Consider the following 72,089-nt stretch of genomic DNA (forward strand, 5'->3'; position numbering starts at 1 on the left):
CCTACGCTAATACTCAACTAGTGTATGGTAGCGTTCAAAACATTCACCAATGCAAAGACCAGGATTGTCAGAACAGGAGGAACAATAATAGCGGGTGTCACGCCTATATCCGCGCTTGCTGCAGACACATCTTTTTTGGGGGGTTCGTTGGGTAGGGGTACTCGGGAGGACATAAAAATGCCTCTCATGCAGCCGACTGCATTTGGTTGGGGATGTGAATGGGGGAAGTACCGGGTGCTGCAGAAGTGGTGGGTTCCTAATTAGGATTGGCGAATGCAGCAGGAAAGGCACTATGGGCATGACGGGCCTGTGTTCGTCTTCTTGGTGGCAGCGGGACACTACTTGTGCTTGCCACCTCGCCAGCTTGAACTGCATTTATGGGACTCGCCACGTCACCAAGTGAGTGTTACTGCAGTGCTGGTTTGACTACAACCGGGGTGTACTAGGCTGCTGGTGCTTGCCACTTCACCAAAATGCTACCAAAAAAACTGTTAGCGATCGCAGGGATCAGGCCTGACTATGCGAATGCTGCAGTTATGCGTTTAGTGTTTTGTAAGTGCCAGTGATCGATCGATACTGCACTTGGGTGGGCTGGGCCGGGCGGAGGGGCAAAACGCAGGTGCTAGCAGGTATCTGGGCGTATCCCGCTAACACTGCATTTTTGGGAACCCTAAACTGCTGGGGACGCTAGTATAGATCTGATCGGATCAGATATTGATCTGTTCAGATACTATACCACTAAGGTAGGCGTACAGTGCGTGCGTGGGTGTTAGCGGTACTGGCGCTAACCTGACGCTGCTTGGGGCTAGTGCCTGCCAGTTCACCGAAACGCTACCAAAAAAACTGTTAGCGATTGCAGGGATTAGCCCTGACTCTGCAATGCTGCAGTTATGCATTTAGTGTTTTGTAAGTGACAGTGATCAATCGATACTGCACTTGGGTGGGCTGGGCTGGGCTGGGCCGGGCGGAGGGGCAAAACGCAGGTGCTAGCAGGTATCTGGGCTGATCCCACTAACACTGCATTTTTGGGAACTCTAAACTGCTGGGGACGCTAGTATAGATCTGATCGGATCAGATATCGATCCGTTCAGATACTATACCACTAAGGGAGGAGTATGCTGCGTGTGTGGGTGTTAGCGGTACTGGCGCTAATCTGACGTTGCCTGGGGCGACACATATCACTGCCGGGCGATCAGGGGGCTAAACCTTTATTAGGTAATAAACGGTGGGTGCCCTGACGCCATAAAAAATAAACGAACTAACCAGCGTCACCCGTAACGGTTATACGGTGATCAGTGGTGAAAGGGTTAACTAGGGGGCAATCAAGGGGTTAAAACCTTTATTAGATAGTATATGGGGGTCCCTGACGCTATAAAAAGCTGACGGCGAACCTAAATATTTACCTCACTAGCTAGCGTCACCAGTGACACTAATACAGCGATCAGAAAAATGATCGCTTAGCGACACTGGCGATGGGGGGTGATCAAGGGGTTATAACTTTATTAGGGGTACCCTAGACCTAAAGGGGGCTAACACTAACTGCCCTACCACACTAACTGTGACAAACTGACACCATGCAGTAATCAGAAAAAAAAAACTGCTTGGTGTCAGTGTGACGGGGGGGAGGGGAGGGGTGATTGGGGGGGTGTATTGTGTGCCTGGTGTGTTCACTGTGAAAACACACACACACACACACACACACACACACACACACACACACACACACACACACACACACACACACACACACACACACACACACACACACACAAAAAGTCTTCTCTCCTCGGCGCCGGAACGGAAAATACAGAGCCGAGGAGAGATGACATCATTTCCTTTGCTGCTGTTTAACATACAGCAGCAGAGGAAGAATGTGATTGGCTGGGAGCGATCGTGGGGGGGGGGGGGGGGGCCACGAATGGATGGTCTCCCCCTCGCCTCTCATCGCTCCCAGACACAAGCCGACCGCCTCGGGCACCGGGGGGGGGTCCGATCAGACCCCCCCGCCCGCGGGAGGCAGATCACGTACAGGTACGTGATTCTGCCTGCCCGTGCCATTCTGCCGACGTACATCGGCGTGAGGCGGTCGGCAAGTGGTTAATAGATACTTTGGCTAGAGCATAGGCAATAACTTGTCAGTCAGACAATTCAAAAGTGGTATTCAAGTTCCGTTCCCATTGAGTCATATAATGGAGCTTAGTAGTTGGGTCAGTAAGAGTGGTGTACACCGTAGATACCCATCCCCATAGAAGGCCTTTCGTTTGACAAGATAATTCAAAATTTATGAGTGTAAGGGGTCTCTCTAGCAAATTAAGTTTAGATTGTACAAAAGAGATAAGCTGACTGTACCGAAATATTTCACTAGAAGGCATGTGCAACGTATCCTTAAAATATTGCAATGAATATGGTTGATCCCTGTTGAGGTAGTCACCTATCCTAAAAAGCCCTTTGTTAAGCCACCATAGGAATGGCATCGGAGTCAGTCCAGGGGAAAACTCAGGGTTGCAGAACAAGAGGGCCAGCGGGGTATGTGGATATGACCAGGGTATTCAATGTTTTACTCCATCCCAAACCGCTAGTGAACGAGACAGGGTAGGACACAAAATAGGGAGGTGAAGACAGCTAGGAAGTCACATTAGAGAACCAATGGCAAAAGGGTGGCATGAGAGGGCTTCAATAGAGACCCAGAGGGGTGTAGAAAAGCTGAGTTATTTGAGCCGCTTGATAGTAGGCCTGTAATTTAGGAAGGACAAGCCCACCACTTGGTTTCGAAAAACATACATCGTCAATTTATTCATTCTGGTTTTTTATTACCCCAAATAAAGCAAAGGACTTCTGATTGTAAACGCTGTAGATCTCCTCTTGGAACAGCAATTGATAAAGGTCTAAAATAGTAAAGTATCCTGGGTAGAAATGTCATTTTAATTGAGTTGATTCTGCCAAACTAAGATAAGGGATAGTCTGCCTATTGTCGAAGATCTTTCCGAAGTCGACGAAAGAGTGGAGGATAATTAGCTTGATAAAGAGTGTCGATCAAAGGTGTCAATTGGATGCCTAAATATGGAAGGGAGCTTCCTGAGAGTCTAATTTTCGGAACGGCTGTATGCATATGTTTAGGGGTAAGTTTATGTGCTAACAAAGAACCCGGTCAATCGCGGCAGGTAAAGAATTTATGATTGGTCTGGCGTAAGCATTTCTCTAACTTTGTGGTAAGGCAAATATTAAGTTCCATGTGGGCTTGTTCGAGTTTGTGCAACAAATTAGGGTGTGGGGAACGCTTGTGTTGAGTAGCTATGGCTTAATATTCCTTAGTTTTGGCAGTGATCACCTCGTTGCAGGCTTTCCTTCGTCTGGACGCCAACTGAATTATATAACCCTGAAAGGAAGCTTTGTGTGCCGCCCAGTTGATGGCAGGAGTTGTGTCCTCTGCTTTATTGATAACAAAATACGTTTTCAAATGGGTAACGATATCTAAGCAGCAAGATTCGTTACTGAGTATAGATTTGTTTCATCGCCAATGAGATTTAGCCAATTTTAATTACTAGGTTAGAGAACAGCAAAACTACAGAGTTGTGGTCGGACCAGGGCGTCGAGACTATCTTAGCCGAGAGCAGTTTGGATAGTAGCCCTGAGAGGATATGGTGGTAATTCTTTAGGAATCTGTTGCTGCCATAACAGCAAGGCAGTGGTGGTAGTAAGCACTACCTGAATTAGCCACATGGTATTGCAGGTAATGTTACTGACACTGGTGAAAACGCCTGCCTGTAATAGACGCAGGTGGTTCTTAAGGGAATTATTGCCTGACCATTGTTGTTGGAGCGATTTTGAATTCCCCTGACTTATGCCTTTGAATAAGCACATTTTATTATCTGCATAATTCAAACCGTTCCACAAAGCATGTGTTTTTGGTAGGGAAACCAATCCTGCATTTATTTATTTATTTGTATGCCTTTAGTGACATCTAGTGGATCTTTGCATTATTTTTTTTTCTTTGACTGCAATTCTCCTAGGTAGAGAAAAACAAGAGCCTACTTGGTACCAAAGATATTTCTTAGTTTTTTGTTTTTTTATTTAAAATATAAGGTGTTTATTACTTAAGGATAATGGGCAAAGCCATGAAACTTTATTTTATACTTCCTTTATGGCCCTGTGACCAACAGTGAATCCAGAACTGATGGTTTATAAAGATACTACCTAATGTTATAAGCGCCATTAATTCCAAATGGCACCCTGCTGTTTTTGGCTAGTTAGCCATCAGTGAAGTGATAATCTAAAAAAAATGTTGTGCACACTTTAATATTAAAGCCGTAAGCTTAAAATTTATATATCTGAATTGCCTCCTAATAATTGTGAAAAAAGAAAACGCAGTTGCAAAGAAAAAAAGAATAGTAGAAAATCGTAATCCTGATAAACAATCATCAAATAATAGAGATCAGCGTGATCCACCTGTGTATGCAAATAATTGTTCATCTGAATTTTTGGACATAAGCTTTGTTGGACACAAATGCATTTGAACTCCAAAAAACAGTGTATTGTCCAAACATATCCATAAATCTGTGAAAGACAAGTGCTGTGAGTCCCACCACCACTCTTAAGGCCCGTACACACGATCAGACTTTTTGACAACAAACATGCAAATTAGCTGTTTTGGAGCAACATCCGACCGTGTGTACGCTCCATCGGACAAACTTTTTCTGTTTCCATCTGACTTTTGTTGGCTGTGCGAACGGACAAACTTTCCGGCAACAAAAGTCCGATGGAGCAAAGTCCGATCGTGTGTACACAAAAGCATAAGACTTTTGTACAAACTACAGTACGCGGCCGCGAGAATGTTCCCAGCGCGAACCCATCGCGCTGGTTCTCGGCGACAGCGTACTGTACATCTTGCGCTGGCTGCAATAGGAAAAACACATTTACCTACTGCGGCGAGCGCAAGAGGGAATTCCCCTCTGGGGGCATACCAGGCCTTTAGGTCTGGTATGGATTTTAAGGGGAACCCCCCCTACGCCGAAAAAAATGGCGTGGGGGTCCCCTCAGAATCCATACCAGACCCTTATCCGAGCACGCAGCCCGGCTGGTCAGGAAAGGGGGTGGGGACGAGTGAGTGGCCCCCCCACCTCCTGAGCCATACCAGGCCGCATGCCCTCAACATGGAGGGTGGGTGCTTTGAGGGAGGGGGCGCCCTGTGGCCCCCCACCCCAAAGCACCTTGTCCCCATGTTAATGAGGACAAGAGCCTCTTCCCGACAACCCTGGCCGTTGGTTGTCAGGGTCTGCGGGGGAGGGGCTTATCGGAATCCGGGAGCCCCCTTTAATAAGGTGGCCCCCAGATCCCGGCCCCCCGCCCTATGTGAATGAGTAGGGGTACATCGTACCCCTACTCATTCACCTAGGGAAAAAAGTGTCAAGAAAAAACACAGTACACAGGTTTTTAAAGTAATTTATTAGGCAGCTCCGGGGGTCTTCCGACTTCGGGGGTCTTCTTCCGAGTCCGGGGGTCTCTCCGGCCTCTTCTCCCTCTCTCCGGTGTCGGAGAGACGCTTAGGAGAGCGTCGTGTCAACATCTCTGGAAGAGAAGAGGGAAGAAGACGATCCAGATGTTTGGGCTCCTCCGCTAGCAAAAGAGCAGAAGATAGCGGAGGAGCCCGGCAGAAGGAAGAAGGCACCGGAGAAGAACCAGAGAGTGCAAAGACGACACCGGAGAGAGGGAGAAGAGGCCAGAGAGACCCCCGGAGTCGGAAGACCCCCGGAGCTGCCTAATAAATTACTTTAAAAACCTGTGTACTGTGTTTTTTCTTGACACTTTTTTCCCTAGGTGAATGGGTAGGGGTACGATGTACCCTATACTCATTCACATAGCGCGGGGGACTGGGATCTGGGGGCCACCTGATTAAAGGGGGCTCCCGGATTCCGATAAGCCCCTCGCCCGCAGACCCCGACAACCAATGGCTAGGGTTGTCAGGAAGAGGCCCTTGTCCTCATCAACATGGGGACAAAGTGCTTTGGGGGAGGGGGGGCCCTGCAGCCCCCCCTCCCCCAAAGCACCCACCCCCCATGTTGAGGGCATGCGGCCTGGTACGGCTCAGGAGGGGGGCCACTCGCTCGTCCCCACCCCCTTTCCTGACCGGCTGGGCTGCGTGCTCGGATAAGGATCTGGTATGGATTTTGGGAGGACCCCACACTGTTTTTTCGGCGTAGGGGGGTTCCCCTTAAAATCCATACCAGATCTAAGGAGCCTGGTATGCCCCTGGAGGGGAACCCATGCCGTTTTTTTATTTAAAATTTGGCGTGGAGTTTCCCCTCAAGATTCATACCAAACACAGTGCCTGGCATTGGCGGGGATCCAAGTCGGATCCCCGCACCAGTGTGAACCTGGCTCGCAATGTGTCAATCTCGCCAATAAAAGTGGCGAGATTGACACAATATCAGACAATACAGAAGTTGACCAAAGGGTGGTGGTAAAGAGCTGAAAAACCACGTGATTTGGTGAAAGTTGGTTGGAAAAGTCCCGTCGTCAGTATGGGGCTTTCAAGCCAAAATAAAGAATATTACTCCTCAATAGTGGTGAAGATGTCAGATCTTCCAGGATAAAAGCTCTTAGGCAAACTGAAGGAAAACACAAAAGGCATGCTTACTGCATAATTAGTAATTTAACAGTAAAATGCACTTACATGTTGAAAAAAAAAAAAAAGCACTCTCGCTCTAAGGATCTTACTGAGATGTAAAGCCTCGTACACGCGATCTGATTGTCAGGGGATTGTGTGATGACAGACTGTTCGCCTAAAATCCGACTGTTGGTACGCTCCTTCAGACAATTGTCCAACTTTCGGCCAACAAATGTTGGATGGCAGGATAATACATTTTCGGCGGACAATGGTCTGTTGTCAGATTTTTGTATCGTCTGTACACAAATCCGTCACACAAAAGTCCAAAGTACAAACACGCATGATCGGAATCAATGCTCACCAAACACGACATTAGCAGAAGGTGCCCAAAGGTTGGCGCTCAAGAGCTGAAATTCCACGTAGTATGTCACTATGTTTGTGTTTGTTGGCCGACAATTGTGTGCCGTTAGTATGCAAGACAAGTTCCTGGCACACGCCCTTTTGACAAAAGTCTGATGCTCTGTTGACCAACAATCCGATCTTGTGTACGAGGTTTAACTCTTAGGAAGCTGCACATTGAGCCATTGTATGTATCTGTTGGCATTACACAGGCATCAGAGCGAGTCTACTCTTGACCAGGGAAGTTTCTTCTTATTCCAGAGTTTTCCCTTTGCTTCTTCCAACGTGTTTTGGTGTAATGATGTCATCGGGTAGGGTCTGTGCCCCTGATGATAGCATTGAAATTAAAAATGTTGGTCATTTATTAATTTTGTATTACGTTTTATTTGTAGTGCAGCATTTCTTTCTTTACATCAACAGTGAAGTATATGGAAAGCATGGTTACTACACATTGATAGACACATAGATGCAAGATAAAACAAACAAAGCTACATGGTTTATCATGACAATAATAAATAATGCCCTCTGTTGGGAGGGTAATGGAGAGAGTCTGGCTTCTTAGTGCCGGTTCACACTGGTGCGATGCGAGAACACTGCGAATCCACTGCGTGTTCCTGCATCGCATGTCAGTTCACACTGCCATATGCGAATCGCTGGGGAGTGTCAATACATTGTTAACGACACCCCCAGTTCAGCTTGCATATCGCACTGCGAACTGACAGTTCGGACATGAATCGGATCGCATATGTGTGAACACACATGCGATCCGATTCTGGTCCGAACAGAAAAAAGGGTCCTGTGCGTGTTTGCACCGAATGCGGTGCGATATCAGCCATACTATTTCTATGGCTGATATCGCACCACACAGACATCGCATGTAATGTGAACGGCAGTGCGCTGCGAATTACATGCGATGTCTGTGCGATGTTTGGCATCGCACCAATGTGAACCGGCACTCAGAGATCAAAGCTTGAAAGTTTGAATGTCTATATACCGCTGCTTCATTGCAGCTCTGGCTGAACCTTCTGCTTTTTTTGCTCCTTATTCAAGCTTTAGCTTGTGTTATTACAAGCACTTTATAATCTATTTATCAGTGTTACCCTCTCAGTTGTGTCACCTGGGCATGTAAGGGCCTGCGTTGGCTTCAATGGGCAGAGGCAGCATGCATTTTGATTTGAATAATTATTTAAGACTTTTGTCAAGTAACAGGAAAAATAAAGAAAAATCGCTCCAACAGGTATAGAAAAGCACATAAAACATAGATACCAATTATAGTCTAAACCATTTAGATCACTGTAAATTGTCCATTCAGTGAGTATGTGAGAAGAAAGAAAAAAAGAAGGGCAAGTGGATAGATCTACAGTAGGCAGTACAGTAAAACCTTGGATTGCGAGCATAATTCGTTCCAGAAACATGCTTGTAATCCAAAGCACTTGTATATCAAAGCAAATTTCCCCTTAAGAAATAATGGAAACTCAAGTGATTAATCCCACAACCATTTATTCATAAATCCTTCAGTTTATAATCCATATAAAAAGATTATAGCAATGTGACCAGGTTGTGTAACCATAAAATGTCCATCCACAAATGGCAGCCTGCATAAGGGGATTAGAAGCAAAACCCAGCAGGAGCTACAGAGTATAAAAGAGAAGAGAGGATCCTCTAATGCCGCGTACACACGACCGGACTTTACGGCATACTTGGTTCGGCGGACCGGAGTCCGTCAGACAATTCGATCGTGTGTGGGCTCCAGCTGACTTTTTTTCCCCAAAAGTTTGACGGACCTAGAAATGAAACATGTTTAAAATCTTTTTGACGGACTCGAGTCCGGTCGAAAAGTCCACTCGTCTGTATGCTAGTCCGACGGACAAAAACCGACGCTAGGGCAGCTATTGGCTACTGGCTATGAACTTCCTTGTTTTAGTCCGGTCGTACATCATCACGCACGAATCCGTCGGACTTTGGTTGATTGTGTGTAGGCAAGTCCGTTCATTCGTAAAGTCTGTTGAAAAGTCCGCCGGGCAAAGTATGCCGTAAAGTCCGGTCGTGTGTACGCGGCATAACAGAATTAGAAGGACATGAGACTCTACCCTTCATAGAAAAATGGGAACAAGATTTGGCCATAAAATTAGATGAAGCACAAAAAGTCCACTCATGTGTACGCGGCATAAGTGTAGCAATATGGTTATGTTTACTGAAGGTACAACATTTAGCAACTCACATGGTTGATGATTAAAAGAGGCACATCTAATTATGCAGACATCCGGGATAAAGCTGTCCACATAAACCATCCTCCACACCGTCCGCTCTCACCGCAGTCAATCTGCAATCGAGACCGGAAAGACTACCCTGCAGTAGAGCGATCTGAAAGCGAGGCTTGAAGTGCTCATGGAGCGCAGCGTGGAAGGGACGACGTTGATGGTGGTGAGGACGGTCTATGTGGACAGCTTTATCCTGGATGCCTGCATACTTCGTTGTGCCTGTTTTAATCATCAACCAAGTTGGTAAATGTTGTACCTTCATTAAATGTAACCATATTGCTACACTTAAAGGCACCTCTCTTCTGTTTTATACCCAGTTGGGACTTGACACTACTTGTATATCAAGGCATTGCTTGTATATCAAGTCAAAATTCGTTTTTTTTAATTTAGCTTGTCTTGTAAGACGCTCTCAAACGAAGTTACTCTCAAACCAAGGTTTGACTGTATATCCTTTAGGTATGCAGTGTGTTTTTGAGATCAGTTTGTGACACTTCTAAGATCATTCAGAATTCATTGCAGGTGCCTCAGCTGCTTTTGCATTCCCTTAAATGTGTATGGTAAGTTAAGCAGTTCTAAAGCAAAGCAAACCTCTAACCCTAAAGTGTACAACTCCACCACCAGGAGCTCTAGAGAAAACCAGGAATTGTTTGGTCCTGCTTTCTCATGAATCCCTGCTACCTGACTGTGACACATTTAATTTTCTATTGTATTGGCCTCTGCATCACACCATTCTGATATCTGTTCTTGACTGACTTCCTTCTCTAGAATTTGACCTTTGACTTCTCTTAGATAGCCCATTTGCCGCGATTAAGATGGTGTCAATGCTTTTGTACATAAAAGAAACACTTATTTAGCAAACTGCCCCACTTCAGTGATATAAAAAAAATGGTAGCCGAACATGTACTGTAATCGGGCCCAATAAAAGAACTCCAGGATAAAAATAAAAGGTTTCCTCCAGATAAGTCTGCTCTCAGTTTGTGCATTGCTATATATGTCCCATGGTTGAGAACTCATTATTTTGAGTTAGAGAACACACTTTTCAGTGAGAAGTACCTTCATACAGCAGTGTGGCTTTACGTTTATTTGCAAACCCCTTTTTTAACCTGAGTAGGAAAAAAAAGTCTGCATACTTTTCATTTGCGTAATTAGTGATCTGCAGCAGTGCTTTAACTGAAAACTACGGTATACATCCCTGTGCGCAAATTCAAGTTTTTTAATTAAAACATTTTTGCAGGGATGAAGAGTCTACCGTGTGCAATGACTAGTTGCATCCAATTTTATACTATCTTGCTGCAAATAAAGGATCCTATCATGAGAGAAACATGGAGCCTGCAATTGTTGAAATCTCCTTTTTTTAACCACTTGCTTACAGGGCACTTACACCCCCTTCCTGCTCAGGCCAATTTTCAGCTTTCAGTGCTGTCACACTTTGAATGACAATTGCGCGGTCATGCTACACAAATAGAGCTTTCTTTTGGTGGTATTTAATCACTGCTGGGTTTTTTATTTTTTACAAAAAAAAAAAGACCGAAAATTTTGAAAAAAATTCGTTTCTGTCTGTAAAGTAAGTAATTGTTCTCCTTCGCTGATGTACGCTGATGAGGCGACACTGATAGGCTGCACTAATATGCCGCACTTATGGGCACTGATAGATGGCACTGGTCGGCAGCAATTAAAGGGATCGATGGGCAGCAATGATAGGCCACATTGATAGCCAGCACTAATGGACACTGATTGCTGTCACTGGTGGCGCTGTATTGTAATCAGGGCACAGTGATGATCAGTGGCCTGATTACATGTCTGGATGTCCCCTGTGAGGAGATGGCACTGGTGGGCTCTCCTCGGCACACACTCTGTCAGTGTGAAGCGATGAGAGCCGATTAACGGCATTTCCATGTTTACATTAGAGGTGGATTGATATGGGTTTTTCTCTGGCCAATGCCAATATTTAGAAATTGCAGCGGCCGATGGCCGATATATGGTGCCGATTTTTTTGGGCCGATATGTTAAGCCGGGTTTTTTTTCCCTTCATCTCATAAAATCTAACAGACCCCTTTCACAATGGGGCATTTTTCAGGCGCTTTTGGGCTAAAAATAGTGCCTGTAAAGTGCCTGCAAAACGGCTCCCCTGCAGTCTCCGTGTGAAAGCCCGAGTGCTTTCACACTGAGGCGATGCTCTGGCAGGATGTTAAAAAAGTCCTGCAAGCAGCATCTTTGGAGCGGTGTATACCGCTCCTCCACCATTCCTGCCCATTGAAATAAATGCGCACCGCTGCCGAAGCGCCTGCAAAGCTTCACGGGCGCATTCAACCCCTTCCTCAGGCGCTAGCTGGGTTATAGGCGCCCCGCTAGCAGCCGAATAGCGCCGCTAAAATGACAGTAAAGCACCGCTAAAACTAGCAGCGTTTTACCGTCAACGCCTGCCCGCTCCAGTGTGAAAGCAGCCTTAAGTAATAAGTGATACAGAAAAAGTCTTACATTTAAACAGGTAATCAAAACTTTTGGACAAAAAAAAAAATGGGCTAACTTTACTGCTTAGTTTTTTTTTTTTTTTTTTTATTCATTAGTGTATTTTATCCCAAAAAAATTGCGTTTGAAAGACCGCTGCGTAAATACCGTGTGACATAAAATTTTGCAGCAACCGCTTTTTTATTCCCTAGGGTCTCTGCTAAAAAAATATATAATTTTTGGGGGTTCTAAGGGATTTTCTAGCAGAAAATACAGGATTTTTACTTGTAAGCAAGAGGTGTCAGAAAAGATTTAGTCTTTAAATGGTTAAACTGAGAACTCCTGGAGTTCAGTTCATTGATAAAAGAAACTAAAAAGATACAATGTTTCCACTTATCAGACTTGGCAGGCTGCCCAGAGAGAAGGGAAGTCTCTCCACAGAAAACCTTCAGGCAACTTGCATTGACATCTATTACAGAAGTCATTTGCAAGTCGCACTGAAGTTACAATCGGCCGATGCCGATTAATTAAAAAACGCCAAATATCGGCCGATATATCGGTCGACCTCTAGTTTAACCATGTGATTTGGCTGTGTCCAATCACAGCCGGTCACATGTAAAGAGCCACGGCCGTGGCTCTTTAAAGAGATTGGAAGGGCGCGCAAGAGCGGCTGTTCTAGGACAACATCATATGACGTTGTCCCAGAACGAGAGCCGCACCACCCTTCCATCATTTGGCGGTGGGCAGGCGGCAAGCGGTTAATATGCTAGTTTCCCAACTGTCACATGGGCGTTCTTGCTTCAATAATCGATAAATGAGTATGCAGATAGGGACTCGACTTTCTCTAACTGTCCTAAACACATAATTGTTTTAGGGCAGTGACTCAGATATTGACATGGGTCAGGATAACAGCCAGGCAGAAAGCATGTTTTATTTTTTTATTTTATCTTAGGTGGTCAGTAAAAGCAACCCACCATAATGATCATCAGGTTAACCTTAGCCTAACTCCAGCTAAAACCTTCTAAAACCTTTTTTTAAGTTATGTAAAGAGTGTGGAAGGGTTAGAGTCTCTTTTTTTATTGCAATCTATATTCCTTTTAGGGAGGTTTCAGGACAGTAGGTGATGGAAAATCTTTACAACGGGGACACAGATAAAAACAAACATTTCTGAAGTGTAATGCCGCGTACACACGATCGGAATTTCAGCCCGCAAAAGACCGGATGAGAGTTTTTCGACCGTGTATATGCTTCATCGGACTTTTGCTGGCTGAATTCCAGCCAGAAAAAGATTGACAGTGCAGCACGTTCTCAATTTTTCGGTCGGGAAAAGTTCCTATCCGAAAATGCGATCGTCTGTGGCATTTCTGACACGCAAAATCCCTACGCATGCTTGGAAACAATTCGACGCATGCTCGGAAGCATTGAACTTCATTTTCTCGGCTCGTCGTAATGTTGTACGTCACCGTGTTCTTGACTGTCGTAATTTCAGCAAACTTTTGTGTGACCGTGTGTATGCAAGGCAAACTTAAGCGGAATCCCGTCGGAAAAGCCATCATATCTTTTTCCGACGAGAAGTCCGATCGTGTGTACGCGGCATTAGAACTGATAATGAATGGTTTTATTGCTAACTTTGCTGGCCTGGCGAGATCCCCACCTGCTCTTTTATTTATAGGCATCACAGGAACAGACATGCTGGTAGGATAATTGTCTCCTGTCTAAATTGGTCCTAGTATGTGAGTTAGGAACCTTAGATTGTAAGCTTCTTGAGGGCAGGGATCCATGAGAATGTACAATATATATGTAAAGCACTGTGCAAATTGTGGCACCATATAAGTGCCTGCAATAAATAAATAGATAAGAACATGACATACTGGTGATGTCAAAGACTCCTCCATTTTATTCAAAAAATAAAACCTGTTGGCTGGATTTAGAACCCAAGGATAATTTTTCTTAATTCAAATCCAGTAATAAAATAGTAAACACAAGGAAATACCCATTCATTTCACATATTTTTTAGGATAACACCTATGTAGCAATTCTGAACCAAAAGTAAACAGCAAAAAAGTGACCAATCATCCACATCAACTTCATGTAAGATCTTTCCTTGAGATAGTACCTTAAGGGGCAACGCCTCTAAAAATGGATGGTGAAAAGGGGAGGGGAATGTAAAGGACACATTACACAAACCTTCATACACCATCACTGTAAAGCACTGGTATAAACCACTCCAACAAGCTATCATTGCGTCTACATTTTCCTTCACTTTGTATCTTACTATCGCTTTTTCTCTATACATTCTTGATCCAGACTAGCTGAAGGATCCCCAAAATGGCCCAAATATGACTTTTAAGATGTAGATACAGCTAAAACATAAGTAAATGACATGCTAGACTTAGAGTTCACTTTTTTTTTAGGACTACACTTCTGCCATATTGTAAAATAAAAAACAAAATGGCAGAGTGATGGACTTCTGGAGTGCCATTTATAAACATCACTCCTTGGACAGCTCTATACCTTAGCATCTCTGATTGCTCATAGAGAGACCAATCACAGCGATCACATGATATAAACTGTGTGTGTTTACATCTGTGACCTGTACTTTAACTCCTTCATCTCCTCTTCCTTTTGTGTATGACCATTACCAGTTTTTAACCTTCTCAATACCAGCATGTTTCTTCAATTCCAAAAACTGTGGCAAAAAAATGGGATTACCTTAGGATGTCTGTGTTCCAAAAGGGGCTCATTTTGATGTGGTGGTTGCATTTGTTTTCTTTGTTAAGCTTTCGTTCCCATATTTTCACATGGGGATCAAGCCTGTAAGTCTGTTTTTCAAAAGAACAGCTCTCTTGCAGATGTAGCAGTTAGAGGAATGAGGCAAACCATGTTTTACTGGCACGAGTGCTTGCAATGATCAGCTTTTGTTTATTTTGTAAAAAACATTTTATCACAAAAGGGAAAAAAAATGTTGCTGGTGTGAGCTAGAGTGTGGCTTCAATTTGTCAGTGTATCTAAATCAGCTAGTACATCTAACACTCCCCCCCCCAGATAAACAATGCTGCTGTCCAGAGGTGCCCCTATGCTCCTTCATTCCTACCTACAGGGATATCCTTCCAAGTAGGAGTGAAGGAGCATAGTAGAACTCCGGGAGATAAACCCTTTGGTCTCCTCTACTACCTGGACAAAATTAAACAGGTAGTAGAGGGAGAGAGGCGCCAGTCCACTACTGGACGACGAGCCTGTAGAGCATGTTGGAGCTGGAGATAACAGAAGTGCATAGTTGTGGGAAAGACTAGCTGAAAGACTATAAGGTTATATTTGGAGCACAGCTCCGGGAATGGAAGGAGAGCCACATTACAAAAAATATGCCTAAGGCTGGCCATACATTACACAATTTTCCTTTAGATTTACCAAAACCATATAGTATGAGGTCAAACCTAAACACTTTCAATGTGTATGCAATCAAGCAGGCCCTTCCACTACATAGTTGAAGGTAAATCTAAAGAAAATTGAATAAGAAAATTGTATAGTGTATGGCCAGCCTAAGGTGAGTCCCCTGTTGTATCCACAGCCCTGCATAAGTGAGCTTCATGCTCCTTCATTCAGAGTGGGGGCTCTCCAATATAGGAAGCTGTGTTACTGGCCAGATCACCAGGAAAAAAAAAAAAAAAAAAAAAAAAGGGGGGGGAGGGAGAATCCAAACTAATGAAGCCACCACATCTAATGATTGGTAAGCTGCAATATATAACATTTTTGGTTTTGGGTTTCATACCTCTTTCAATACCATCAAATAAAAGCTCTATCTTTCTCAGAAAATTATATAAATTCATTTGAGTACAGTGCTGCATGTGAAGTAATTGTCAGCCAAAGTATCACAGCACTGGAAACTGAAAAATGGCCTGGTAATGAAGGGGTATTATTACAGGCTGGTTCTCAAGTGATATAGAATGCATTACACTGTAAACATCATAAGAGTATCAAAACTGTTATTAATTGAAAAACTCTGCATGTGGCCATAAGCAGCTTACATGTTGAGGGGAAAACAAAAAGATGTACAGAATTTTGAAACGGAAAACTCTCAAAAATATATTTTTTTTATTATGATGTAATATGCATACTTCCAAACCACAAGGGAACAAAACATAATAAGAAAAAAATATAGATTTTTTGTTAAGCTGAACTTCAGGCAGATATAAAACACACAAGTTACCACAGCCCTGTATTCTTTAACCACTTGCTTACTGGGCAAGTATCCCCCCTTCCAGGCCAATTTTTAGCTTTCAAAGTGCTATCGCTATCATTTAAGTGGCAATTGCTCGGTCATGCAACACTGTACCCATATGACATTTTTATAATTTTATTGAGACAGAGAGAGCTTTCTTTTGATGGTATTTAATCACCACTGGGTTTTTTTATTTTTTGCTAAACAAAACAAAGAAAAAAAAAAAAAAGACAGAAAGAAAAAAAAAACTTTTTTTAGTTTGTTATAAAATTTTGCAAATAAGTACATTTTCTCCTTCTGTGATGTGCGTTGATAATCAGGGCACTGGTCATCAGTGCTACCTATCTGTGTACATGTTACCTGCCAGGATTGCCGGTTACCAGCGTGTGAGGAAAGGAGAGCCGATAACCGGCAACTCCGTTTACATTGTGATCAGCTGTGACTGGACACAACTGATCACGTGGTAAAGGCCGCTGCGATTGACCCTTTACCACAATCTGTGATCAGCTGTGCGAAGGACACAGCGATCACTGAGCACACCGGATGGGCCCCAGGGGGCTGTGGTTTCAGGGGGACGCCCTCCCAGAACAACAGAGCAGCGATGTAGCTGTCGTTCGGCTTTAGCGCAGTAAGGAAGTGGTTAAAGTGGAACTTCACTCTTCCAATCAACACTATTTTTAAGCCTTATACTGCTAGCATTAGTAAATAGATACAAAGGTGTATCATATATACTGGTTTTAAACATTCACGTTTAGATTTTTTTCAACTACTTCCTGGTTTCTATGCTTAGGCAAATGATGTCCTACATTCCAGGAGTCTTCAGGAAGGGAGGAGGGGGTTTTCTCAGCTAAGCACACTCTCCTGCCTGCATGCATGAGCTAAGGGCAGATGATTCATGTAGCATTTACTTCCTGGAATCCATCTGCCCTTAGCTCAAGATGGCCACAGTCAGAAAGTGCTAGGGGGTGTTTTTCAAAGTGAATTCTCAGAAAAATAAAGCATGGAGACATGGATGGGTGTGGGAGTTTGTTTTGAATATTAAAAATGAATTGAATATATAATTTTTGTTTTGTGGTGTTCAGATGCAGTGTAGTTCCGCTTTAAATACATAACTACATTTTTTTTTCTTTTTTTTATACAAGCAGTGTAAGTAATTTCCATATCAACATCTTGCAATCCTTTGTACAGCTCTGACTAGGAGAGAAAAAAGCAGCACAAGGAGCTTTTTTGCAGTGCTCATATGTTAACAAGGAACATACTGGGAAACGGAGAGAGCAGAGTGACAGAAAAATGAGCTCATGGGTGTGCTGCTTCCCATTCACTGTCCAGTTACTTAGAACTATTAAGTAGACTTAGCAGGGATGAGCAGAAACACAAATCCATTGGCAGGTAAAACAACACCAATATACAATATGCATTTCATCTGTGTATTTAGTTGTTTGCATGGAGTTTAGTTTAAAAGCATAAGCTCTGGAGCCATCATCCTCGTCTGTGTTACCCTATATAGGGAGTCACGGACCTGGAATAAATATGCAGATCAGGAGTTGTGATTGCACAAGCTATTCCAGTAGCTCACAATACTTTAAAGCATATTGGTCCAGCAGCCTGCACCTTTTGCAATAGCAACCTTTCTTGTTTCTTGTTCTGCCATCTTGAAAGTTATCCTGTCCATATACTGGAACAACGTCATTCTTTTATTGTATCTACTTTGTCTCATTCTTTTAGACATTAGTCTGAATCAGAGCTTCTGTGAGAAGATTTGCGCTTTTTCTTCTTCTTTTTCTTCTTTTTGTCTTTCTTCTTCTTTTTCTTCTTACGTTTTTCTTGTGAACTGTCACTGCTATTGCTGCTTTCTTCAGATGTTGAATCCTCAAGCAGTTTTTTCAGCTGTGCAATCCTACAAAATAATAAAAACACATACATTCACTACATTGCCTAGCTGATCAGAGATAAAAAAAAAAAAAAGCAAAAGAAGAACTTAGTGCCTCCTGCAAATTGGGTCAAGATAGACCATCTTTTTCTCTTGTGTTTCACTAACTTGAATTATTGACATAAAAAGATTTCACATCCCCTCTCCTCCCATCCTTGTTGCTGACCCGGAACGCAACGGGTTTGACGTTAATTCCGGGTCCACCTCTCAGTGTCCCCCCCAGCCACCACGGTCAGGAAACAATGTAATGCAATGCAATACATTCAGTGGAGAACCAAAAAATCTTTTTGTCCCCTACGTGATGAAAAAAAAAAAAAAAGTTAATTATGATACATGTTACATATCACCACGCACAATGGAGTGAGAGCAATATTTCTAGCACCAGACCTCCATAGCGCTAAACTGATGACCTATAGCGTTGCTTATGCAAAATATAGGGTACTGAAGTTCGTTGCCATTTCACAGCAATTTTCAGGTTTGACAAGTTGGGGATCTATTTACTTGGTGCAACCTCATCTTTTATATTTTACCCCAAAAAAGTCATTTATTGCGTTTGTGTGTCCTAAGATTAACTTTAGTGTATTTTGTACTGAAATTTTGTTCCCTAGATCTTTGCAGTAATATAGTGTGGCAAAAAATGGAACTACCACCATTTTATTCTCTAGGATATCTGCTTTCAGAAAAAAATATAATGGTTTGGAGATTTATGTATTCTTCAGGCCTAAAATGATTTTTAAACGTGTGCAAAAAAATGCAAAAACGGCTCTGGCAGCAAAAAAAAAGTTAAAAGTTAAAAAGATAAAAATCAGAGGTAAAGGTGTATCCAGTTTCAGGGTACTAAAAAGATGGCCCAGTTTCTATTTTCTCATTACCTCTGTTGTTTTTCTTGGTTTTCTTTTTCCTTTAATAAGCCATACATTGGGTCTTCATGAGCCTACAGAAAACAGTATACACACTTAGTGTTCTAATGCATCATAGAAAAACATTGCATTCAAGATAAAAAAGCATGACAAATATATACAGTAATACCTCGGATTGCGAGTAACGCAGTTAACGAGCGTTTCGCAACACAAGCTATTATTTTTTTTAAATCCTGACTCAGGGATTCAAGCCTCTGCAGTGTGCAGTACCGCATTTGGCCAGAGGTGTGGGGGCGCCGCTGACACTCGGAGCCGCTTGGATGCACTCGGAAACACTCCGTTCCCAAGCCTCTCCAAAGGTTTCCGAGTGCATCCGAGCGGTCTCCGAGTATTTCCGAGTCTCTCTCCGCCCCCCCCCCCCCCCACCTCTGGCCACATGCTTTACCGCATACAACAGAAGTCAATGTGAAAGGATTATCTTGATTTCCATTGACTTCTATGGGGAAACTCGCATTGATATGAGAGTGATTTGGATTACAAGCATTCTCCTGCAACGGATTATGCTCGTAATCCAAGGTTCCACTGTACATGTAATTCAATAAATAAAAAAAAAAAAAATAAAAAAAAAAAAGGAATTGGAACTGCATTAAAGTGATAATAGACTCTTACATAAGCCCTCTGAAGTGACGAGCCTCAGATGCTAAACAACGATGAAGTATATCCTCCCACATAAGCTTTGCCTGTTTATCTGCAGCCTCTCCTTTAGAGCCCTCTAAAAAGTACACAGATCAGATGGTATTGCTCAGCTTCCAGGAGGTAGGGGGTGGGATCTGATGTCACACACAGAGCTGAGTGTATTCCGAGACCTGAGAGGAGGGAAAGGACATAACCTCCCCCTCTACAAAGTCTCACAGGTAGGTATGCACATCTGAGGCCATCAATCACCTTCTGTGTACTAGAGGTGGAAGACTGCTGTCACCATGGATTGCCTGTTGTCAGAACAAACTGTCAGAAGTGACATATGCAGATAGAAGGAGACAGCAGACAGGATACACACTAGGCACTATGGATTGAAAGAAGTACACATTATATGCTGATATTAGGGTTGCATCTGTGCCAATACCCAGTATTTGCACAAGTACTCGTGCAAATACTCCAATACCCAAAATCGATACCTTTGCAGTCCGATTTAAGCCCATACAAAATGAATGGGCTCAAATCACATGCAATTTTGAACAAGATTGTAGTGCGATTCCTCTCCACACCGCTCCTGTGTGAACCCAGTATGGAAAGACAGGGAAGCGCCATCTAAGTGCAGCAATGGGCAAACAGTTTATTAAAATTTTTTTATCACAACTCACATGTTAAAAGTACATATCTTGCATGTCAAATCCAAATCTGCACGATCATAGTGTCCCTGTCCCGCAGGACCTGCCGATTATGGAAGACCACAGCCGCTTATGGTGCTCACAGGGCTGGAGGAAATGTAGGAAGTTCTGGGACCCCTGTAAATCAGCTTGGAGCACACACATTGGTATAGGGCAGAAGTGATGTCAGCTTGGGGGCAGACCGCCTACACATATCCTCCAGCACTGTGAGCACCACAAGCGGCCGTGGTTTTCCATCATCATCGGAAGGTCCCGCGGGGACACTATGACCGTGCAGATTGGGAAAAAAAATAATAATAATTGTACTGAGCTTTTTCAAGTATCAGTGTGGAAGAGGCCTTAAAAAGGAACCCCACCAAAAATTAAAAGTCAGCAGCTACAAATACTATTTCTACTGACTTTTAATATTATGACACTTACCTGTCCAGGGATCTTGCAACGTCGGCATTTTTCGATCGGCTCTTGGCTGACATTCCTTGTAAAGGTAAACTGGCAGTAAAGCCTTGCGGCCTCACAGCCGGTCCCTACTGCGCATGCACGAAGCACACTGCGCTTTCTGAATAGCACGGCGGTGGTGGAAGGAGGAGGGGGGGCCGAACTTCGGGGAAACCTCCCTGCAGCGAGGTCTCCCAGAAGTGGAGGTGAGTGCTTGTCAAAAACAGGTACCAGCCCCTGAATTCACACCTGAACCGAACCCAAAATTGCACAGGACTCTTCAAAAAGCGATCGCAGCCGCTCCAGACATGTGTGAACCGGCTCCATTGCAAGCCAGTATGGTTCACATTATGCAAATCAGATGCGGTTGAAAGCGCATATATGTGAACCAAGCCAAGTGCTGGTTCAAACGAGTGCGATTTCTGGTGCGACTTGAGTCACACAAAAAATAGGATTTTTTAAAACAGCTTACCTGTAAAATCCTTTTCTTTCGAAGGACATCGCGGGACACAGAGCCACAGTAATTACTGATGGGTTATATAGGGTATCACTGGTGATTGGACACTGGCACACCCTATCAGAAAGTTCAACCCCCTATATAATCCCTCCCCTTGCAGGGATACCTCAGTTTTGTAGCCAAGCAATATAGTGTATTAGAAGAGGGGCGGGACCTCTGTGTCCCGTGATGTCCTTCGAAAGAAAAGGATTTTACAGGTAAGCTGTTTTAAAAAATCCTATTTTCTTTCTCGAACATCACGGGACACAGAGCCACAGTAATTACTGATGGGATGTCCCAGAGCAATGCTACCTGAGGGGGGGGAACCACGACCAAGTAGGGTGCAATCAGACCTGAGGACCCTGTACCGCTGTCTGCAGCACACTACGCCCAAAGGCGACATCCTCATGCCTTCTCACATCCACCTGATAAAATCTGGTGAATGTATGGACTGATGACCAGGTTGCGGCCTTGCAGATCTGAGCCATAGAGGCCCGGTGATGCACCGCCCAAGAAGCACCAATAGCCCCTGTGGAATGTGCCCTGATCTGAAATGGAGGAATCTTCTGTTTCAAACCGTAAGCCTGGATAATCAACTGTCAAATCCATTTAGAAATGGTAGCTTTTGACGCTGCCTGTCCTCTATTGGGACCCTCTGGCAGCACAAACAAAACATCCCTTTTGCGAATCTGAGCAGTTGCCCCGAGATAGGCCTTGACTGCTCTTACTACATCCAATGAATGTAGAGATCTCTCTTCCGGAGAACAGGGATCTGGAAAAAAGGAAGGCAGAACAAGGTCTTGGTTTAAATGAAAATCAGAAACCACCTTCGGTAAAAAAATAGGATGAGGGCGCAGTACTACTCTATCCCTGTGTACAATCAAATAAGGCTCCTTACAGGAAAGGGCTGCTAGTTCTGAAACTCTTCTAGCAGAAGAGATGGCCACCAGAAAAATTAACTTCCTTGTCAACAAGACCAAAGGAATCTGACGTATTGGTTCAAAAGGCTGTTTCTGTAACACAGCCAGGACCAAGTTCAAGTCCCAAGGGTTTAGGGGCGCTTTAACCGGAGGATTAAGACGCATCACCCCCTGCATAAAGTTTTGGACCAAAGAATGCGAAGCAAGTGGCCGCTGAAATAATATTGATAAAGCAGAGACCTGGCCCTTGATGGTACTCAAGGCCAGCTTCATCTCTAATCCTAATTGTAGAAAATCAAGAATTCTACCTATGACATATTTTCTGGGATGCCAACCCCTGGATTCACACCAGGAAACATAAGCCTTCCAGACTCTATGATAAATCATTCTGGAAGCTGGCTTCCTTGCATTGATCAAGGTAGATATGACAGGACCTGAAAGCCCACGACTCCTCAGAACGTGGGTCTCAATAGCCAAACCGTCAAATTTAGCATTTGTAAGGCAGGATGGAACACTGGACCTTGAGATAACAGGTCTGGGCGTGCCGGTAGGGTCCACGGGGAACCCACCGTCATCCTTACTATTTCTGCATACCAAGTCCTTCTGGGCCAAGCGGGGGCCACCAGAAGTACCGACTTCTTTTCCTGCCTGATCCTGTGAAGGAGTCGTGGCAGTAGCAGAATAGGCGGGAATGCATAAATCAGTGAGAACCGATGCCACAGAATCACCAACGCATCCGTCCCGCATGCAAGAGAATCCCTCGTCCTTGCCACAAATCTGTCTATCTTTTTGTTGAATCGGGATGCAAAGAGATCTACATCTGGGACCCCCCATCTTTGGCATATATTCCAAAAGACGTCAGGATGTAGAGACCATTCCCCTGGGAGTAGCTGCTGGCGACTTAGATAGTCCGCCTGCCAGTTCTCTATCCCTGGAATGAAAACTGCCGATATGCATGGCACATGCATCCCTGCCCAGACTAAGATCTGGTTCACCTCCTTTTGAGCAGCTCGGCTCTGGGTGCCTCCCTGATGATTGACATAAGCCACTGCTGTGGCATTGTTGGACTGGATCCTGACCGGGCAACCCTGTAGCCTGATAGTCCAGGCTTTTAGGGCTAGGTATACCGCCCGGATCTCCAGAATGTTGATGGGTAAGGTCCTCTCAGCCTTGGACCATAGCCCCTGGATCGCAGACTGTTCCAGAACTGCTCCCCAACCTGACAGACTGGCATCTGTTGTTACCACCGTCCAGGTGACCGGTAGAAAGGATATACCCTTCTGCAGGTTTTCGGGTATGAGCCACCAGTTGAGGCTCTGACGCACCGCATGCGACAGGTACATCTTAAAATCTAATGCCTGAACCTTCTTGTTCCAGGCCGACAGAATACTGTGTTGCAGCATTCTTGAATGAGACGGACAGAAGGACCCTTCTTGGTCCTGACTGCCAGAATCAGCTCTCTTAAAGCAATGATCTTTGCCTGAGGTAGAAATATTTTCTCCTGGCTTGTATCTATGATCAGATTTAAATACTCCAGTCTTCTTACTGGTTTTAGGAAAGATTTCTCTAGGTTGAGGATCCATCCCAGGTGTTCCAGATACCTGACTGTGGTCCTCAAATTTCCGTTCAAGGAGGCTACCGACCGGTCTATCAGAAGCAGGTCGTCTAGGTATGCTGTGACAGCTATACCCTGAGCCAGGGGTGTCCAAACTACGACCCTCCAGCTGTTGCGGAACTACACTTCCCATGAGGCATTGTAAAACTCTGACATTCACAGACATGACTAGGCATGATGGGAGTTGTAGTTCCTTAACAACTGGAGGGCCATAGTTTGGACACCACTGCCCTGAGCCCTTAATCTGGCCAGAGGAGGAGCCAAGACCATTGTGAACACTCGAGGTGCAGTGGCTATCCCAAAAGGCAGAGCCACAAACTGGAAATGGCGCCCTCCTATCTCGAAGCGCAGAAACTGCTGATGAGCAGGAAAAATGGGCACATGCACATATGCATCTCTGATGTCTATTGATGCCAGAAATTCTCCTCCCTGCAGGGTGGAGACTACTGTCTGAATTGATTCCATGCGGAAGCATGGATCCTTAGGAATCGGTTCAGATCCCTTAAATCCAGAATGGGCCTGACATCCCCATTTGGTTTTTGGACCGTAAAAAGGTTGGAATAGAAGCCCAATCCTTGATCCTTTGCGGGAACTACCACAATGACCTCCTGCGACAAAAGTCGCTCTAACGCTAGAAGGAATGACTGCTTCTTCTCTGGATCTCTGGGGACACTTGACCTGAGGAAACGGGGAGAAGGGAACTCCTGAAACTCCAGCTTGTACCCTAAGGTTACCGTGGAGATTACCCATCTGTCCTGGAAATCCTCCTGCCAGAGCCCTGAGAACTGTCGCAGTCTTCCCCCAACTCGAGTGAGCGGGGGCGCCCCCTCATGCAGAGGTCTTAGTGTTTTGCCTAGTAGGCTTCTTCCCCCAGGACTTCTTCTGTCCCTGGGGTTGACTCTTGTCTTTGGACCCAGATGGAGGAGGCCGTCGAGACTGCCTGGAGGCTGAAGCCCCCGGCGCTGGGGAAAGAGTCCGTTTGAAAGAGGGACACTTACTCTTCTTCTTAACAGGTAAGAGAGTGCTTTTCCCACAAGAGATTCTCTTGATATAGTTATCCAGGTCCTCTCCAAACAACCTTTCACCACGAAATGGAAACCCCGCCAGGAGCTTCTTACATGGTGCTTCGGCTGACGAATTTTTCAACCATAGGTTTCTACGTATGTGCACCAACCCCAGAGAAAGACGAGAGGTTTGCACGTTAGAATCTCTGATGGCGTCAACAACGTAACATAAGGCCGTAGGAAGATTAGCAAACCCCTGGGCCTGCTGTTCAGGTAATACTTTGATGACCTGCTTAACATGGTCTCTTAAGTATTGACAGACTCCAATCGCTGCAACTGCAGGTTGAGCCACTGAACCTGCTAAGGAGAAAACATCCTTCAATAGGGATTCCATCTTTTTATCTGCAGGATCCCTGAGCATCTGAGCATTGTCTACAGGACAAGTCAGACTATTATTTACGGAGGAAATGGCGGCATCAATGGCTGGTATTCTCCACCTTTTAATAAACTTTTCTTCCATCGGATAAAGTGTTGAAAACGTTCTCTGCGGAAAAAAACGTTTGTCTGGGTGATCCCACTCTGAATAAATGAGCTTTTCAAGTAAATTATGAACAGGAAAAGCCTGTGCTGCTTGAGAAGGTTTCAGTGACCCCAAAGCAGAAGAGGATTCTTTAACTGATTCAGGTACGGGCAACGTAAATGTGGAGCTGACTAATCCAGTAAGGATCTGCACTAAGACTTTCTCCTCTTGGGAAGTCGCAGAGGGTCCCTCTCCACCGGATTCCTCCGAAGAGGAATCATCTGTCCCATCCTGATCCTCTGAAAGGGATTCATCTCCTTTATCCCAGAGCTCCTCTTCCTGATGGTCTTGGGGAACAGAGGAAGGCCTAGTGCGTTTTCTTCCACTGAGTGAAGCTGTAATCACGGCCATTAATCTTTCCTCCAAACCATTAATGGTTGAGGAAAAAACCTCTTGTGTAGTATATACAGGGGCTGAAGTGCCAGAAGCAGGTATAGCCCCTGACCCCGATGGCTCTCCCTGGCTAGCCGTCCCTGGCCCCTCAGGGGGCCCTCAGAACCTAAACGAGATCCCCTAGTGTCTCTGGTTCTGGGGGTGTTTGAACCTCTTTTACCCATAGTGCAAAGCAACAAGGTGTGAGGTATCCAAAATGAACACTGCCTGCTGAGCGATGTAGTCCAGCTAAAAGCTCTGCTACCCAATGCTCAGTCTGGTGTTACCTTAGTAAATGCAGCCTAGGAGAATGCCTGTGTCCCACCTTACATGGGACCGTCAGCTCTGTGTCCCTCCAAAGGCTGTGTGCACCTGTACAGAGTGCCTTAATAACCTGCAGCTGGCCTGAGTGGGAGTCTAAGCACCTGTGCTGACGTCCCGCCCCCCCCCCCTACCGCCCCCCCCCCCCCTCGAATTTCTAAAAAAACGAGCGCTTCCCGCGCTGGCCGACCCTACGGAAATAACATGGAGGAAGGCTGGGGGAGGGGGAGGAGGGAGAGAGGCCGGTAGTGAAGCGCCTGCCTGAAAACGGCAATGGCGGCGGAGGCGGCGGTGCCCGAGCGGTATAACCGCTATTTAGACCCCTGTGGCCTCCCCCTAGCCTTGGGGGAACATTCAATCATGAGAAATCCCCCCATCCATCCTACCTTGAGCCGGAAACGCTGTAAAGCATGAACACTTGAGACAGACATCAGCATGTGAAGATATGTGCTCTTGCCAGCCCCCGGTGGTCACAATAGGCATAGCATGCATTTACCTTAAAGGAGAAAACCTACTAGAATTAGAAAATTCTGTGGAATCTCCTCTTACCTTATCCAGCCGCAGGGTTCTGTTTACACAGACCCAATCTTCACTTCTCACGGTGGGCTCCGTTTGAAAAAAACATCAGAGACTGGGGCCCCCTACGAATAGGGGGATCCTGCAGTTCTGGGCCTCTAAAGCACCCGGCTAGAAATTAGGCTAGAAAACCATTTTCTATTATGCGGGGTCCAGCTCTCTAAAAAGAGAAGCGTTACAGGTAAAACCTCGTTTCTTCGGACACGAGGCCCGGGTACGATCCAATTCGGCCTAGAAAGGACACTTTGAGATGGATCCGGTTCGCCTAGCTTGCCCCAGTATAGGATATCGGATATTCCCTTTGGAGCTCAGCACAGGACATCTTTACACGTCCATCACCTAAGACACTGGCGTAAAAACTGAGGTATCCCTGCAAGGGGAGGGATTATATAGGGGGTTGAACTTTCTGATAGGGTGTGCCAGTGTCCAATCACCAGTGATACCCTATATAACCCATCAGTAATTACTGTGGCTCTGTGTCCCGTGATGTTCGAGAAAGAAATAACATGACGAGGGAAATCCACTTCCTTATATTCAATAACGTTCTCATCAATGCGACTCAGCACAGTGCAATTTTAGAAAAAGTTTCTATGCTACTTTTATAAAAGTAGAAACAAGTGTGTTTAGTGGTGTTTTTTTTTTCATCTATGGTTTGCAATAAAAAAAAAAAAGCCAATAGCACCAAAACAAAGCTAATCAACAGTCTCCCATTTGTAAGACTGCCGAATTCTTTACGTATTTTGTAGTCTCCTGTCTCGTCACATTATAATCTGCTGTTCTTACCACTGCAGTCACTCCTCTATGCCCCCTACTCCTATAGCTAATGTGACAACCCCCCTACCCTTAAGATGGCCATACACTAGTACATTTTTGTACAGACATTTGTAAGAATATTCTCAGTACACTCAACTACATGATGAATGTCGTTTGAAAGTCTTTCAACATTTTGTTTGCTTTTAACATTTGATTTTGGAATTAATGTAATTTCCTGAATGAAAACCACATACGCTGTTAGAAATTTGTTTGAGAAAGTTTTCCAACCTACTCCTATGAATTTTCTTCTCGCTACAGTTGAAAATTAATGTCGATTTGACCAATTAGAAAATCAATAAAAAAATCTTAAAAATGAAATTTCAAATGAAATTCTACTGGCGAATGGCAAGCTTTAAATAAACCATGAACAAAAAGACAACATTCAAATAAATATGCAAGAACAACTGTAGCCTTACAACTCTGAACTGCTCAATCTTCTGATTGCCTTTGATGAAGTAGGGACACTCGCGATCACCAGTTCTGTGCCCATACTGTTTACACCTCCAGCCTAAAAGACAAAAATCAGCAGAGACTAAAATAAAACCCCTGCACACAAAAGTGCTAGAATACTATACTGTAGTTTTGCAGACTTGGACTTTAATGTTAAAGGATAAGTTCACCTTTAAAAAAAAATAAATAAATAATTACACATCTTTTTGCAGGTAAACACATGTGCAGATTTTTTTTTTTTTATTACACTGGAGCCTGTACACTAGGGTGCTCAACCTTTTGAAGAGCGAGGGCCACTCAAGTGATTTTGTAACCGGTTGCAGGCCACAATGAACTATGGGGTTTTACCGCCCCCCCCAAACCACAAATGTAAATGAGCCCTTACTGTCCTGAGCCCCCTATAAGGCTGCTTTCACCTGCACCGCGGGTTTCCTGCGGGTTAGCTGCAATTTGCCATAGACTTCTAATATACCTTACAGGTGTGGTGCACTTTCTGAAAGCACACCACACCTGCAGGATATAATAAATGTCTATGGCACAGTGCAGCTCACCCACAGGAAAGCTGCAGGTGCACTACGCTGCACCCGCGGATCAGTGTGAAAGTAGCCAAACACCCCTTTTTTATAAGTGCTGATATGCCCATTGCAAAAGTGAAGTGTATTTGATATTTATTACACTGACCTTTTCCTCTTCCAGCTTCTACTGTCATCGCTCTCCCAGCTGCTAGAAAAGTTCCAGGTGAAGTGCACTTGGTATTACTCTGCCTGGGACAGAAGCCTGCACTACAGAAGAATCATTGGCTTGTGCGGCTCCTGCTCCCTCCGCTGCAGCCTGCTTTCTCCGCTGCTGGCACCGGCTCCATGCACTCTGATGCTCTGGGGTTTTGGGTTGGTAACCCCTTGATCGCCATCTGAGCTTGCTGGCCCACCATCCCAGAGCATGGGCATGATCTACCCTGGTTTGAGGTTGAGGGTCACATCAGAGGGCTCCAAGGGCCACTGCTGTAAAGCATTACACCTGCGATTAGCAAATTTCGGATGCAATGCCAGGATCCTGCTGACTCTCAGTACACTGTCCGATACGAGTAAGCAGTTAATTTAAAAAAAAAAAAAATGAACTACAAGGACCCTCACCTCGAAGTTCATGGAGAACTATAAGTCATTGGCCGCGTTGGGCGAAGGTACTTGTAGTTCATTCAATCACAGAACTCTGAATGAATAACACAGCCACGTAGGCAGAGCCCCGCTTGATTGTGCTGTTTTTAGATTGTGACAGCGGGTTTGGGGAGAGGATCCCCTACCGGAGGGGGATCAGGCAGAGAGGATGCAGGAGCTGGAACAGGTTTCAAAAGGTGAACTTTGCCAAAAAAATTAAAAATGTCTGTACTTACCTGCTCTGTGCAATGGAATTGCACAGAGTGGCCGCAAACATTCTATATTTGGGTCCCCCGCCGGTGCTCCTGGCCCCTCCCCTGTCCAGTACCCCAATGAGAAGCAGCTTCCCATGGGGGAACCTTGTGCATTCTTGCACCTGAGCCCCGTTGCTGCATCCATTGACACAGACAGCGGGACTCGGCTTTGATTGACAGCACTGGGAGCCAATGGCTGCCAGGACCGCAGCAAAGCCAGCGAGACTCAGAAGTGAGAGAAGAGAAGAGCTGCAGACGTGCATGGCGGTGGATTGAATGAGGGCAAGTAGAAAGGGGGGGGGGGGTGAGGGGGGATGTTGACACAAACATTTTTTACCTTAATGCAAAGAATGCATTAAGGTAAAAAATATTTAGGCTTTACAACCACTTTAATGCCGTGCCGTAGACTGGTTTCCACAGTGCCATACAAAGCACTACTGTCATTTAGAGAGACTGTAACCAATGTAAAGAAAATGCAGGTAAAATCACAGAAAAATCAAATATTATAAAAGCTTACTTGCAGTGTTTTCCTGCCCCAAAAACTATTTTTATTCACTTGCAATGCACCTTTGAGTTTGTAGAAAATTTGACTACTCCAGTAGGAGTCAGTTTCCTGGCACAGCCCCTCCCTTCCAGCACGTGACAGCCCTCTCCTCTTCCAGGAGGGTCTAATTACTTTCTCTGCTGGCCCAGCTCCTCCAACCCTCACCTCCTTACATAACCTTTTATGTGACTGTAGCAAGGAGGAGCGAAGGGGAATGCTATGGATTGTCACTTGAGTGACCAGCTCTAGTCCTTCTGGGACTGCCAACATTCCATCCTGGATGGCAAGGCCCAGCAGCAGTCTCAGGGCTTTTGTAAGTCTACACAACTGAACCTTTTACAGGTAAAAACCATACTTATGATATGTTAAATGCACATATAATCTTATAGGAACATTTTTGTTGAAATGAATCGTCTCTTGACAGGGCCTATTTAAAGTGCCACTCAGAAGCACTTAGTAGGTTACTAGGGTACTGTCTGTTAAAACAAATAAAAAAAGTGCTCAAAGTACCAAGTGTAGTATATCTGACAAAAAAATGGATATAACAAAAGTAAAACATTCTATAAATAAAAGACCATTTAGTATATAGCACAAGCCCCACTACTTAATTGATCAGCTGTGTCCCATGTGACCTCCTCTGCCTTCAGCATGAAACATCCTAAAGCCAAGTCACAAACAGGTAGGACATTGTTTATCATAATTCTATGAAAAGTAGCACTGCTGCAGCAATAAAAGTTGTACCCCTGTACAGGTTCTCAGGATCAGAGGCAGGCAGGGAACTGGATAGATCTATAAGTACAGTAAAAATCCACTAAAAAGAAAATGTCAAACAGTTCTCGGTGTAACTTACACTGCATGACTTTAACTTCCTTGCCCAATGGCATCCACAAACCCTTTGTAGGAGCATGAGCCAGGAAATCTCTGGCAGATTCATTGCCTGGTACGTCTGGTATACAGTCTTCTGGTTTAGGTTCATCCTCCTAGTTAAAATGAAAAACAGAAACATGATCCTGCCATTTATAGGTAAAGAAGGAAGCAAGGCAACTAATCGAATTTTGGATCACAAGATCTAACTTTGAAACCTTAAAGTGACTGTCAAGCCATAAAATAATCCAGCTAAAGTTCCCTCAATAAGAGAGGTATGATACTGAACTCTGGTGGCCCTATCTTCCCCCTTTTTCAAGCACTGCTGCCTCCTTTATAATGTTCAGTATTTGACACTTCCAGAAATGTCTGATGCCTGTGTCCTCACTGCACTCAACAGGGCACAGGAGTTGGAAAATGGAGCCACAGCACACAGAGGAGGAACACAGACATCCAAGTCTGCAGGGCTGAAATACAACCAAAAGAAAGCTCTATTTGTGTAAAAAAAAAAACGGTAAAAAAAAATTCAGATGAGTACAGTGTTGCATGACCGAGTGTTTGTCATTTAAAGTGTGAGAGCGCTGAAAGTTGAAAATTGGCCTGGGCAGGAAGGGGGTGAAAGTGTCCAGTATTGAGGGGGCTGAAAGACAAGATTTGCCTGTAACTGAAACCATTATAATGCAGTTTGATGCATATCATAACACAGTGCCTTGAAAAAGTATTCATACCCCTTGAAATTGTCCACATTTTGTCATGAATGAATGATTTGTAAAGCGCTGCAAATGCGAACTGAATTGCCTCAAGGCGCTAGATGCGTTCTCTGTTGTCAGCTTCTTAGAAAAGGAAGGTCTTTAGTTTTTTCCTGAAGGCCTGATGGAAAAGGCATGGAAGAATGGAAAAGGCATTGAAGGCATGTTACAACCAAAAACGTAAATGTATTTTATTGGGATTTTATGTGATAGAGGCGCTAGATGCGTTCTCTGTTGTCAGCTTCTTAGAAAAGGAAGGTCTTTAGTTTTTTCCTGAAGGCCTGATGGAAAAGGCATGGAAGGATGGAAAAGGCATGGAAGGCATGTTACAACCAAAAACGTAAATGTATTTTATTGGGATTTTATGTGATAGACTGACACAAAGTGGCACATAATTGTGAAGTGGAAGGAAAATGATAAATGTTTTTCAAAATCTTTTGCAAATAAATACTTGAAAAGTGTGGCGTGCATTTGTATTCAGCCCACTTTACTCTGATACCCCTAACTAAAATTTAGTGGAACCAATTGCCTTCAGAAGTCACCTAATTAGTAAATAGAGTCCATCTGTGTATAATTTCAGTATAAATACAGCTGTTCTGTGAAGCTCTTCTTTTTTTAGAGAACCTTATGCTGGCCATACACTATACGAAAAATCGGCCGAAAAATCGTTCATATAGACACTTCGTTCGTTTTTCGGCAAGTTAATGGGCACAAATCGATAATTGTTTGTGACGTTTTTGTGGGGAAAAAAAACGAACGGGAAGTTTGGAAAATTTCTGCTGAACGTACGATAAATTGCAAGGTTAATGTGTTTCCCGTCCGAACTGTCTGCACTAGGTATATGTAAAAAAACGAACAAAAAATTATTTATTCATGTCCACTGAACAATTTATCCAAAAGAGAAAGCGCCTCATTCAGTATCAAAGATTTATTAAGATATAAAAGCAATTAAAAACACTTACATAAAAGTAAACAGATTGCCGCTTCCATAAAGAAATGAACCCAAAGTGTGTCACGTATCCAGTTAAGTGGGGCTGATGTATACCGAGCGGACGGCCGCGGACCTCCGCTCAGAGATGCCGGCTGTGTGGGCGAAAATATGGGAGAGTTACTTCCGCGTTCCAACAGACCACGTGGATGATGACGTCACTAAGGTCATTCAGGTTCGCTGGGGACCACTACGCGTTTCTGAGCATGCGCAACGCCCGTAATGAGCATGCGCGCTCCTTTATCAAGTGTGTCTAGGGGACGCAAACCAGGAAGCTTAAATAGCTCAATGTAAAAGGCAATAACCAATCAAATAGGTTGGAATCAAAGGAAAGGGGAGGGGAAGCAATGTCTGGGAAATTTTCTGTTATATCCTCCGACTTTAGCGCTGTTACATTATCATTTATTTACTGAACAATTTATCGGTCATTACATGATGGCACGATCGTTTGTGGTCACGGTCGAACGTTCGTTTTTCGAAAATGTGTTCGGCCGATTTTTCGTATAGTGTATGGCCAGCATTAGTGAACAAACCGTATAATGAAGGCCAAGGAACACACCAGAAAGGTCAGGGAAAAGGTTGTGGAGAAGTTTAAAGCAGGGTTAGGTTATAAAAAAAAGGTATCCCAAGCTTTGAACATGGAGCACTGTTCAATCCTTCATCTGAAAATGAAAAGAGTATGTCACAACTGCAAACCTACCAAGACATGGCCGTCCACCTAAACTGAGAGGCCGGGCAAGGAGAAGCAGCCAAGAGGCCCATGGTAACTCTGGAGGAGCTGTAGAGAGCCACAGCTCAGGTAGGAGAATCCGTCCACAGGACAACTATTAGTCCTGCACTATACAAATCTGGCCTTTATGGAAAAGTGGCAAGAAGAAAGCCGTTGTTGAAAAAAAAGCCATAAAAAGGCGAGAAGCCACAGGGGGACACATTTGTTTGTTACTGGTGTAAATATGGTCCGGGGACACACTGGGCACCTTTGCTGCCCCTGTGCTACGTGCTGGCTGTCCAGTGTGCTCCTGTTCCTTTAAGGTGGATTGGGCTGCCTCCAGGCCCACCTGAACCTCATCTATCCACTGAATGCATGTGCTTCCCACTGGGTAGACGCTATAAATTCAGTAGCGTTTAGGACTGCAAGCATACACAGGGTGCCGTGAAGAGGCCTTGCAGCTTACGCATTCGTTTGCAAATGCGTGCTAACTAAACCCCTGTTTTTAACGCAGACTGTTGGACAGGTTAATTTGGTTGGTCAGCAGACTGGTTGGTGAGTTGAGTTATGGAATGTTTTGTTTTTGTCTTTTAAACATGTGGAAGAAGGTGCTCTCAGATGAGACCAAAATGGAACACACCATCCCCATCGTGAAACATGGTGGTGGCAGCATCATGTTGTGGGGATGCTTTTCTTCAGCAGGCACTAGGAAGCTGGTCAGAGTAGATGGGAAGATGGATGGAGCCAAATACAGGGCAATCTTAGAGGAAAACCTGTTAAAGTCTGCAAAAGACTTGAGAATGGGGCGGATGTTACATAGTAGGGGAGGTTGAAAAAAGAATATAAATAATAAAGTGCAGCGCTAAGTCATAAACATAAGTGAATGGAATCATAAACAACCTGTGAAAAATAAAATAGCACACCAAATATATGCAGTGGACCTGCTAAATAAAATTAGAAAGTTCTATAGTGATAAGGGACCAAAGTCCGTGGTGTATGAGGTGAGTAGAAGTCCTCTCCAAGAGTGGAAAACCGTAGGCCTGAGAAGTGGGAAAACCCTCTGATGGGAAAGCGGCCACAGATGGCAAAGCACATAAATCTTCAAAAATGACAATAAATGGAAAAGAGTTGGATACCCTTACCGGATCCGTAGGACGCACATGCCGTATAGCAGTGCGTCGGTAAAGCGTGAGGGATAGTCTCCCGTGGTGTCAAGGCAGATGGTGTCCTGTGAATCCCGATCACACTTGAAGATTAGCCATCACGGACAGGAGCTGGACCACTGGCTTGCATGCCATTTAGCAGAAGGCTATAGTAAAAAACATCCACGAGCGCCGAGCTCGTATCCTATCATCAGTCTGTGACAGTTCCCGTGCTCCAAACCTCACGTGTATCGGTTTGGAGCACGGGAACTGTCACAGTATGCAAGACTGTGACAGTCTTGCATACACACGGTCACACAAAGTTGCGGTGACATAAAACACGTACGTCGGGACTATAAACAGGTCAGTGGCCAATAGCTTTCATCTCTTTACTTATTCTGAGCATGCGTGGCACTTTGTCCGTCGGATTTATGTACACACGATCGGAATTTCCGACAACGGATTTTGTTGTCGGAAAATTTTATATCCCGCTCTCAAACTTTGTGTGTCGGAAAATCCGATGGAAAATGTCCGATGGAGCCCACACACGGTCGGAATTTCCAACAACACGCTCCGATCGGACATTTTCCATCGGAAAATCCGACCGCGTGTACGGGGCTTTACAGTAAAGAACCCTCTACATAGTTTAAGGTCAAACCTCTTTTCTTCGAACTTTAATGAGTGGCCACGTGTCTTGAAAAAGTTTTATGCCTATTGTGGGGTCACCAGTACGGTATTTGTAAATTGAAATCATATCCCCTCTCAAGCGTTTCTTCTCCAGAGAATAAGTTCAGTGCTCGCAACCTTTCCTCATAACTAATATCCTCCAGACCCTTTATTAGCTTTGTTGCCCTTCTTTGTACTCGCTCCATTTCCAGTACATTCTTCCTGAGGACTGGTGCCCAGAACTGGACAGCATACTCTAGGTACGGCCGGACCAGAGACCTGTAGAGTGGTAGAATTGTTTTATCTCTGGAGTTGATCCCCTTTTTAATGCATGCCAATATTCTGTTTGCTTTGTTAGCAGCAGCTTAGCATTGCATGCCATTGCGGAGCCTATCATCTACTAGGACCTCCAGGTCCTTTTCCATCCTAGATTCCCCCAGGAGGTTCTCCCCTCAGTGTATACTGAGTGCATTCATATTTTTGCCACCCAAATGCATTATTTTACATTTTTCTACATTAAACCTCATTTGCCATGTAGTTGCCCACCCCATTAATTTGTTCAGATATTCTTGCAAGGTTTCCACATCCTGCGGAGCAGTTATTGCCCTGCTTAGCATCGTCCGCAAATACAGAGATTGAACTGTTTACCCCATTCTCCAGGTTGTTTATGAACAAACTAAATAGGATTGGTCCCAGCACAGAACCCTGGGGGACCCCACTACCCACCCCTGATCATTCCGAATACTCCTCATTTATCACCACCCTCTGAACTCGCCCTTGTAGCCAGTTTTCAATCCATGTACTCACCCTATGGTCCATGCCAACAGACCTTATTTTGTACAATAAACATTTATGGGGAACTGTGTCAAATGCTTTTGCAAAATCCAGATACACCATTTCTACGGGCCTTCCTTTATCTATATGGCAACTCACCTCCTCATAGAAGGTTAATAGATTGGTTTGGCAGGAACGGTTCTTCATGAATCCATGCTGATTACTTTTAATGATACCGTTTTCATTACTAAAATCATGTATATAGTCCCTTATCATCCCCTCCAAGAGCTTGCATACTATTGATGTTAGGCTAACTGGTCTAATTCCTAGGGATGTATTTTGGGCCTTTTTAAATATTGGTGCTACATTGGCTTTTCTCCAGTCAGCTGGTACCATTCCAGTCAGTAGACTGTCAGTAAAAATTAGGAACAATGGTCTGGTAATTACTTGACCGAGTTCCGCAAGTACCCTCGGGTGCGAGCCATCTGGTCCCAGTGATTTATTAATGTTAAGTTTCCCAAGTCTAATTTTAATTCTGTCCTCTGTTAACCATGGAGGTGCTTCCTGTGATGCGTCATGAGGATAAACACTGCAGTTTTGGTTACTGAAGCCCCCCCGTGAAGACTGAGAAGAGGAATAAATTCAATACCTTCGCCATCTCCCCCATCCTTTGTAACAGATGTCCATCCTTATTCTTTATGGGGCCAATATGTTTACATACTTAAAGAATTTCTTGGGATTTTTCTTGCTTTCCTCCGCTATGTGTCTTTTGTGCTCTATCTTAGCCGCCCTAATTGCACCCTTATATTTCTTGTTGCATTCTTTATAAAGTCTGAATGCTGATGATGCTTTGCTTTTATATGCATTTTTACATTTGGAGTTAAGCCATCCAAGGACTTTTGTTCGCTCTTTTAAATTTATTACCCAATGGGATGCATTGGCTAATGCCCTTTTTTAATATGCTCTTAAAGCAAATCCATCTCTCCTCCGTGTTCTTTGTTCCTAAGATTTTATCCGAATGAATGCCTTCTAGCAAGGTTCATCGTTTAGGGAAGTTGGCTCTTTTGAAATTCAGTGTCTTTGTATTTCCCTTAGGTTTCCTATTTGTGTGATTTATACTGAAGGCAATTGACCTGTGATCGCAGTTTCCTAAATTGCCCCATATTTCCACATCCGTGATCGGGTCTGTTTTGTTGGTAATCAGTAGATCCAGTAACGCTTTAGTTCTAGTTGGTGAGTCTACCGTCTGAACCATGAAATTGCCCTGCAAGATATTTAGGAACTGGCGAGCCTTAGACAAATGCATGGTTCCCTCTGCCCAGTCTATGTCTGGATAATTAAAATCCCCCAGTATAACAATTCCCATCCTTGCTGCTAATCCATATTGTGATAGGAGATCCGTCTCCCCCTCCTCCCTCAGGTTAGGGGGCCTATAGCATACTCCCAGTATTATTTTCCCCTTAGCTTCATCCCTTTGGAGCTCTACCCATAAGGATTTCACCTCCTCCCTAGCTCCCTTAGTGATTTCATCTCACACATTCACTTGTACATTATTCTTGATATATAGGTATACCCCTCCCCCATTTTTACCCTCTCTATCCCTGCGATAAAGGGTATACCCTTGAATGGTTGGCAGTCAATCATGAGAGCTGTTGAACCAGGTCTCTGAAATTCCCACAAAATCCAAATCCTCCTCGTACAACAGTATTTCTAGTTCACCCATCTTGTTCACCTTCCAGCAGGACAACGACCCTAAACATATAGCCAGAGCTACCAATGAAATGGTTTAGATCAGGGATATGCAATTAGCGGACCTCCAGCTGTTGCAAAACTACAAATCCCATCATGCTCTGCATCTGGGTGTCATGCTTGTGACTGTCAGAGTCTTGCTATGCCTCATGGGACTTGTAGTTCTGCAACAGCTGGACGACCGCTAATTGCATATCCCTGGTTTAGATCAAAGCATATTCATGTGTTAGAACAGCCCAGTCAAAGTCCAGACCTAAATCCAATTGAGAATCTGTAGCAAGACTTGAAAATTGCTGTTCACAGATGCTCCCCATCCAATCTGACAGAGCTTGAGCTATTTTGCAAAAGAATGGGCAAAAATTTCACTCTCTAGATGTGCAAAGCTGGTAAAGACATCCCCAAAAAGACTTGCAGCTGTAATTGCAGCGAAAGATGGTTCTACAAAGTATTGACTCGGGGGGCTGAATACAAATGCATGCCACACAAAATGTGAAGCATTTCAAGGGGTATGAATACTTTATCAAGGCACTGTATAAAACTTTACTAGGGATGATTAAACCAGTAATGTTGTCTGATCTTCACCTATGTCAAAGTTTTAAATAGCAAGCAATATTTTACTCTGTCCTATCCTTTTTGAACAAATGGATAAGAAAGTAAGGGTCAGTGGTGGAGAAAGTAAACATCTAACCTAAAGACGTTAAATGCCCTATGAGTGGGTATGCTACAAAAGGTAAGTTCAAACTGTATAATCCTCAGTAGGGTGGTAAAGCAGCCCAAAATGTATTCTGGTTTAGGTCTCTTGCTGCCATTAGAGAAAACATTTTTTACCTTAATGAAAACAATGCATTAAGGTAAAAAACGTTGTTACTAAACATTAAAACATTTAGTAACACTAACCATAAATATAATGGCAGCAAGTGATCCAGACTTACATCACTTCAGATGAGCTGCAGGAGAACTGCAGATGCCCCAACTTGCCTACTATATTGCCCTTTTCATTCCAAATATCTAGCTTGTATGTCAGCAGCTGAATTTTGAAATGCTCACCATAAAAAGAAAAATCTGGAACATTGTTACACTGCAAACAGAATCAACGCGCAATGCGCAGCTTATGTGAAGAACATTGGTAAATATACATATGAGCCATTACAGACACATTATAGCAATACCTTAATTAATCCTGGCGGAGGTTTCTCATAGCTAAAAAAAAAAAAAAAAAAAAAAAAAAAAGAAGGAGACAAAGAGGGAAATCATGTTTTTAAAATGTGACCAACTACATAATGCAGTGATAGTAAACCAATACATGTAAGTGTTTTTAAGTGTTCGTCTAGTAAAATCTGAAATTTTTGGTCCAAGTAGATGCCACAACAGCATTGCCAAAATCTTCTATGTTTTAGAGCTGAGTTTCTCAAACCTGTTCACTGTTCATGTGGATCGTCTGCATTGCTAAAGATTACTTTACCTGTGAATACGGTAGGTGGATTTATCTGCAACATATGCCCCACTGGTAGGACTTGAGGAATGATATGGGACACTATATCACAGAAATTGGAGGTACAATCTCTCCATTAAAGTTCCTGCGCCACCTGCCACAGCCATGGTAAGAAGGTATTGGCCTTGCCTGGTAAATATTTCACGTTTTCCCCATTCAGTAATATAAGTAGACTGAGACTCCCACATAGGCAAGCAGAGATGGGCTTTGCTAAGATCACTCTAATGCCGCGTACACACGACCGGACTTTCTGGCAGACTAGGTCCGATGGTCTCCCCGACGGACTTTCGGCGGACTTCCGACGGACTTTCCGAACAAACGGACTTGCCCACACACGGCCGGACTTTCCAGCAGACTAGGTCTGACGGTTTTCCCGACGGACTTTCGGCAGAGTTACGGCGGACTTCCAAACGAACGGACTTGCCCACACACGGACTAAAGTCCGTTCATTTTTAACGTGATGAGGTACGACGGGACTAGAAAAGGAAGTCAATCTCGCCACTTTTATTGGCGAGATTGACACCTTGCGAGCCCCATCGCGGGAGCCAGCGCAGAGCATAGGCCCTTAGGTCTGGTATGGATTTTAAGGGGAACCCCTACGCCGAAAAAACGGTGTGGGGGTCCCCCCAAAATCCATACCAGACCCTTATTCGAGCACGCAGCCTGGCCGGTCAGGAAAGGGGTGGGGACGAGCGAGCACCCCCCCCCCGAACCGTACCAGGCCGCATTCCCTCAACATGGGGGGTGGGTGCTTTGGGGAAGGGGGGCGCCCTGCGGCCCCCCCACCCCAGAGCACCTTGTCCCCATGTTGATGAGGACAAGGGCCTCTTCCCGACAACCTTGGCCGTTGGTTGTCGGGGTCTGCGGGCAGGGGGTTTATCAGAATCCGGGAGCCCCCTTTAATAAGGGGGCCCCCAGATCCCGGCCCCCCACCCTATGTGAATGAGTATGGGGTACATCGTACCCCTACCCATTCACCTGGGGAAAAAAGTGTCAAACACACTAGACAGGTTTTTAAAGCAATTTATTAGGCAGCTCCAGGGGTCTTCTTCCGACTTCAGTGGTCTCTCCGGCCTCTTTCCCCGGTGTCCGGTTCTTCTGCGGGGCTCCTCCGCTATCTTCTGCTCTTTTGTCGCTCTCTTACTAGCGTTGGCCCGGTCTCCTCCATTGTCTTGTTCCCTCTTCTCTTCTTCCGATGTTGACACGACGCTCTCTCCCGCTGTAATTCTGCGTGCACAGTGCACAACGACTTATATTAGGCATTGGGGGGGATGGTCACCGGGTGATGCCCCGGGACTGTGACGTCATAAAGGGGCGGGGTCACCGGGTGACACCACCCGGTGGCCCCGCCCCATGCCTATATAAGTCGTTGCGCACCGTGCACACAGCATTACAGCGGGAGAGAGCGTCGTGTCAACATCGGAAGAAGAGAAGAGGGAACAAGACAATGGAGAAGACCGGGCCAACGCTAGCAAGAGAGCGGCAAAAGAGCAGAAGATAGAGGAGGAGACCGGCAGAAGAACCGGAGAGCGGGAGAAGAGGCTGGAGAGCGAAAGAAGTCGGAAGAGACCCCCCAAGTCAGAAGACCCCCGGAGCTGCCTAATAAATTACTTTAAAAACCTGTCTAGTGTGTTTTTTTTAATTGACACTTTTTTCACCCAGGTGAATGGGTAGGGGTATGATGTACCCCATACTCATTCACAGAGGGTGGAGGGCCGGGATCTGGGGCCCCCCTTATTAAAGGGGGCTCCCGGATTCCGAGAAGCCCCCGGCACGCAGACCCCGACAACCAACGGCCAGGGTTGTCGGGAAGAGGCCCTTGTCCTCATCAACATGGGGACAAGGAGCTCTGAAGCACCCACCCCACATGTTGAGGGCATGCGGCCTGGTACGGTTCAGGGGGGGGGGGGGGGGGGGCACTCGCTCGTCCCCGCCCCCTTTCCTGACCGGCCGGGCTGCGTGCTCGGATAAGGGTCTGGTATGGATTTTGGAGGGACCCCCACGCCGTGTTTTTGGCATAGGTGGTTCCCCTTAAAATCCATGCCAGACCTAAGGGACAATGTCGCCTTTCTCGCACTTGCTGCAATAGGAAAATGTGTTTTTCCTATTGCAACGAGTGCGAGATGTACAGTACCCTGTCGCCAAGAACCAGCGTGAGAGACATTCTCGCGGGCAGGTGCTGTAGCTGCCCCTGCGTCGTATTTGGTCCGTCAGACCAGCATACAGACGAACAGATTTCCCGATAAGAACTGGCTCCGGCGGAGTTCTGGCGGGAAGATTTGAAACATGTTTCAAACCTGAAGTCTGTCGGTTTTTCGTCTGAAAAGGTCTGTCGGAAGTCCGATGAAGACCACACACGGTTGGATTGTCTGACAGATTCGTTCCGGCGGACAAGTTCGGTCGAAAAGTCCGCCCGTGTGTACAGGGCATTACAGAATCCATGAGAGGTACATGGAGTGAAAGAATCATTCCAATTGCTGTTATTTACCTTTTTGGGCAGTCTCAGCCTTTTAACACACTATAGATTTCCAATCCTTCTAATATTAGAAATAGTTTTGAGATCATAAAAATATGCATGACAACCCCCTTCTTTTTACACATAACCCTTATAAGTTTCTTTCCTATTTATGTCATTGGCAAATATCATAGACAATGTCTTTGTAGATCACATAAACTAATATCAAACAACAATCAAGTACAAAGTGCAGTTATCCAGTAGACCCATGAGATTACTAAGAACGGACTGTTTAACAATGAAGATGGTGCTATGGGATAGAAGGAGTATTTGTCAAAAGTGGAGCAGCTGTGCATGACAACCAATCAGCTTCTAACATCAGCTTTTTCAGTAAAGCTTTGAAAATGAACGATAGAAGCTGACTGGTTGGCATGCATAGCTGCTCCGGTTTTGAATAATTTCCTTCCATGAACTGTATGTTCCACATTATGGTTTAAGCCTGAAACAGGAACTGTGCAAACCGAATGATGTTTAGTAGTAGAGTGATGCAATCTACATTTGGAAAGCCAAAAACGTTAGCATATTAACTATGTAACCTCTGCTTGGTTTTACATGGCCTTCATCATGATAAAGTGAACGGTTTAATAAAGAACTCACTTTCATTAAAGCAACCAACTTTACCCACATCGCTGCTGTATAAAAACTGTGATGTGGTGATACAGAGAAGTCAACATAAGGCTTTTAATTAAAAAAAAGAGGCCTCAGTAAGAAAAATGAGAATTATTGTTACAATATTATTTATCCCTCCTATTACACTTCTCCCATTTTAAAGTTACACATTAAGCACTCCCATGTTCTATGAACTGTTTTGGATTATGTTTTTCTATTGCAAGCAACAGGAAAATCTCCATAGACCTAGGCAGCTAACCATGGACGAGCTTGTTTAAGCCCAGGTTCACACTGACTTCGGGTTAGAAATCATGCGAGTTCAGCTGAACTCACACAATTTCATACCTGCATGTCAGTCTGACTTCAGGAGCGATTTTAGAGACATCTATGCGGGTTCCTACACAGATGTCTATTAAATTGCCCCCGAAGTCGGCAAAAGTAGTGCAAGAATTACTTTTGGGAATTGGTGCGGTGCCGCAAAGTCAGCGTCCCACCAATTCGGACAGTGCCATTGCCGGCAATAGCCGCCGATTTGGCATGCGAAAGCGGCCCAATGTGAATGTGGGCTAAATGTAGTTTTAAACCAATACACTGCAGCCATGATGAAAAAAGGAATCTGCTTTTTACCATTGGATAACAAAAGTCAATATTAACACACCTTTAAGGGAATAGTCTAAATTCCTTCACCCACTGATTATTCTTGAAGGAAATGACTGACTGTTTTGGATACATTTGGCTAGGTGCATTGTTTTTCCAATGATTTGGTCTCCAAAATCATCATAAACATGCACATGCAGAACTCCTAAATACTGTCAGTGAAAGCTGTCTGCCCCCTACATTGTACATGCAGGCAGTTTCACCCTGACAGGAAGACTCAATGAACTACCAGAGCACTAAACAGTGTGGTAGTTCATTGAAAACAACAAGCCAACAGCCACAAAGGAGTCATTCACAGAAATCAGTTAAAGAATGACATGGCTGATTGGGCAGAGCCCCCCCACTGGTGCGCTCTTTTCAAAAAGCGACAGCTGGTATGGGTAACTTCTCCTCGTACTGCTGTCACAGGGAGAGAGAGGGGATCGGTGACCGGCTGCAACTGTGGGAACATGTTGCACGTTCTACCAAAAAAAAAAAAAAAAAAAAAAAACGGGTGGAACATGTAACATGTTCCCAAAGGTGAACATATCCTTTAAAAGTAGGAGTTTGGGGTTGTTAAAAAAAATAAACATACATACTCACCTCCATGCTGCAGCATCGGTCTGTAGCTGCAGCTTTCCCCTGCCGGCTGAGAACTGAGAGATAACATGATTGCTGATCACTCAGTCTTTGGTCACTGCTCTTTTCTCTGCTCCTCCAGCGTTTACTGGAGTGCAGGGCTCGGAAGGGGCGGGTGTAGCTGGCTTCGGCTCTCAGCCATATGCAAAGAGCCAGAGTCAGCTGTCAGGCATCTGGGTGGATCCCGACAATATGTTCAGGATCCTTCCAGAGCCTGGAGCAGCTCTATGACGTCAGCTGACTGTGGACTTTAGTCCGCTGTCGGCTGATTTTGGGTTACAGGAGAACACAAGTAAATGCACTCCTGTGACCCACAAGAGAAGTATAGCTAAAAAAAACCTTTGGCTATTCTTCTCTTTTAAACTCTATTAAAAGCCAAAATGTTTTTGTAATTTTGGATAGAATGGGGAAGGGTTAGAACCTCTGTCAGGATTTTTATTCATCTGTGTTCCTGATGGTGAGCTGTCACCTATATTGTCAGAGTGATCATTGTAATGCCCCGTACACACGATCGCACATTCCGACGACAAAATCCATTGATTTTTTCAGACGGATGTTGGCTCAAACTTGTCTTGCATACACACGGTCACACAAAGTTGGTCGGAAATTCCGAAGGTCAAGAACGCGGTGACGTACAACGTGTACGACGAGCCGAGAAAAATGAAGTTCAATAGTCAGTGCGGCCCTTCTGCTTGATTCCAAGAATGCGTGGCACTCTGTACGTCCGGATTGTGTACACACGATCGGAATTTACGTGAACGGAATTTGTTGCTGTTGGAAAATTTGAGAACCAGATCTCAAATTTTGTGCGACGGAATTTCCGATGGAAACTGTCCGATGGAACCTACACACGGTCGGAATTTCCGACAAAAGGCTCCCATCGAACATTTTCCGTCGGAAAATCCGACCGTGTGTACACGGCATAAGAAGTGATGGAAAACACACATTTTGAGTTGTCACTGGAACAGAAATAGTAGGGTCAATAATAGGGTCACTTCCAATGACTTAGGCCTCTTTCACACGGGGCAGATCAGTCATGATCCGCCCCGTGAACACACGCTGGCTCAGCGGGGATCGCTCCGCCGATCCCCGCTGAGCAGGAAGATGACAGGTGCATCGCTGCACGCTGTGCAGCGACGGACCTGTCAGAGCGCCGCTCTCCCCTATGGGGGGATCGGATGATGACGGTCCGTAGTGTCCGTCGTCATCCGATCCGATCCGAAAACGGAGGGAAAAGTAGGTTTTTCCTCCGTTACACTTTTCGGATCGGAGCGGGGTCGGATGTCAGCGGACATGTCACCGCTGACATCCGACGCTCCATAGGGATGACTGTATGTCCGTTTTTCATCCGAAAACGGATGGATGAAAAACGGACATACGGATCATCCGTGTGAAAGAGGCCTAAGAGGGGATTTCCCTTACTTCCCTTCCTTCACAAAAAAATGTAACTTTATATATAAAGTCGAGTGATGTTTCACAAACTCTACATACTTACAAAATCTCAACATGTTTGATCTTCTGAATTTCCTGTGTGTTAGGATTACTACTACTGCTGCTGCTCCTCCTCCTTTTCCTGTCACTATGGTCCTTTTCATGATGATGGCTGCTACTGCAGCTCTCTGGACTTTGAGCATCATCCTCTCTCTTGCGACTCCTGTGAGTGTTATGGGACTTTTCTTCTTTTCTATGGGACATTTCTGGACTTCTGAGACACACCTCTGTGTTAAATTCGTAAAGCAAAAGCAACCAATTAGAAATGCAACACAAAACACTAGTATAAGAGGATCTTCAGATTTGAAATAAAAAATATTAAAGGTGCACCTGTTTGCTGTACGGAGCAGAATTTGGACATCCCATAACACTTCAGATATTATTTCAATAGCAGTATAGTTGTGTATATTATTATACATACATATACATTTTTTCGTCATACTTACCTGTAAAATTATTTTCTTTGAATACATCATGGGACACAGAGTTAGGCTATTATTCATTACTTACTGGGTTATACGCCATCTCTAGGTGAATGGACACTGGTAGACAAAGTTTTAGACAGGAAGTCCGCCCCAATATAACCCCTCCCATACAGGAAGTACTTTAGTTTTGTAGCAAGCACTGAAACCTCAAAAGAGGGGAGGGACCTCGGTGTCCCTTGATGTATTCAAATAAAAGGATTTTACAGGCAAGTATGACGTAAAAAATCGTATTTTCTTTATCATACATCACAGGACACAGAGTTAGGCTATTATTCATTACTTACTGGGATGTCCCAGAGCAATAGCCTTGAGGGGAGGGAGACACCCTGCCAAACAAAAATAGCCATCAAACTTTAAACGGCAGCCTGTATTACACTACAGTCAAAAGCCGAATCTTCTGCTGCTCTAACATCTACCTGATAAAATCTTTAGAACGTATGCACTGAAGACCTGGTAATCTGAGCCACAGATACCTGATGGCGAAAGGACCAGGAGGTTCCTACACCCCTGGTAGAATGAACTCTCACCCTAAAGGGAGGAGCCTTACGTTTCAGACCATAGGCCTGAATGACCAACTGGCGGACCCAATTGGCAATGGAAGCTGCCTGAACCTTCTTGGGTCCTTCTGGTAAAACAAAAAAAGGAGTCTGATCCTCGGATCTCCACAGATCTAGACAAATAAAGGCTGACTGCCCGGACGACGTCCAAGGAATGCAGTCGTCTCTCTTCTGCGGAACGAGGCTGAGAGAAAAAATGAAGGCAAAACAATGTCCTGATTTAAATGAAAGGCTGACACCACCTTTGGCAAAAAGAATGGAATAGGACGCAACACCACCTTGTCGTGGCGAAAAATTAAGTATGGTTCCTTAAATGAAAGGGCCGCCAATTCTGACACCCTTCCGGCCGAGGTGATGGCCACCAGGAAGGCAAGCTTGTGTGACAGCAAGACTAATGGAATTTCCTTGATAGGCTCAAATGGTTGTTTCTGTAACACAGACAGCACCAAATTTAAGTCCCAAGGACACATAGGTGACCTAATGGGGGGAAGCAAATGAGTTGCCTCCTGCATAAAGGTTCGGACCAGCGAATGGGAGGCTAAAGGCCTTTGGAAGAATACTGACAGGGCTGAAATCTTACCTTTTGTACTCAAAGCCACTCTGATTTCCACAGCTGACTGTAGAATAGAGAGAATTCTCCCAATCACATATTTCCAAGGATGCCAATTTGTGGCTTTACACCAAGCAATAGAAGTCTTACAGATGATAGATCTTCCTAGTGACCGCTTTCCCAGCATTCACTAGGGTGGACACCACTGGTCCCGTGATGCCACGACCCTTCAGCACCCTGGCTTCAATAGCCATGCCGTCAAATTTAGAGACTGTAATTGGGGTGGATATAGGACCTTGAGACAGTAGAATGGGGTGGCGCGGAAGCGTCCATGGCCCATCTATTGCCAATCTCACAATCTCCGGGAACCAGGGCCTTCTGGGCCAGGCTGGTGGCACCAGAATGACTGGAAACCCCTCTCTCCGAATCCTGTGCAACAAATGTGGAAGGAGAGGGAATGGGGAGAAAACATAAACCAGGGAGTACTGGCTCCATGGAACTACCAGAGCATACCGATTGCCAGGGGATCCCTTTTTCGGGACACAAACTGATGTAGCTTGTTTTTGAAACTGAATGCCAATAGATTGACATCTGGCCATCCCCAATGCTGGCAAATTTCCTGGAACACCCTCGGGTGTACTGACCATTCCCCCGGGCAGATCTTCTGGCGGCTGAGATAATCTGCCTTCCAGTTCTCTACCCCGGGGATATGGACTGCCGATAGAACCGGCACATCTCCCTCTGCCCAGGTTAGTATGTGGTTCACCTCCTTCTGAGCTGAACGACTGCCCTGGTGGTTTATATAGGCCACTGCAGTGGCATTGTCGGACTGAACACTGATAGGGAAGTCCTGAAGCTCCACCGTCCAGAACCGTAGAGCCAGACGTACTGCTCGCAACTCCAGGATGTTGATGGGCAGACTCTGTTCTGCCCTTGACCATCTCCCCTGAGCTGTGAGCCCCTCTAGTGTCACTCTCCAGCCCAAGATACTGGCATCTGTGGTCAGTACTCCCCAAGACACCAGGAGGAAGGATCTTCCGTTTCGCAGGTTCTGATCCTCCAACCACCAGCTTAGGCTTAAGCACGCCCAAGGAGATAGGAACATGGTGTAATCCAGGGCTTGCCCTCTCCTGTTCTGACAAGATGCCTTGTTGTATAAGCCTGGAATGGAACTGAGCATAGGGCACTGCCTCGAAGGAGGACACCATCCTTCCTAGAAGACTCATACAGAGCCAAAATGGAGGGTTGTGTGGTGCCTTTTATCTGCCGCACCTGATCCTTCATGGCACAGATCCTTACGGGTGTCAAATATACCCTTGCCTGGACCATTTCTAGGATCAGACCTAAATACTTCAGACTTTGAGAGGTCTCAAGGCTGACTATTTGCTTTCTAAACACCGCACTGTGCAGGCTATGCTCTGTTCTAGAGCCAGTAGCGAGTGATCTCCGAGCACCAAGATTCCCTGGGCCCTTAAAATACCCAGTACTGGTACAAGGACCTTTGTGAACACCCGGTGCTGTGGAAAGCCCTTCATTTAAGAACCGTTTTTGGGACTAAAGACTTGGAGCTCAGAGAGCTCAACAAACCTGCCCATCCACCTTGCAGAAACCGGTAAAAAACTGAAGTACTTCCTGTATGAGAGGGGTTATATAGGGGCAGACTTCCTGTCTAAGACTTTGTTTACCAGTGTCCATTCACCTAGAGATGGCATATAACCCAGTAGGTAATGATTATTAGCCTAACTCTGTGTCCTGTGATGTATAATAAAGAAATTATATAAAATATATGCTGTACTTTAGCAGGTGTGTGGGGTTGCCATCAATTCCTAATAACATACCAACACATCAACACCTATGGCACATTTTCACACACAGCAAACGGCATGGTGCTAAAGCACCATGCAGCTTGGTGCAGGGCGATTAAAAAAAAAAAATTGTCAGGGACTTTTTTCCCTGCCTTTCTCGCGGGTGGGGCAGTCCTTTAAAATGCACTGGCTGCCCTACCTGTGATGTGCATGCTCAAATTGGCATGCACAGATCTGAACTGAGCCTCATATCACAGTTCCCCCCTTCACATCAAATTCCCTTCTGCACATTATTTTCCTCAGTCCCCCTCCATTACTATCCTCAGCCGCCACTCATAATTGTCCCCAGCCCCCCCCCCATGACTGTCTTTGCCACCCCATTACAGTCCTCAGTTCCCCTCTTACTGTTCTCAGCCCCCCATTACTGTCTTAAGTAGCCATTTTTCACATTGCCCCCCCTCCCCTGTCTATCTTACACAGACAGGATGGAGAGCGGGATGCACAGCAGGTCTGGACAGAGGAGTGGAGCTGCAAGCTGGTGACTGGTTGCCAGGACCAATCTAGCAAACAATAATCTGCTTGTTAACTTGAGAAACAAACCCAGCCTCCTGAGGGCTATGAGGATGACAGCGGTAACGGCTGCAGGGCACAACAGGACAGAACAGTGAGGCGATCCGCCATTTAGTGATGCCTGGTCTAGAGATACACACTTTTTTTTTAAATTTTATTACAGCTGTAGTCTCTTATTAACACACAGTCAGGGGTACTGCAGCCTTCCAAAGTATATGGCGGGGGCATGGAGGCCAATACCATGTTCAATACCTGGTTCCGGACAGGCAATGGAAGATAAATTCCCATTTGCTTACTTAGGCCCCTTTCACACGATTGGACCATTCAGGTCCGTCGTCAAAACTGACAGGCGGACCTGAACGGGCGCTCCATGTTAGCTTATGGAACATGTCCGCTGACATCCGACCCTGTCCGATCCGCTAAAAGTAAACGGATGACCCTATGTCCGGATCTGTCGCTATCGGATCGGGTGAGATCTGATGAAAATGGACATGCTGTCCTTTTTTATCTGATCCTTCCATAGGCAGCAGCGGCGCCTGACATGCCCCTCCCCACTCAGTGAGCGGGACCTGTCATCCGCTGGCTCAGCGGAGATCAACGGAGAGATCTCTCGCTGAGCCGGCAGACCGAGGTGAGCTCCGTGGAAGCAGAGTCCGCCTCGTGTGAATGAGGGCTTAAAGTGGCAAAGCAGGGACATCTGCAGTAGGTGCCACCCTTGCCTTCAGAGATCAAGAAAGAATTTCTTCCCCATTGGAACAAATTGTACCATGCTTTAAAGGGTTTGCAGAATTCACTGCAAGTTCAGGGTTCTGAGAATGCAACTTATTGAACTTATTGTTTGGTTTGTCATTTTTTTATTCTTTGAAAAGGAGGGGTGTGAGTGGAGTAGATGTGTTGTGCTTTTAGTCTTAGATAGAAGTAAGGGATCTAGACCTTTCATCAGGTTTTTATTGCTGTCTGGGTCACCTGTGAGACAGGAACTGGGACATGGTTTTTTTTTTTTTGTTTTTTTTTTAAGCTAACAGACACCTTACAGAGGTTTTAACTATTACAAGTTTTAAAATAAGAACAACTAGGCTTTTGATATACAGTTGTGCTCATAAGCTTACATACCCTGGCAGAATTTATGATTTGTTGGCCATGTTTCAGATATTATGAATGATAACACAAAAATGTTCCTTTCACTCATGGTTAGTGTTTGGCTGAAGCCATTTATTATCAATCAACTATGTTTACTCTTTTAAAATCATAATGACAACAGAAACTACCCAAATGACCCTGATCAAAAATTTACATATCCCATTTCTTAAAGCGGAGGTCCACCCACCGCTGCAAAAATTAAAAGCCAGCAGCTGCACATACTACAGCTGCTGACTTTTAATAATCGGACACTTACCTGTCCTGGAGTCCAGCGATGTCGGCACCGCAGCTGATGTTTCCATCAGCTGTTGGGTGCGTGCCGCCTCCATTGCGAGTAAGGGAACCCGGTAACCCTACTGCGCATGCACGAGGCTCCGCTCCTCTCTCCTACTGGCCCGGCGGCCGGGGAAGGAGGAGGGAGCCCGGGCGGTGACGTCAATACCTGCGGCTGAGGCTCCGAGAGTGGGAACAGGATACCTGTGAAAGACAGGTATCCTGCCCCCCCCCCCCCCCGAAAGGTGCCAAATGTGGGGGGGGGGGGGGGGGGAGTACAACAAGCGGAAGTTCCACTTTTGGGTGGAACTCTGCTTTAATACCGTGTATTGCCCCCTTTAACATCAATGACAGCTCAAACTCTTTTGTGGTATTTGTGGATGAGGCTCTTTATCTTCTCAGATGGTAAAGCTGCCCATTCCTTTTGGCAAAAAGCCTCCAGTTCCTGTAAATTCTTGGGCTGTCTTGCATGAACTGCACATTTGAGATCTTCCCAGAGTGGCTCAATGATATTGAGGTCAGGAGACTGAGATGGCCACTCCAGAACCTTCACTTTATTCTGCTGTAGCCAATGACAAGTCGACTTGGCCTTGTGTTTTGGATCATTGTCATGTTGGAATGTCCAAGTACGTCCCATGCGCAGCTTCCTGGCTGATGAATGCAAATGTTCCTCTGGTATTTTTTGATAACATACTGCATTCATCTTGCAATCAATTTTGACCAAATTTCCTGTGCCTTTGTTGCTCACACATCCCCAAAGCATCAGCGATCCACCTCCATATTTCACAGTAGGAATGGTGTACCTTTCATCATAGTCCTTGTTGACTCCTCTCCAAATGTAGCGTTTATGGTTGTGGTCAAAAAGCTAAATTTTGGTCACATCACTCCAAATGAATTTGTGCCAGAAGGTTTGAGGCTTGTCTCTGTGCTGTTTGGCGTATTGTAAGCGCGATACTTTGTGACATTTGCGTAGTAATGGCTTTCTTCTGGCGAATCGACCATGCTGCCCATCATTCTTCTAGTGCCTCCTTATTGTGCATCTTGAAACAGCCACACCACATGTTTTCAGAGAGTCCTGTATTTCATCTGAAGTTATTTGTGGGTTTTCTTTGCAGCCCAAACAATTTTCCTGGCAGTTGTGGCTGAAATTTTAGTTGGTCTACCTACCATGGGTTGGTTTCAACAGAACCCCTAATTTTCCACTTCTTGATTAGAGTTTAAACACTTCTGATTGGCATTCTCAATTCCTTGGATATCTTTTTATATACCTTTCCTGTTTTATACAGTTCAACTACCTTTTCCCGCAGATCCTTTGACAATTCCTTTGCTGTTCCCATGACTCAGAATCCAGAAACGTCAGTGCAGCACTGGATGAGAGATGCAAGGGTCAGTCAGGAGTCCAGAAACTCACTGACCTTTTATACACACACACTAATTACAAGAAAACAAATCACAGGTGAGAAAGACGGCCACAGCGCAGACCTGAATTCCCGGGCACGCTGTGATCACTGAGTCACTGAGACTCGGGTGATCACCGATCCAAGTAAGGGGCCAGTCCCGGCCCCTTACCATGTGATCAGCTGTCAGCCAATGACAGCTGATCACATGATGTAAACAAAAGAACGGTAATCGTTTTTTTTCTACTCACGCTGATAGCGTGAGTAGAAAAAAAGCCGCTCACCGGCTCAGATGCGAGGGACATCGGTCCCGAAGTGGAAGAGGCATATCTGCCACATCTGTGCCACCTAACAGTGCCCACAGTGCCACCTATCAGTGCCCACAGTGCCACCTATCAGTGCCCACCAGTAGTGCCCATCAGTGCCACCTAGCAGTGCTGCCTATCAGTGTAACTGATCAGTGCCCATTATTGCCACCCATCAGTGCACATCACTGCCACCTATCAGTGCCTATCGGTGCCCATCAGTGCCGCTTCATCAGCGTACATCAATGAAGGAGAAAAATTACTGGTTTTACATTTTTTATAACAAAATATTTTTAAAAAAAATTTTTTTTTTTTTTTTTTTTTTTTTTTTTAAATTCAGTCTTTTTATATTTTTTTAACAAAAAAAAAAAAAAAACGCAGAGGTGATCAAATACCACCAAAAGAAAGCTCTATTTGTGGGGAAAAATGATAAAAATTTCATTTGGGTACAATGTTGTATGACCGCGCAATTGTCATTCAAATGCTTCAGCGCTGAAAGCTAAAAATTGGTCTGGATAGGAGGGGGGTTTAAGTGCCCAGTAAGCAAGTGGTTAACCACTTCAGCCCGGACCATTTGGCTGGCCAAAGACCAGAGCAGTTTTTGCGTCGCTTTAACTGACAATTGCGTGGTCGTGCGACGTGGCTCCCAAACAAAATTGACGTCCTTTTTTCCCCCACAAATAGAGCTTTCTTTTGGTGGTATTTGATCACCTCTGCGGTTTTTATTTTTTGCACTATAAATATAAAAAGAGTGACAATTTTGAAAAAAAGCTATTTTTTTTACTTTTTGCTATAATAAATATCCCCAAAAAATATATAAAACATTTTTTTTTTCCCTCAGTTTAGGCCGATACGTATTCTTCTACATATTTTTGTAAGAATAAAAAAAAAAAAAAAAAAAAAAAAATCGCAATAAGCGTTTATTGGTTGGTTTGCGCAAAAGTTATAGCATCTACAAAATAGGGGAGAGTTTTATTAATAATATTTTTTTGGCGGAGATCATCGATTTTTATCGTGACTGTGACATTATGGCAGACACCTCGGACACCTTTGGCGCTATTTTGGGACCATTCACATTTATACAGCGATCAGTGCTATAAAAATGCATTGATTACTGTGTAAATGTGACTGGCAGAGAAGGGGTTAACCAGGAGGGGACGCTGAAGGGGTTAAGTGTGTCCTAGGGATGTGTTCTAACTGTAGGGTGGAAATGGCTGATCACCGCTCCCGATCACAGGGAGCTGTGATCAGTGTCCTGTCACTAGGAAGAATGGGGAAATGCTTGTTTACATCATGCTTGCTTCCTCTCTGTGAGACGATCACGGGTATCCCCGCGGACATTGAGTCCGCGGGACCCGAGATCACACTCACGGAGCTCGCGCGTGCAATGTTGCGTCTTAAAGGCGATGTACAGGTACGTTAATATGCCTGTCCGTGCTATCCTGTCCGTGCTATCAAACCCCTTTGTGTCAACTTGTATGCATGTTATCAGGCCAAAATCACCAGGGTATGTAAACTTTTGATCAGGGTCATTTGGGTAGTTTCTCTTGTCATTATGATTTAAAAAGAGTAAACACCGTTGATTGATAATAAATGGCTTCAGCCAAACACTAACCATGAGTGAAAGAAATGTTTTTGTGTTATCATTCATATTCTCTGAAAAATGGCCAAGAAATCATAAATTCTGCCAGGGTATGTAAACTTATGAGCACAACTGTACCTTGAAGTGACACTAAACAATATACTTATTCTCCAAAAATAATCCATACACTACTTAATAGCCCTGTAAAACTAATTTTTCATTAAATCTTTTTTTACTGTGTTTTTCTGCCTCCTTGTAACGTCCTCTGTGAGCACCCAAACCTTCCTTTTTACCTTCACTTCTTATTGTTTGGATCAAGCAAGGCACTTTAGTTGTGGTAATGTGCATCATTCTACGTACAAATCCCACAGTCTATAGATGCAAAATACTCTTGCGCACAGGTGTATTGGCTAAATGATCCCAAGGGTTCAAAAAGGACTATGGGTTTCGGCCTTGCTGCTCTTCAGGATGGGATTATCCTAGTAGTAATGATAAGAAAGAGAGAGAGCGCACCAGCCTAGTGCATTATCCTTGATAAATTTATTAGTTAAAACCAAGATTAAAATCTACTCACAAAGGCAGGAGAAAAAAAAAAATCGCATTTTATACAGACACAGAAGCGATTGGTCCACTGGTAGCAGTTTTCCAGGTCCTAGGAAGAGGACTTACAGACTGCTGCTGCCTAGGACCTGGAAAACTGCTACCAGTGGACCAATCGCTTCTGTGTCTGTATACAATGCGATTTTTTCTCCTACCTTTGTGAGTAGATTTTAATCTTGGTTTTACCTAATAAATTTATCAAGGATAATGCACTAGGCTGGTGCGCTCTCTCTCTTTCTTATCAAATCCCACAGTCTAAGGAGATAGTAGTTACATTCCTACATACAATGGGACTATGGATAATGAATGTAGCCACTCTTTAACAGGAAATCAAATCACAGCAAAAAACAAAAAAAAAAAAAAATCAAAACCTAGAATTTGGAGATTTTGAGAGAAAAATATATACTTTATTAGAAATTTTTAAACCAGAGTTTAGTGTCACTTTAAAGCCCTGTTCACACTGGCATTAGAAACAAGTGTTTGAGAAGCATTTTTGCATCCCTCAAATGCCTAGTAAAACAGCCTACAATGGACAATATGGACATAGGACAGAGCTGTTCACACTTAAAAAACATGTAGCTTTGCATTCATTTGGTCCGCTGTGCAGCAAAAATGAAGCTACATGTCGAGTCTGGGAGAAGTTATCAACTCCTTCCATTCAAGTCTATAGTAATGTGATGGGCTTGTTCACACTTGCTCAAAATACTCACACTTATCAAATGTGCCTATAGCGTTAATGCGCGTTAAAAGGTTCGGTTGATAAGAGTTTACTGAGCATTAAAAACACTCCCCCAAACGCCCTATGCGCGTTTTCAGCGTGGTTGACGAGGGTTTTTGGCTTGTTGATTGCCTACAATAGCTAGTTGTTAAGGAGTGGGCCAGGAAGCCGGCCGCCGCGTCTTTAACAACCGATGAGTCATCAGCTGTCAGCGGGCTTCCTCGCTGACAAATGACTGTAAAAAAATAATAATTGTTGGCAATAAAAAAATAAATAAAAATCGGGTATAAAAAACGGAGTGGGGGTCCCCCCTATCTATACCAGGCCCTTCAGGTCTGGTATGGATTTTTAAGGGGAACCCTACGCCAAAATGTAGAAAAAAAGAAAAATGTTATGGAATCCCCCCAAAATCTATTCCAGACCCTTATCCCTTATCCTAGCATGCAGCCTGGCAGTAAAGGAATAGCGAGTGCCCGCCCCCCGCCCCCCCCCGAAACATACCAGGCCAACATACCAGGCCACATGGCCTCAAAAGCGGGGGTGCTTTGGGGCAGGGGGGCTCCGCCCCGTCACTTGTGAAGTCACTGACCGTTATGTAACTCATACTAATAATTCACATGAAGGGGGGGCGGGATCTGGAGGCCCCCTTGTTAGAGCAGGCTTCCAGATTCCGTTTAAGCCACCTGCCTGCAGATCCCCACAACCACCAGCCAGAGTTGTGGGGAAGAGGCCCTTGTCCCCATCATGGGAACAAGGTACTTTTGGGGAGGTGGGGGGGGGGAGCAGAGCCCCCTGCCCCAAAGCACCCCCCCATATGTTGAGGGCACGTGGCCTGCTATAGTATTAATTGGGGGGGGACCCACACTGCCCCCCCCCCCCCCCCCCCGTTTTTATCGCCCGCAATTATTGTTTTTACATTCAGCTGTCAACAGGATACCCCGCTGACAGCTGATGACTCATCAGTTGTTAGGGGGGGCCCGGCTTCCCGAACCCTCCCTTAACAACCAGCTAAAATTCACACTGTACTAACGCACCGCGACCGCGCTGCAAACATGTTGCAACAGCATGTCAGTGCGGTTGCGACGCGTTACCATAGACTTGTAATGGGAGGCGTTGAAAGACTTCAAACGCCTCCTTACTCGACATGAGGGTTCAATTTTGAAGCGAAGCGACATGACGCTAACGCTTCACGTTTTGATAATGTGAACAGCACCGTGTACTGTCCATTGTACCATTTGCATAGGTGTTTGAGGAGCGTTTTTAAAACTCCTCAAACACCTGCTTTTAACGTCAGTGTAAACTTATGTAAAGAGTTGTTAAGGGTGAAAATAGAACATGTACTTGTACATTATAAGATAAAGTGCATGATATATCATATGAAAGTATATAATTTATTTGTGTCAGAGTCCAAAATTCAATAATCAGTATAATATAAGAATAAACAAAATATTAATTCGGGTCTTCTGTGCAAACTCCAACACCGTGCCTCCTAAAGTGCAATGTGCTTCAATTCTTGACAAAAGTGTGCTTCACCCGAAGTGACATATAAATGTGCTCACCAGATATCTAAGGCCACAAAGTGACCACCAGGCATATAAATGAAAGGGTTCCTTCCCCCGTTGGCTAGATTCTTCCAAGCCACATTCAGCCTTAATCAACTGCCTCCAAGATTAGCTCGGACCACACTCCAATCATAAATGGCATGAAATAGTATAGACTTCAGTCAACTATACTCTTGAGTACATATCCACAGCTCCCTTTCATTCAATCTGTAAAGTTAGGCTCCACCATAAACGAGCCACAGAAAGGCATAGATAGTGTATTATTGTCTTTCATTTCTTTAAAAAGCACTTACAAGTCGTGTGTAAGGTACAGCAGGTTGCAGCACAGCTGGGGGAAGAGGCAGAGGCCGGTCCGTCACTAGATGTGTGATACAAGAAGCGCAGCGTGCGTCTCAGCTGTAGGTGGGGGTGGAGGGCTCCTGTATCATGCGTGTCAAGCCTCAATTTTGATGCATTTCACGCTCGTGTGCACGCCATGAGCGTGAAATGCAAGCGTGAAATGCATCGAAACTGAGGCTTGAAACGCATGATACAGGAGCCCTCCACCCCCACCTACAGCTGAGACGCACGCCGCACTTCTTGTATCACATATCTAGTGACGGACCGGCCTCTGCCTCTTCCCCCAGCTGTGCTGCAACCTGCTGTACCTTACACACAACTTGTAAGTGCTTTTTAAAGAAATTCAATTATTATTATTATACTATCTATGCCTCGTTTATGGTGGAGCCTAACTTTACAGATAGAATAAAAAGGGAGCTGTGGATATGTACTCAAGAGTATAGTTGACTGAAGTCTATACTATTTCATGCCATTTATGATTGGAGTGTGGTCCGAGCTAATCTTGGAAGCAGTTGATTAAGGCTGAGTGTGGCTTGGAAGAATCTAGCCAACGGAGGAAGGACTCCTTTCATTTATATGCCTGGTGGTCACTCTGTGGCCTTAGATATCTGGTGAGCACATTTATATGTCACTTTGGGTGAAGCACACTTTTGTCAAGAATTGAAGCATATTGCACTTTAGGAGGCACGGTGTTAGAGTTTGCACAGAAGACCCGAATTCATATTTTGTTTATTCTTATATTATACTGATTATTGAATTTTGGACTCTGACACAAATATATTATTTACTTTCATATGATATAGCATGCACTTTATCTTATAATGTACTAGTACATGTTCTATTTGCGCCCTTAACCACTCTTTACACATGATTTATTAGTTATCACTAATTTTTGGTGCTGCATTAGAATATTTTAGATTATTATATGTGGCGCCGTTTTCTCATTTTTATTTTTTGCCAGTATTAGCCTAAATCGGGTAGAACATCAGTGAGGTGAAAAAAAAAAAAAAACACATAACTTGTGCATCTGGTGTGCATTTTTTAAAGCTTTTTAAAACGTCTGCTCATTCCCGAGGGTGGGGCGAAACATGTAGGGGGTGTGGCCTTAATGAAGCAAGCTGAGGCTGCTTTTACCTGCCAACTACTCGGGCCGGAGTGCAGCAGCTGGGCTCGTTCTCTTTCTACAGCGCATTGATTCCTGTTACTGTTAGTATTTTTAGCAAGTGTTCCCAGAATGCGAGCAGAAATGTGTATTTCCATGTGTGTTCTCAGAATGCACATCGCGCTTGTGGTGCCATTGTTAATGGCACCCCAAATTCAGGAAGCAAATGCATTTTGCCGCTCTGTAAAATCAAACCAGGACATGGAAAAATGCTCCATCAGCTAATCTGCCACTTTTGTCCTGTGTAGGGCAGCCCACTGAAATCTACAGGCTGCCCTATGTTTGTCGCATGAAAAAAAATGCAATTTTCAAAAAAGCTAGGTTTGAATGCGGCATAACGGAGGAACCTCATCCCTCCATGGGTTAAGGTTTCTCTAAACCCCCCTCCTACTTGGTCTGCTGGGTTGAGCACAAACAAGACCACCCAGCAAATCCATTGTTGTCTTGCGCTAAAACACTGAAGGCCACTGCACACTGGGTCCAGCGCCGCCACCTTTGTTAATGACATCATCATGAAGCCAGCTGTCCCTCCTTGCAGCCAGCCCCCTGATAACACGCCATTGATCATGCACAGTGTGGTCTACACGGGGGTCAGGATGCGAAAGGGGGACTCCACAGGAAAATGTATATCCACCTAACCCACCCACATTTTTTTTTTAGATTTCCTGAAAGGGGGATAAGTAAAATGAAGTAACAACAGAAATGGAAGTGAAGGTCCCCTTTAATTTGGTGTCAGCATGTATTAGTCTGATAGAACGTGTAGAGAAAAAGTTGCATTGATGAAATGCGGAGCTCTAGTCTCAGCCACACACCATTACTATACACATGAAAGTCCAGCCACTTGGTCACTGAGATAAATGTATGAACAGAAAAAGTCTTACAAACTATTTCCGTCTCCTCAGTTCATGGAGCTGAATATCTCCTCTCCAGATTGTGATGATCTTTACGTGTCTTCCCAATACATCGCTGCTTTTACTAGAGGACCACGAGGACACCAAACCTGCTTCATATCCGAGATCGCCTTGTGGTTGCCATTTTCGTATAGACCAAAAACCGTTCACCTTTGTTTTGTTGGCTTCATAAAAATGGCTCCGGAATGAAGACACGTGTTCAGGACAATACCAACAGAGCAAGAGAGGAACATCAGCACATCCGGACTCCACAGAACAGAGCGACATCTCGTGGCTATTTGGGAAACTGCACAGTTAGCTGTGTCATTTGTTCCATCAGAGTAACGTGGCCACTTATTGTAATAAATAACAGAGAGACTGAAAGGAGAGAAGGGACAGAGATACCTTGTGTCCGCCGCTGTGTAGTTTTATGTGCTGCCATTATATTAGAGCAGCAGAAAACAGAACGGACCGCTTGTTAAGAAGCGTAAAACACATCCAATTAAAAAAAAAATTAAAAATCAAGTTTCTTCTTCAATTTAGGCCAATATGTATTCTGCTACGTATTTTTGGTAAAAAAAAAAATCCCAACAAGCGTATATTGATTAGTTTTCGCAAAAGTTTTGAGCGTCTACAAACTATGGGATATTTTTATGGAATTTTTTTTTTTTTTACTAATAATGGCGGCGATCAGCGACTTATAGTGGGACTGCGACATTGGGGCGGACAAATCGGTCACCTAACTGACACTTTTTTGGGCACCAGTGACACCAATACAGTGATCAGTGCTAAATATTATGCACTGTAACTGTACTAAAGACACTGGCAGGGAAGGGGTTAACATCGAGGGCAATCAAAGGGTTAAATGTGTCCCTAGGGAGTGCTTTCTAACTGTGGGGAAGTGCTTGTACTGTTAGAAGACAGAGATTAGCAGAAACACAAGATCTCTGTGTTCTCCTCTCATAGAATGGCAATCAGCCTTAATTACATAGGCAGAGCGTCGTTCTGTCTGCCTCGGGAACGGTCGGCGTGTTCGCCAGACCCGCTGATTGGCTCCCGCTGTGTCCACTCACTACAGGAGCTGGTCGCCAGCGATACGTGTGCACGCCTCAGATTAGGGTGTGCGAAATCATGTACAGGTACCTGATTTTGCACAGAGAGGCTGTCCTGCTGCAGTAAATGTACATGGGGCAGTCCAGAAGCGGTTAAAGTAGAACTAAAGGCAACATATTTTTTTTTCATTTTGGATAGAGTACAGTATGTGATGGATATAACCTCTGTCAGGTTTTTGTTTCCATCTGTGACTTTCCCCACTCCTCTTTTCACTGGCAATAGAGTCACTGGCACTATTGATTCGTTCCAACCCGAACATCCAAGGCCTAGAAATAGGTGGACATCAGGATAAGATATGCTTATTTGCAGATGATGTTCAGGTATTCTTAACTTCACCACTGATTTCCTCCCCTAATTTACTGAATATCCTATCCTGCTTTGACCGAGTATCTGGCCTTCTCATCAACCCACTAAAATCCACGGCCCTAAATATTTCCTTATCACATAGTCTACAGGTCCAACTGTTGCGAAATCCTTCTGTTTCCCTGGGCTACCTCCCAAATCCCTTAATTAGGGATCAAATTCACGGCAAACCCTAGAAACCTCTTTGCTGCCAACTACCCTCCCATGCTCTCACACCTTACCAATCTCATGCATAAATGGTCCGCTTTGCCATTAGCATGGATGGGCAGAATCACAGTGGTCAAGATGACCATCCTTCTAAAGATCCTTTATCTCTTCAGGGTACTCCCTATACAGGTTCCATCCTTCTATTTACGCATCTTGCAATGCAGAACCTCACAGTTCATTTGGGGCTAACTCAGACAGCGCCTGCCTAAGACTACACTCTACGCTCCCCGCATTAGAGGTGGGCAAAGCGTTCCCAACTTTACAAAATACTACTATGCTGCACAGTTGGCACAACTCCCTAAATATCACGCCACTAAAGAAACCCCCCTTTGGGTCGCACTGAAGTCTGTTGACTGTGATCCTCTCTCCACAGCGAACATCCAATGGTTATCACCTTCACACCGCCGGACTGTCACCAACCCCATCACTAAGCATACAAGACAAAAACAATTCCATAGCATAACTCACCAACCAGTCTGCTGACCAACCAAATTAATCTGTCTAACCATCTGTTAAAAGCAGGGGTTTAGTTAGCACACATTTGCAAATGCATGTGAAAGCTGCAAGGCCTCATCACGGCACCCTGTGTTGCTTGCAGTCCTAACACTACAAATTTATAAGTGTCTCCACAGTGGAAGCACATGCATGGAATGGATAGATGTGGGGCAGGTGAGCCTGGAGGCAGCCCAGGCCCCCTTAAAGGAACAGGAGCACACTGGACACCCAGCAAGAGCCCAATGGCAGCGAAGGTGCCCAGTGTGTCCCTGGACTATGTATACAAACAGTAACAAAAAACTGGCCACTACCCCCACCTATAACTGGCCTTCACAGCAATGAGCACATGGAGGGCCATATACATGCAAGACAAAAACAATTCCATAGCTCAACTCACCAACCAGTCTGCTGACTAGCTAACTTAACCTGTCTAACCGTCTGTTAAAAGCAGAGGTTTAGTTAGCATACATTTGCAAACGCATGTGAAAGCTGCAAGGCCTCGTCATGGCACCCTGTGTTGCTTGCAGTCCTAACACTACAAACTTATAAGTGTCTCCACAGTGGAAGCACATGCATGGAATGGATAGATGTGGGGCAGGTGAGCCTGGAGGCAGCCCAGGCCCCCTTAAAGGAACAGGAGCACACTGGACACCCAGCAAGAGCACAATGGCAGCGAAGATGCCCAGTGTGTCCTTGGACCATATATACACCAGTAACAAAAAACTGGCCACTGCCCCCACCTATAACTGGCCTTCACAGCAAGGAGCACATGGAGGGCCATATACATGCAAGACAAAAACAATTCCATAGCTCAACTCATCAACCAGTCTGCTGACCAACCAAATTAACCCATCACTAAGCATAGCCTAACCATTTGGGATAGACTGAAACATAGCTTTGGCCTCCAATCCCTTCACAACCCACCCCTCTCCTTCCTCCGTAACCCCTCCTTCTATCCGGCCTGATCCTCCCCATCCTCCTTCTCAGCCTGGTCTAATGTGGGGCTAATCCGAGCCCACCACTTTTTTACCTCTAGATCTATTACACCCTTCCCGACACTCTGCGAGTCACATAACATTCCTTTGTCAGAATTCTTTCGGTACCTCCAGCTTAAGCATTTCTTTTCCCAGTGTGCTCATTCTAATTTTTCTGCCCCAAACTTTACAACCTTTGAAAGCGCTTTTAAATCCGACCCTCGTAGACACAGGCTCATCTCGGACTTATACTCCCAATTATTGTCATACTCAACGACATCCCCACCAACATACACTAATAAATGGGAGAGAGACCTTGACCTCACTCATGATCCAGCTGATTGGTCACAAATCTGGCAGGCAACAAAATCTGCCTCACCTAACATAGTGGCCCTAAAGACCACCTATAACGTGCTCACCAGATGGTACCTGGTCCCCGCCAGGATTTCAAAATTCCTACCCCAATATTCACCACAAATGCTTCCGAGGCTGTGACACACCAGGCACTCAGGTTCACATTTGGTGAGAGTGCTCCACAGTCCGCACCTTCTGGTTGGATGTATTTGGGATCCTACCCTGTTTCCCCGAAAATAAGCCCTACCCTGTTTCCCCCGAAAAATAAGCCCTACCCTGAAAATAAGGCCTACAAGGACTTTAACTAGGGCTTATTTGGGGGGTAGGGCTTATATTGCAGCCATCACCGACAATCACGCTAGGCCTTATTTTTAGGGAAACAGGGTATCTACTCTTTTTGAAACATCCCTGATACCCGACCCGATCCGAACCCGACAGTGGCACTCTTAACTCCAAACCACAACCACTAAAGTATCGGCAATTTAAGCTCTTACGTTTTGTCACCACAGCAGCTAAACAAACTATAGCAAAAGCATGGAAATCCGCCTCTTTATGTATTCTAGCCACTAAACATAGCCACTAAACATAAAATCACCCAGCAGTCATACTAGACAAAGTGTCCTCTTATGAGAAACTCTGGAGACCTTGGATTACTCACTACTTACCCAAAGATCTTGATGATTCTCTTATATTGCCATAATAATGTATCGACATTCCCCCCCACCCTTGCTAATATACTAACTCCCAACCACACTGGCCACGGTCTTCTCTAGGTACCCCCCCACTCACTTTTTATTCCTTTTTCCTCCCCCTCAACTTTCCAGCACTCTCTAAGTCTGCTCCATCTCTTCATTTCCCAGGAGTTAATTGATCATCCTTAACCTCACTTCATACTCCTCAAAATAGTCAAGGTCCTTCTGTTCTTGACCTAAGTATACGGAGGCCATGCCCCTCCTTCTTTTTCTCCTTCTGTTCTGAGATTAGTAGGACATCCAAGAGAAAATATTACCCCTCCGACCATTTCTCAGATAGGATATCTGAGTACCACATTAGGAATATGTTCACATTACACTCCTACTATTCCAAAGGGAAATGCTTTTCTCATCTGTTTATAAATATCTTTATAGACACGAAGTTACTTTACATGTTCAACTTACCTAATATTCTACGGTGACCTTCTGAGCCTGAGGCCTACCCTCTCAGGATATATGCCCTATGCACCAGTACACTCCCCATATTTGAAGGTCACTTCATCTCCCGAGGTTCTAAACCACCTGTTAAACGTTGATATTTTGTATTCTGCACTTCTATAAATAATCAATTGTGCTTGTATTGTACTGTAATCTATTTATCTCAATAAAACATTTTAACAAGGGAATAGATGGTCCTAGGTGCTGGAGCAGCATAGTGGATTGCCTGTAACATAGCTCCCAACTGTCCCTGATTTCGAGGGACTGTCCCTCATTTGGAACAAAGTCCCTCTGCCCCTCTTTCCTCTCCATTTGTCCCTCATTTTGGTCTGATCTATATAGTTGTATATAAAATGCATTTTTTTTCTTTCAAAAAGTGTTTCCCGGTGCTAAACCTTTCATCCAATTGCTGCATTTGTAAATTTCAAAATCTAGTATAAAGGAATAGTAGTGGTAAAAAAAAAAGTACTTGGTTTAACTAATCATTTTTTTGTATAATTCTCCTTTAAGGGGCATGGCAGGGGCTGTGTCCTATGGCTACATACTTTTGCTAATAGGTGTCCCTCGTTTCCATCTTAAAAAGTTGGCAGATATGACTGTGATCCTTGACATATTTCACCAAATAGTAGCAGCAACTGTAAAAACTATGTAAAGGACTGGCTTGAGTTATGGTTATCACTGTTGTTTGTTCATTGAGACTTCTGGGAAGTTTCATTTTTCCAGGGATTGTATTGGTTTTTATTTGTCAGTCTGGTGCACTGTATTGTATTATAACTTTAACACCTTAAGGTCTGGTACCAAGGATGTGCTGACACAGGCAGGAGATGATTTTGGTTTTTGTCAGAGGTAAACTTCTTGGCCCTTATGTGCAAATCAAAGATTTGGCCTTTCATCTGCAAGAATGTGGGAATTATTTTTTTTTTTTTTATAAATTCAGTCATACACGGCTTACTGCAATTTTTTAGGCTCCCTGGCACCATATCGGATACACCTAAAAATATTTTCTATTGAATTTTCTTTCCAAATTTTTCTGAGGTAGGTTGCCAGGTCTTTCCTCAACCCTCCCCAATTGCTCAGCTTGGGACTGGCATGCAAAATATGATAACACATGTGTGTGGGTTATGCTGCCCCAGTCAGGAAGGTTAGTGGTAATTGTGTTTCCCGGTTCTTTCTAGGCAGGCTTTTTGGGCCCGACCTACTGGTTCTGTGCATTATAAAAGGGACAAGGGTCTGGTCCTGAGAGTGCAGAAAGTTAATGCGAGTCTGCGGTCACTGCTGTTGGCTGTCTATTGCTCCTGTTCATGGTACCGTTGCCAGAGTCTGCCCGCTAGCCTGCTAACCCAGAGTGCTAGCTGATGTGCATCTGAACAGGTGGAGAGGGCATTGGCTCTGCATGCCCCTCCTACATGCATCAGTGACTGTGGTGGTGTATAATTACATTGAGAGAGTTTACTAGAGTTCAGTTATCTGTTCAAGAAAAAGTACCCCATGTGCAAGGCAAGTGACCCGGGACTAACCAAAGTTAGGCGTAACCCAGTGTAGCCAAGAAGAACCCATCCCGTGGCAGGCCTCTCATGTGACCCTTGCTTGGCACCCAATGAGGAGGTAAACATGGAGGACATGACTACCAACCCACCGCAACCCCTGCTCCACATGTGCATAGCCAACTTGTACACAAACAAGGGCCAATTTAGGCAGGAGCCAATTAACCTACCAGCATGTCCTTGAAGTGTGGGGGAAAAAAACAAGCAAACACAGGGAGAACATGCAAACTCCATGTAGATAGTGTTTTGGCCGGGATTCAAACCAAGGACACCAGTGCTGTGATGCATAAGTGACAACCACTAAGCCACTTTACAGTCCTATTAACTCTTATTTGCCCCATTTTTTCCTATTAATTACTTCATCTCTTTTTTTTTTCTATGCTGATTTTTTCTTTTAAACAATTACTGTACATGTGGACATGCAAGCACGGTCTGTCCCAGCTCAAGGGGGAAAGGTGATGTGGCATCTTCAGCTCGGATGTCAAAAAGCCTTGTCCAGGCATTGCCTGCTACGTTTTTAAAAACAAGTCTTGCCGGATTTCATAATAGATAGGGATGGAAGCATATGACCTTACCAGGTCATCGCTTAATTTAAAGTCCCAAACCCCAACCCTCATTTTCCTCATGTTCAATAGGGATGGAAGCACACAGTTTTGTGTTTAATTTGGTCTGACAACAGCAGTTCAAGTTATCTTATATTAACCTTCATTATTGTCTTAATATTATTTACAATTAGGTTATCTCCCCCTTCTATGAGGGATATGATACCTACTGGTTGGAGGTTACCAACTCCATCCACCATTAATTGACAAATAGTTAAATCCCCATTCTGTGTTGTTTGTGTCACATGATCGTGTTATGAGCTGTTTGGCTCTCATCCATTCCAGGAGCTGTGATGCGTACCAAAGGCATTCCCTCCTCCTCCTTCCCTGGAGTGGGCGGATGTCTTCGCGCTACGCATCAACGCCACGCCCCCTATGCCGGATGGGCGGTGTCAGGTTCCATGACGCCACCATACCGACGCTATTTACATCTGTGGCAACATAGGAGGAATCTTTTGGCGCCAATACTGGGTGGCTCGGCCGTCCAGGTGAGGATGCTTCACTCCTAAACTGCACACTTACGTGGCGCTGGAAGTGCACCGCAGCCGGGTCCATGCGGGCCTTACTCCCAGTTGGCCGCGTCCCTCACCGGTTCTTTATTTCTCCTTCGTTGGCCAAAATTCACTACTTTTGACCCCAGTCCTTCACGGACCAGCATCAGGTAGCACCTGAGCACATGGTTACCACCATGAGCTCCTCTGATACACTTTAGTACAGGCTTTATAAGTTCCCTTGGTGGCATAGTTTTTCTATCTCTCATTGTATGTTTTTTATTGCCTTTCTTTGTTTTGTTTCACTTACATATTGTTACACATTATTGCACGTACCCTGCTTCACCCTTGCATGCAGGATTAACACATTGTCACAGACCTAGCCAGAACAGAGGCTGTTGGAGAGGACTGTATGCAAGCCTGTTGCCCACCGATTATGGGCCCTAGCATTTGGGGGAATGGTGCTCTCTGTGAGCTGTATGCCTGGGGACCCTGGGGTTGGTGTTACTTTGGATTCAGCTCCATGTCCCCCCAAAACACACAGACTCTGGAACCCGTTATATGCCATATTAGAATGATAAGACTGAATTATACTGTTGGGACACATCCTGTGAGGAGATGCTAATGTCATCATCTCCACTCACCTGTCTGATGTCAGCTATAATGGGTTTAATGTAAATAAGTTTAGTCTAGGTTCTGAAGGTATTCAACTCATTGTTGTTTGTTCTAATTAACCCTGTGTTGATGTTTATGGTAATGTGTGTTAATTGAATGAGCTGATCACATTGTCCTCTATACAATGTAGGAGACGGGACGACTCCTATTGGAGCTCATGTTAATTAGGTTATGTTTGTATTGTTAATTGTAATTAGCTCCAGCTATTGTGTTGATATAACTGTGTGAAGCTCGGTGACCACAAGTCTGGGCGAAAGGTCATGTCTCAGCCACCTAGGCTGTATAAAGGATGAGATAATTAGCTCATGTTAATTAGGTTAGCTTTGAGTCAGCCTGGTGTATAAATGTGTGTGATATCTCAAATAAAAAAAACAGTTCTGATGTACTCCAAGACTGGTGTTGTCTAGTTCTTGGGGTTCCTATGGCCAGATCCATTGGACTCCTGTTATAGAACTTAGGAAGCGGTATATGACGGAAGCACTCAAGCGGAGTGTGGGGCGTTCCGTGACATTGGTGGCAGCAGTGGGATAGCTTCCTACAGTCTGGGACATCCAAACTTCCATCTGGATCCAAGGTCCAGATAGCAGGAGAGGAGAGGTACAGATACCAGCCGCCATGGATGAGGAATTCAGAAGGAAGTTGCAAGAGATGCAGATACAGCACAGAGGACCAGTATCGGAGCAGGTCCTGCTGGGATGGTGTGATTCTATTCGCTGCAAACTCTGGAAGGAAGCGCTAGCCCGTGAGCAGCGACACCAGGGAAAAGTTCTCCCCTCCATCGAGGAAAGGTACTGGTCGCAGTACGGACTGCGGGTGCGGTTTTTGGGAGAAAAACCACACAAGAATCAGACAGCTGAATTAAGCAGGCTGGTCTGGGCAGAGATAAAGCTGGATGAGAGCTACAGAGCCCTCCGGTGGCATGTATCCCAAGCATGTCCCTGGATAGCGGATGACAGCCCAACGGAAGGCTTAAGCTACGGCGGCTTGGGACTGTTGTTTGTGAAGCTGACAGGGGACCCTAACTTTGGGAGTGATTTGGAGCGGCGGGTGGACGAAATCATGGATTTCAGAGAAGGGCTACTGAACATTTCGGAAGTGCACTGGGCACAGGAAGATTTGGAGTTTCTGGCCGTTCAGGAATGGGAGCTAGAGATCGCCTACAGACGGCTGCTAGACATTGCTCAGTGCCAGGGCTGGGCTCCCTTTGCCTGGGACGATCAGGAAATACCAGCTGAAGATCTGGTAACTGAACAGAGGGTCCAAGACCTCTGTCCCACACTTTTACCAATTCCAGAGACTGGGGATTTAATAGACGTTTCTGTAGAGGAGGAACCACCTGGCAAACCCCCAGCAGAAGTGCTGGCAACCGGACAGAGGGTCCAAGACCTCTGCCCCACACCTGCAGCAATTGTGGAGGCTCAGGCTGAGAAGATGGCAATCACTTCCCAGCAGCAGATACAGGGGGAGAAGGGAGAGGAGGTGTGTGTTGTCCCTCCCCAACAGTTGGCCAGGGTGGAGGAAGTGGGCTTTCCTACCCAGCAAAGATCCGTGTACCTGGGAGACAGTACCATCGACATGTCGTCCCAGCAGCCAGATGAGGGAATGGAAAAGGAAGCAGCCGGCTCACCTCCCCAATGGCAGCTACACAGTTTGGGAGTGGAGGAAGCCAGCCTCCTGCCCCAACAGTTAGCCGGAGCAGAGGATGCGGAGTCCCCAGCAGAAGTGCTGGCAACAGGGCAGAGTGCTACCAACCTCTGCCCTCCACCGGCAACAACTACAGAGTTCCAGGGAGGCGGGGCAGTCGGCCTCCCTCCCCAACAGTTAGCCGGAACAGATGGTGTGGGGTTTCCAGCAGAAGGGCTGGCAACAGGGCCGAGGACTGCTGGACTCTGCCCTCAACTAACAGAGGATGGATTTCCTGTGAAGGTGGATGGGACTTCAGTCTCCACCTGTATACTCCAGGGATGCTGGGCAGTGGGCCCAGATCCCCAACAGCATGACAGAGTGAGCCCAGACACCCAGGCCTCTCCCCAGCGGCAGATATGTTCTCTGAGAGAGGCAGAGGTTGGCTGGGTGAGTAATGCTTTGTTTGGAACAATTTATTTGGGGTACTGTGTGGGTACAGGCAGTAGAGGACTGGAGCTGTTTACTAACTTCGGAGTCAACCCGTCTGGGGTCTCCTCCTGTGTTAGTCTCCTGCCGAAAGGGGAGAAATGTCACAGACCTAGCCAGAACAGAGGCTGTTGGAGAGGACTGTATGCAAGCCTGTTGCCCACCGATTATGGGCCCTAGCATTTGGGGGAATGGTGCTCTCTGTGAGCTGTATGCCTGGGGACCCTGGGGTTGGTGTTACTTTGGATTCAGCTCCATGTCCCCCCAAAACACACAGACTCTGGAACCCGTTATATGCCATATTAGAATGATAAGACTGAATTATACTGTTGGGACACATCCTGTGAGGAGATGCTAATGTCATCATCTCCACTCACCTGTCTGATGTCAGCTATAATGGGTTTAATGTAAATAAGTTTAGTCTAGGTTCTGAAGGTATTCTCATTGTTGTTTGTTCTAATTAACCCTGTGTTGATGTTTATGGTAATGTGTGTTAATTGAATGAGCTGATCACATTGTCCTCTATACAATGTAGGAGACGGGACGACTCCTATTGGAGCTCATGTTAATTAGGTTATGTTTGTATTGTTAATTGTAATTAGCTCCAGCTATTGTGTTGATATAACTGTGTGAAGCTCGGTGACCACAAGTCTGGGCGAAAGGTCATGTCTCAGCCACCTAGGCTGTATAAAGGATGAGATAATTAGCTCATGTTAGGTTAGCTTTGAGTCAGCCTGGTGTATAAATGTGTGTGATATCTCAAATAAAAAAAACAGTTCTGATGTACTCCAAGACTGGTGTTGTCTAGTTCTTGGGGTTCCTATGGCCAGATCCATTGGACTCCTGTTATAGAACTTAGGAAGCGGTATATGACGGAAGCACTCAAGCGGAGTGTGGGGCGTTCCGTGACACACATCAATACACATATCAATATATTTTCCACAGAAGCCCCTCCACATCGGCCTCGCTAATATTCACAGGTTCTTTTGGGATTGTTTTCCTTGGTTGCTATATCCTGGACACAGCCTTGCATTGGACCAATATGAGATTGACACTCCCACAGCTCCCGGAAAGGATGCCAGGTCATAGTGTCTCATCTCAAATACACAGTTGTTTTTGTAAGTATTAAGCTAGTGGGTTTCCCAAGCACATACCGAATTGCTTAGGACAACTGTCAGACCTTATAGCAAGTCATTTATATCATTACAGATTTACTTCACGTGCCTTCTCCTGGAGAGTGCATCAATTCACGAAACACGTTGAGCTTTTCAATCTGCCGTGTTTTCATTTTATCATATATGTATCAGTATTATATGTTTATCTGTTTACCTTTATCATATGGTTTAAGATCCCATATTATATGTAATTGTACCCAGTTAGTACGTTTATTGACACCTGATGCCCCACAGAGAAGTTAGTGGGTTACCTACCCACTATTCCTTCTACTGTTTTGTGTCACTATGGTTTCATACGATTGTATATATATTAACTGTATTGGGATACCAACCATTATTATCATTAACATGTTTTAACAACTCTTTCTTGTAACACACTGTCACATAATACATTTTGACTCATTTATTAACTACATGCTTCATTTAAAGTCCCACCCTTTTTGTCCTCCTTTCATAATAGATAGGGATGGAAGCATATGACCTTACCAGGTCACCGCTTCATTTAAAGTCCCAAACCCCAACCCTCCTTTTCCCCATAAGATTTCACTAAGCTGAACCCTGGGCAGGAGAACTTTGATAAAAATATATTCCTCAATAGTCACACAAAGGATATGTAGTACTACCCCCATAGGGAGTGATATGTGCCTGTCTGTGCAGCAGTGGGGAACCCTAACATTTTCAGCTTTCATCCAGACACAGTGAATAGTCCTTGAGCTTTTTTTTAGGGGGTAATAACTTGGATAGGGATAGGAATTATGGGATGCTTAACTTGAAAGTGACAAAACCTGGGACAACTTCCTCCCTATATACAACTCCAATTGATTCTTCTGTACAGCTCCAATTGATTCCTTTGTACAGGCTAACAGTATCTGTTAGATGAGCAACACTAATATATTAAGCAAACAAGATTTAGGGTCCAGAGGAAGTGACACCTTAAAGCGGAGTTCCAGTCATACATTTTCACCTTAAAGCGGAGTTCCAGTCATTCATTTTTTTTACATTAATCAACAGCATTAAATCAAAATAACAACCTTTGGGAAAAAAAAAATTTACTCACCTTCTCTGGTCTGTTGCTAGGGGGTCCCTCGTAATCTGCCTCTTCCTCCCCAAGGCGCCTGACATCATTTCCCTCGGCGCTCGTGCTCGCTAGCGCTCCTGGGAGATGTCTGTTATTTTTTCCCAGGAGTAACTGGGCAGCACCGAGGGCTTTATTGCCATCACAACGGGGGCAGGCACTTCCAATGATGATGCCCATTGTGATGGCAACGTCAGAAGTGTACAGCGCTGCGCCGTACATACGGCGCATGTGCGAGAACGGGCGGTGCATTCGCGAGAACGGGCGGTGCATGCACGAGAACGGGCGGTGCATGCTGATAGCTCAGCTGCACCAGAGCCTGGAAGATAGTGCTTGTGGTCTTCACATGCCCACAAGCACTATGGAAACTTGTACAAAACAGGAATATAAGATATATTCCTCTCTAAAAGCGGCAATCAAGCACCGATTATTAACACATATGTGAGTGCTTTAAATATCCATTATAAACAAAAGATATGGATATTAAAAAAAAAAAACAGTGGTAACTCCGCTTTAAATATACTGTTCAGGGTGTCCACCACACCTCTCCAATAAAGGTGCAGTTTGGCAATTAGATTGCCATGGTCTCGCCTACACCTAGTGCACTTCGGCGCGGGCAGCAGTCCTATAAAGTGCAATCTATGAGGGGTATAGTACACTCTCAAAAGAATATACAGTACAGCTTTGTTAATCTCTGGGTTACATTCAAGGAGCATGTGGTCCTTGAATGCAGAGCCTCTTCCACGGATCCCCATCTAATGGACCAACGTCCCCCTCCCACTTAGCCTTTACCCTTAGGGGATGTTTGTGTAGATACAGCTGAAGCAACATAGCATAACTTCAGGATATAAAACCCTTGGAGGTTACTGCTTCCTTAATCAGGGTGAATAGGGGTACCAAAGATATGAACCAATCAGAAGTTCTACTCTGGGTCACTATTGCATGCCGTAATTGCATGTAATAGAAGTGCATAGAGGGTGGGAGATCAAATGCCTCTTGTAAAGTGGCAAAAGTGAGCAGTTTGCCATTATGAAAGGTTTGCCTCAAATATACAATACCGTGCTTCTTCCACAGGGCCCCATGCTGTAATTTGACTAACTCAAGATATGTATTATTCA

General features: G+C 44.8%; 1 protein-coding gene across 2 annotated transcripts; it reads right to left on the minus strand.

Annotated features, from left to right (window-relative positions):
* Positions 1-13,586: 13,586 nt before the first annotated feature.
* RP9 (RP9 pre-mRNA splicing factor) lies at positions 13,587-58,800 on the minus strand. Of its 2 annotated transcripts, XM_073630466.1 has the most exons (8): positions 58,593-58,800; positions 51,342-51,413; positions 44,671-44,893; positions 38,454-38,484; positions 30,494-30,623; positions 27,658-27,749; positions 18,734-18,795; positions 13,587-17,828 (listed from the first exon to the last, which is right to left on the minus strand). In XM_073630466.1, the coding sequence occupies exons 3-8, from the start codon at positions 44,868-44,870 to the stop codon at positions 17,660-17,662; spliced, it is 684 nt and encodes a 227-aa protein (XP_073486567.1). In that variant the 5' UTR covers positions 44,871-44,893; positions 51,342-51,413; positions 58,593-58,800; the 3' UTR covers positions 13,587-17,659. The 2 variants fall into 2 exon arrangements, with proteins under 2 accessions (XP_073486567.1, XP_073486566.1); XM_073630465.1 differs by lacking the exon at positions 51,342-51,413 and having other exon boundaries at positions 58,593-58,794.
* Positions 58,801-72,089: the final 13,289 nt, after the last annotated feature.

The sequence above is a fragment of the Aquarana catesbeiana genome, linkage group LG05 (assembly GCF_042186555.1).
Source record: "Aquarana catesbeiana isolate 2022-GZ linkage group LG05, ASM4218655v1, whole genome shotgun sequence".
Classification (NCBI taxonomy): domain Eukaryota; kingdom Metazoa; phylum Chordata; class Amphibia; order Anura; family Ranidae; genus Aquarana; species Aquarana catesbeiana.

What these genes read in the sequence shown, in the direction of transcription:
- RP9 (XM_073630466.1), bottom strand. Translation starts at nt 44,870, where the DNA reads ATGTCCCATAGAAAAGAAGAAAAGTCCCATAACACTCACAGGAGTCGC. An exon ending in ATCAAACATGTTGAGATTTT is followed by an intron (nt 38,485 to 44,670) that starts GTAAGTATGTAG and finishes TTTTTTTTTTAG; the next exon opens with CTATGAGAAACCTCCGCCAG. An exon ending in GGAAGTTAAAGTCATGCAGT is followed by an intron (nt 27,750 to 30,493) that starts GTAAGTTACACC and finishes TTTGTCTTTTAG; the next exon opens with GCTGGAGGTGTAAACAGTAT.